We start from the raw sequence: 61054 nt of genomic DNA, 5'->3' as shown, positions 1-61054 counted from the left end.
TCCAAACAAGTTTGGACTGAAACTGAAAATCACAATGAACCCTTCCTGAATTTAGATGTTTTCAGATACTCTGTCGCAGCAATAAAGAAGTGCCTGATACAGTATACGTCTGACTGCACAGGGAAATTCACACTGTGACTATGTAGCCACTGAGTATTCTTTTGTGCATACACTTCAACAGTAACATTATTGGAAAAACTAATGACAAGTTTGTAAATAGAAAACATTTGAGGTCTCTGATGAAGCCTCTCCTAACCAAAGCACAATAATTTGGGAAATAAAATAATTAGAATGGATTCAATCAAAGAAACTCTGGGTCCCCAATGATATTTTAAAATGCATAGCACTGAAAACCTGTACACGTCATTTTTAGCAGACAAAGGGACACACCTTCTTTGTGTCCCCATGTGACTCTGACGTAAGTATAGGCAAACTTCACTGTACAAGTATCCCCATTTGGATGATGAGATGTTGTTAGGGGCATGTCCCTGAGGACGTGTCCCTAGGGATGTGTCTCTGACATCTACATCTTGTCCTGGATTCTCCCTTTTATTTTTTGCTTTGTGATCAGGATGATGGCTCTCTGCTCTGACATGCCTTCCCTAGGAGGATGGACTAACATCTCTAAAATACTGAGCAACACCAAAATAAAAAATGCCTCCCTTGTTAAGCTTTCCTCGAGTATTTGGATATAATGAAAATAATACTAACACAGCATTTAAATAAAACGTATTTTTGAATGTTTGAAGTTTACAACTTCTTATGATGCATATGTAAATGCATAATGGCAAAAGGCGAATTTCAATATATGTGGGAGGGGAGGTGAATCACATTGCAGTTTTACTCATCTTATCTTTTGTATTTTGGTGAGCAGCAACAGTTAAATTCTAGAATTCAGTATATTGACTGTTTTCATGCCTCAGCCTAAGAGCATCATGTGTGTGCACTTAGGTTTATGTTATCTTTTTTTTTCTTGGTATTTTGAGTGACCACTCCCATTACTTCATAACTAATATCTGTTTTGCATCTGCTACTATACAAGGAAACATTTTATGCTTAGTTTTGTGATGTTTCATTAAACTAGAGTGTACTAAGAATAAATGTTTCAAATAACTTTCAAAATCCCAAATATATTTTAATTACTGATACATTTCAATACTGATATATTTTTAAAAACATTTTAATTAATAAAAAAATTTCAAAATATAACCAGTCTCTGAAATAGTCTCATACAAATGAAATCTTTGAAATTGAAAACGATTTATAGTCTAGAGAACTATTTCATTTTCTTGTCTTCCCTTGGAAGAACTGTAAGATTCTTTTTAGACTATCTAAAGTGTAATAGATACTGTGACAAAATTAAAGTAGAAGAAGAAATACAAGGTTGAAGGCCTGGAAAGACTACTTAGTGGCTAAGAACACTTGCTGAGCATGAGGACCCGCGTTTGGATCCCCAACACTCAAGTAAGAGATTGGGAGTGGTGTCACAAGCCTGTATCCCCAGTGCTGGAGGGTTGTGGTATGAGGCAGAGATGGGAGGATTGATGAGGCTAGCTGGCTACCAGGCTCGGGCTCAGTGAGAGATCCTGTTTTAATGCAATGAGGTAGAGTAATGGAGGACACCTAATATCTTAGTTTCATTTTCTCATGGTGTGATAAAGCATCCCAACCAAAGCAACTTAAGAAGTTTATTAGAGAGTTTATTTGGCTCCAAATTCTAGGCTGCAGTTCATTACTATAGGAAAATTAAGGGTGTAGGAACATGGAGTAGGTAGTCACATACCATCCATAGTCAAGAGCAGAGGCCAATTAATTAGTGCGTGTGTGCTTAAACTCACCTTGCTTTCTCATCTCCTTTACAGTCCAGGAACCCCTGCTGAGGGAATGGTGTCACCCACAGTGAGTGGTCTTCCCATCTCAATTAACATATCAAGATAACCCTCAACAGATATGCCAACAGGCCAACCTACTCTACACTGTCCCTCCTTGAGACTCTCTTCCCATATGAGTCTAATTTGTGTCAAGTTGAGAATTAACACTATTACAACTGACATCTTCCTCTGGCCTCTGAACACACCTATATACATGGTCACACAGGCATACACCCAAAACACTCCCAACTAACACTCAAAATTAAAAGCAAGTTAGAGAAAAAAAGCATAAAAGGTTTGGAAATGCGTAGAATAATATTCACATTACGACTATGTAGATTTTTATGTGTCCGCCACAACATTAATGACATCTGTGAGGTAGGAGAATCCAGCTGTTCTTAGTAGTAAGGTTAGATTATAATTACCCCAGAAGCCAGCATTAAGAGGATACTCTGTGACATCTCCATGAATTCATCAAACACAGTCATGTTCCAACATTTCATTTTCATATTACTCTTAGTTTTCTGAGTTAGAAGCGCTTGTTTGGGGTGTCCAGAAACTCACAACTTCCTTTTTCTTTTCCCAAAGAATTAAATTTTAGTTTGTTTGACAGTTTTTAAGGTGGTATAAGAGTATTCACATTATCTGTTTGAATGAGAAGAAATTGGGAAAATTGATATTAAATTTTCTAGCCTTTTAAAGAACTTTATGATTTAAAAAATTTAATATATCATGTTGTAAATATGCATACATCTCATTAAGAACCTTCACTGACTCCTTTAAGTGTTTATATTATTCTTTTTTATCTTTCTCAAAACAAAGTTCATATATTTTATGAGGAATTTCTTCTGTAGATCAGAGGGACAGCTTGAGAATATTAAAATCAATACGTATTTTCCACATTTTGTTGCATACTGGATATTTAGCGGCTGGACTCTAAGCATCTGGCGATGAGTGGGCATCTTCACTGGTGAATTCTAATGTGGTGCATATTGGATGTTCAATCCATATGTGAATGACTTCCTGGTCAAGCCATTATACAACAGAACATAATTTGGCAATGTACAGGCAGATTTGGGGTGCTACGAAAATTATCCTCTTGCATTAGTGAGGAGAAATCGCCCTTGACTCCAACGTCAATTTAGCATTTGCCATTGACATTTAGAGTGTGGAAGGGAAGCTCCCATCAGCAGCTCCCACTGGAGGCTAGTACATGAGGCTGGTATTTTCTGCTTCCATTTTAATAATATTTGAATATGTTAGATTCTGATATACAAGTTTAAATTTAGAACAATAACCTTCCTTTGAGTTATTGACGAATTCCCTGAGAATATAAAAATTGTGCTTTGAGTCAGGAACAGCTAAGAGCTCCTCGATCCTTTCAAAATTAGAACCTTGGACCTGTTTAAAATTGCCTTGTGTTTCTGAAGCATCATTTCACTTTAATATCACCACGTCATAATCTTCAAAAGCAATAAAGATATCTGAAACATATTTCTACATTCTACCAGCCTTAACTCAAAATACAGTGTGCCTGTGGGGGAACAGTAGTGAGATTCATAGGAGATGTGACAGCAGAATCAAATATTTTGATTGACCCAGAAATTAATGAGTTGAATTTGAAATGTTAACAAAATGCTCCAAGATTGATCAGTTACTTTTATTAACTTGAACACATTGATTGATTAATTAAACAACAACATAAAGCACAGATTGACATTTGGCCGATTTTACACCCTGGTGTCTACAGCATACATTTTCGCTGTCTCTGTCCGAGGAGCCATGTAGGACTTGGCCATGGAAGCACCTGCAGTAGAATAGCGCTTCCTCATGGCATAAGGATAGTTCCTCTCGGGTCCAACATCTGTTTCAAATAGAGAAATGCAGAAAAATAAAAATAAGTATGACCCAGTTACTTTTCAAAAATAAAAAACTAGAGTCATTTTATATGCTATTCTCCAAAACAGACCAGGACACACATGCATAGACACATGCTTGTGTACACACTAGACACACAGACACATACACACTCATGCATGCACACACATATGCATATATACACACACATTCAAACACACAGACACATATACATATGCACACACACTCACACACATGCACATATATACTCTCTCTTTTACACACACACACACACACACATACACGAATCTCAGTTGAAATCATGTAGGAATCCTAAATCTCAGATGAAGTTCTGAGTATTTCAAACTGAAGTTATTTTTATATCAAAAACGTGGCTGAATAATTTCCTTTGTTTTATGATGAAGAGATCTAGGTGTTTCAGGTAGATTTTTAGAAAACTAATATCATATATTAAGTTCCTTACCCCCCCCCCCCCAAAAAAAAGTTGGCCCTCAGGCAAGCTCTCCATTTAACCCTAAACATAAATTTAATTGATTTAGTGAGATTAGATACATAACAATGATCATTATACATAAACTACTGGGGCATGTTTGGATACTAGACAGAGTTGCAACTCTGGGTTTCCTTGGCCACTAATATCTACTACTAGAAATAGACCTTGAATACTACAACTCAGTTGTCTTTGAACAACCGAAACCATGAAGGGTATCAGGGCCATTTGGTCTGATGAGATGTGTTTCTTTTAGATTGGGAAAGACAACCGTAAAAGAGTAGCTCTTACTCTGCTTTGTCCTTACCTTTAAAGAGGTACAAACAGCAGGTGAGGAGACCTCCAGCTAAAAAGCAACCCAACGACCCAGCCATTCCAAGCCAGCAGGACCAGCCAAATTTATATTGGATCCCAAGAAATATATTGTGTATAATCAGAGAAGAACGCTCGACATAAACATCCACAGCATACCACACAGAACCAATGATTCCAGGGGCACCTGAAAGAGACATGGGTGAGGGTAGGGTTCAGGAATAATGCAGAGCATTCTTCAGACTTAAGTCATAAGGACCTGCTTATTGTTTGAAATGCATGGTGTCATCTGAAGCAGTGATATTGCTACTGTGATTAATGAACAACTGAAGTTTGGACAGCTTCTGCTGTTGCCTTTCAGTGTCCCTCTTCACAAAACAAATGAGCTAAAATCAAAAACTCTGAGGGCAGCTTATGTTGGAGAGGATGTAGAGTAAGGGGAACACTTCTCCACTGCTGGTAGGAGTGCAAACTTGTATAGCTACTTTGGAAAGCGGTATGGTAACTTCTCAGAAAATTGGGAATCAATTTACCTCAAGACCCAAGGGATCCTCAATCATACCACAAGAACACTTGCTCAACTATGTTCATAGCAGCATTATTCATAATAGCCAGAACTGGAAACAACCTAGATGTGCCCCCCGCCCCCGACTGAAGAATGGATAAAAAAAAAGTGGTACATTTATTTACACTGAAATGAAATAACACAGTTCTCATCTGTTTGTGTAACTCTAAAATGATTGTTATGATTCTTTTTAAAAGTTTCCCATTTTCCCAGTTATTTTTGTTTAGCCATGTATCACTTAACAGAGAAATTTGTGTGGTGGCATGCTATATACATGAGCTACATGTCATGCCTATGTGCACACACACACTTACATGTATACAAAAATATCACAGCTCATCGCTTCCAAGGCCACAGTGAACAAAACAATTTTAAATTGAGGTCAATATCAGGAGAAGATAATGCAGTGAAGAAATGCAATAACCATGAGTGACAGAAGTCTGCTGTAACAGGGTATGATGCTTTACAGAAAACATTTTTTTTAAAGTGGAAGGAGCACACTATAAAATAATGATAAAAATATACTAACTATATCAGCAGTTAGCATACTGTGTATTATCGTCAAGTAGCATGTGCTATAGTTGTGTATGTTCATCTGTGCCAACATTGCCACAAATATATGAGAATGCCTTATGCTAGGATGATATGACAGTTACTGCATTCCCAGGGAAAATGAATTATTAGTTCCATTATGCTCTCATGAGGATCCCATCATATATATGTCTTGTCCCTCAACAAAATGCTTTATGTGGCTCATGAGCATTTCATAAATGAAAATATTTAAAACAAAATTTGAAAACAGGAAACAAAAATAATACAGAACATGTTTTCATTCTATGATAATTTTCTTCTTTTTAAAATTTCAGTTTTTTTGAGACAGGATTTCTCTACACAGCCTTCACTATCCTAGAACTCACCATGTACATTAGGCTGGCCTCAAACTCACAGAAATCCACCTGCCTCTGAGAGCTGGGATTAAGGGTGTGTACCACCACACTCTAGGCCTTCTATGTTAATTTTCAATTGAAAGTACATTCTGTTAAAAAAAATTCTGCTTCCAAGACTCTTGTCTGAAGCTCTTCTGGGTACCTGGTCAACACCTTCATGTAAACTGTGCTGTCTCAGACACACAGTCAACACCCACATGTAATCATGTTGTCCAAGATATGCAATCAACACTCACATGTAACCATGCTATTCCAAATGAAACACAGCCAACACCCACATGTAATCATGCTATCCCAGATACACAGTTAACACTCTCATATTAACTGTGATGTCACAGATACACAGTCAAGACCCACGGATAACCTTGCTGTGCTACATGGTTTTATATCAATTTTACATAAGCTAAAAAAGGAGGGAACCTCAAGTATGAAAATGCCTCCATAAGTTCTGATAGTGGGACGTCTTCTTAATTAGTGATTGATGGGGGAGGAGTCAGCCTATGGTGGGTGGTGCCATCTCTGGACTGACAGTCCTGGGTTCTATAAGAAAGCAGGCTGTGCAAACCATGATGAGAAAGCCAGTAAGCCGCACCCCTCTACGGCCTCTACATCAGTTCTTACCTCCAGGTTCCAGCTCTGTTTGGGCTTCTGTCCTGACTTCCTTCCATGATGGACTATGATATGGAAGTATGAGCCAAATAAGCCTTTTCCTCCCCATCTTGCTTTTGGTCATGGTGTTTCAGCATAACAATAGTAACCCTAACTAGGATTCATGCTGTTCCAGATTCAGAGTCAACGCTCACATATAAACTGGGCTATTCCAGATACGGTCAACATCCACAGGTACAGCGGGCTATCTCAGATATGCAGCCAATACCCACATGTAAACTATATCTAATGCCATTCAGTTCATCATGCTGGGGGCAGAGGGGGAGATAAACACATCCCATGTTAAAAAATAAAACTCTTTCTTTTCTAGTCATCGCTGTTGCATATTCCACACCATGTCAAAACGGGTCAAGAAATCACATCCCTTTTCCATTCTGACTAAAGCCCACAGATTAGCCCCTTGAACAACTGACTGGTTTGAAATGATAGCACAGGGGTCCACTATTCCAACTACAAACTGTGTATCAAAGGCCAGACCTAAAAGAGAAAGGCGACAAGTGGGAGGCAAGGCAATGAGTTGAAACGGGTGTTTTGAAAAATGTTTGCCCCCTGAAAAACTCATGTCTTCCCTCCCGGAGAATTGCCAATATCTATTTTAGATATTATTTGGGTTTATGATTCTAATTGTTCATCCAAGCAATAAAAAAAAAAATCTGTGTGTGTAGCAGACCAATTTGGGACAATGCTTTCGATCCTTAGTTATCTTGGGCCATTTAATTTGACTGCATTTATTGTAATATCTGCAAGGATTTTTTTAAGTGACTTGACTTTTTGTTTTATTGTTTTATGAAAAACAGAGTATCTAGTGAAACCTTAATTTTTTTTCTAAAACAAATGGGTATATATAAGAGGGGTACACGGTGAGGAGGCAGGTCATGGATACGTGCCTTAAATGAGAAGTGATAGATTCCAGTAGCACAGCCCGAGAATGATCAGGGACTCACAGTCTCTGAACATCACAAACCAAACCAGTCAGTACCTGCAATAAGTAGTGTGGTGCCAGCAACAAAGCAGAGGCGGACTTTAATGTGTGGCTCGCCAGGCAGGAACTTCACACAGTCGAGCCCCAGGAGCAGGGTGACAAATCCAAAGCCAGCAAGAATGTCCGCTGTAATCATCAGTGCCCGGGTTGCCACCAGCTTCACTGGAAGAAGAGGAGACATGGTAACTCCCACAAGAACATCACAGAACAGGAGATTAGACACAGCAACAGCAGGCCACACCCAGAATTCAGAACTCATACTTATATAGGCTTCAGTATGAGCGCCTGTAATTTCTCACGAAATTCAAAACTATCACGAAGCAACTGCTGTGGTGGGATCAAAACTCTGACTGACAGTTACACAGACTTCTACATAAGAAGGGCTGGGATATGGCTCAGAGACAGAACACTGTACTAGCACGCAGGAGACCTTGTGTTTCCTCCTAAATACTAAAAAGAAAGGAAATTATTTCCCAAATAGAGTATGAACTACTGTTACCTTACCTGGATCATAGAAAAGATTAATGCATTTATTCCTTTCATTACATACTAATTATATTTTATGCATAATAATCTGGAACCTCCCTGTCTTTAAATATTTTTTCCAGTGAGGAAATAAAATTCTGGCTTATGTTTGTGGAAACAGCCAATTTTCCCTGTTTAAAATTTTAAGATGTGTGTGATACACCTGTAGAAGAAAAAGAAAATCAGCGTACCTGGGGTGATATTTTATTTGTGCTCTAATAAGTAAAGCTTGCCTGGAGATCAGAGGAAAAAGTCAGCCATAATAAGTAAACACAGAAGTCAGGCAATAGTAGCACACTTTGGGATGCAGGGATGCACACTTGGGATGCAGGGATGTGTCTGGATCTCTGTGAGTTCAAGGCCACACTGGGGAACAGAGCCAAGTGTGGTGACACATGCCTTTAGTCCCAGCACCAACCATAGAGGTCTGGAGGGCTATACAGACAGACAGGAAGTGACAGAGCTGGGCAGGTAGGGGAAGTGATGTAGCTGGGCTGAGACAGCCAATGAGAGAACAGAACAGTAAGGAATATAGGCGTGGATATACAGCAAGTCACATTCTCTTTAGAAGCTGTGGAGTTGGTGAGGTGAGGTTAGCTGTGGCTTCCCCTATTTCCCTGATCTCTCAGGTTTTCACCCCATATTGGGCTCCATGTTTTTTTATTTATTAAGACCATTTAGCAATTCGTCTACATGCACAAAATTTCCTCTTACCTTATCAGCAGGTGAGTATACTCTATACATGTCCATATATTTTTATTATGATGATTCTTACTAACAGTCAACATGACAGGATCTGGAATTGCCTAGGAGACAAGCCTCCAGACACGTGACTGAGGGATTACTTTGTCTGTAGGCCTGTCTACAAAGGATTCATCAGTGAGGTTAACTGAGATGGAAAATACCCATCTTGAAAGTGTACAGCACTGTTTCCTAGGTTTGAGTCATGGGCTATGTGAGAAGGATAAAATGAATAGACCTCAAGTGTTCACTTTTCTCTGCATCCCAATTGTGAGTTTAATGGGACCAGCTACCTCAAGTCCCTATTACATTGACTTCCCTGCCTCAAAACCAAAAGAAAGTTTAAGAATATTAAGCTTTGTGAGCTAGATTGTTTTACTTTCCTTTATTTCAACACACCTTCTTGATTATCTCTGGCATAGAAGAGTGGGCCCCCTACTGAGAAAACTTTGCCCCACCCAAGACCATTAATGCCAATAGGATGAGATAGTCTGATTTCATCCATATCTACATGGGCACTAGTTTCCTCTTCCTCCAGAGACTCTCCATGGTCTGTTCCATACAGAGGGTCTTTGTGAAACTCTAGGATTTGAGCCCATGGTCAGCCTGGTTCCAGGAGGGCAGACCTACAAGCAAAATGTTCAGGCTAGCTATGGAAGAATTTCATTTGGAGGGGGTTGAGTTCTGGCTACCAGAACAGGGTTTGCTTTCTTACCTGGGGTTGCTCAAACTATTTTTGTGAAGAAAAGCCCCACAGGACAAATGTCCATCTGGAGCCACACACCCTAGGTATACAGGGAAAATTGTAGGAGTTATCGAACTCCATTCTATGAATTTAGGATAAAATAAGGAGAAATCTTTACTCCTCATAGATAACATCCTAACCAATAGAATATAGAGATGTCATTTTTCCAGAACACATCTTTATCATCACTGTCTTTAAACATATGACAATATTTAAATAAAAGTGAAAGGTCTTCAACTTATGAAAACTTAAGCAAGAACAAAGGACAGACATGAGATAGCACAAGCAAAGCATTAAAAGTAGCATATTAAAATATCAACATTTATTTTCCTCAAGAAAGGTTCTAGGTCTTCTTCTACCACTCTATGTACCAACATTTAAAGGTTCTAATTCTTGATTGTCTTCCCAGACCCACAAGATGACTCATCAGATAAAGGGGTTTGTTTCCCAGCCTGAAGACCTGACTTCAATCCCTGAAACCCAAAAAGAAGGAATGAACTAACTCTCTGACCTTCACAACTGCACCACGGCACGTCCATGCCCCCACCCCACCGCCATAAATAAGTAAATAAATAAATGAATAAACAAACAACATGGTAAATAAATAATTAAGAAAATAAATAAATATGTTTGCCTTGATGGCTTTGTCTACACATTGCATTTTTAGAATAGTCTGAAAGCTTGGTCATTCCTATTCATTAAATCATGTTGGTTAGTGTGTGTGTGTGTGTGTGTGTGTGTGTGTGTGTGTGTGTGTGTGTGTGTGTGTCTGTCTGTCTGTCTGTCTGTCTGTCTGTGTCTGTGTCTGTGTCTGTGTGTCTGTGTGTGTCTGGTCTGTGTAGATAGAACTAACTGAATATAGGGAGGAAATGGGGGAGTCTTAAAACTTTTTTAAGCTCATCCTGAGTGAGGTAACCCAGATTCAGAAAGACAACCATGGTATGTACTTACTCACAAGTGGATATTAGATGTAAAGCAAAAGATAATCAGACTACAACCCACAGCTCCAGAGAAGCTAGGAAACAAAGAAAACTCTTATAGGGATGCCTGGTTTGCCCTGGGAAGGGGAAATAGATGAGATTTCTATGAATAAACTGTGGATGGGGGGTGGGCAATAGAGGGGAGAGAATGGGGGATGAGAACATGAAGGAATGGGATGGTCTAGCTGGGACAGAGTTGGAGAGCAATGAAAGAGATATCTTGATAGAGGGAGACATTATAGGGTAAGGGAGAAATCTGGTGCTAGGGAAATTCCCAGAAATCCACAAGGATGACCCCAGATTAGACTATTAGCAATAGTGGAGAGGGTGCCTGAACTGGCCTACACTGGTAATCAGATTGGTGAATACCCTAACTGTCATCATAGAGCCTTCATCCAGTAACTTATGAAAGCAGATGCAGAGATCCACAGCCAAGCACCAGGCCAAGCTCCTGGAGTCCAGTCGAAAGGAGGGAACAGGGATTCTATGAGCAAAGGGCATCAGGATCACGATGGGGAAATCTATGGAGACAACTGAACCAAGCTTGTAGGAACTCATGAACTTTAGACTGACAGCTGTGGAGCCTGCATGGGACTGGACTAGGCCCTCTGCATATGGGAGACAGTTGTGTAGCTTGGTCTGTTTGAGGGGCCCTTGGCAGTAGGATCAAGATCGATCCCTCGTTCATGAGCTGGCTGTCTGGAGCCCACTACCTATGGCGGGATGCCTTGCTCAGCCTTGATGCAGCAGGGAGGGGCTTAGTCCTGCTTCAACTGAATGTACCAGGCTTTACTGACTCCCCATGGGAGGCTTTACCCTTTTGGAGGGTAGGTGAGAGCAGGGGAGGGTAGGTGAGGGGAGTGGGGGAGGGGTGAGAGGGAAGATCTGTGGTTGGTATGTAAAATGAATAAAAAAATTTTAATTAAAAATCCAAAAAAATCTTTTCTAAACAAAAATTTAATAAAAAAGCTTTACAAATTATGGTAAAAAATATTTCAGACACCTAACTCCAAAAATAGAAATGAAGATTTTTTTTTAATATTGCTCTGTTTAAGTGTTTTGTTTTGTTTTTCTGGACTAAAACAGATGTCTGGGGGAAAAGAGCATTATACAGGACCCACTTTTCATTTATCTTTTCATGGGGCACTACCACCCATCATTGGCTTTGAAAGGTACTAATAGCACTTGCCTTTAGTAGCAGGACTGGTATTGCTGGGCATGGTTCGAAGTTCTAAGCAAATAAATCAATGCCTCAGAGAAGGATTGAGGCCATCAACAAGGGATTGTTAATTTAAAGATTGCTTTATTTATAAGAACATGGCCTTGGAAATATCAAGGTAGGATTTAGAGCTAAAAGAAAGTAAGATGAAAGAATCGACTCCAACACCGAGGGTGACGATCCCTCACATTTACTGATGTTCTCATGTCCTGATTCAATATCCCTTCTCTCTCTCTCTCTCTCTCTCTCTCTCTCTCTCTCTCTCTCTCTCTCTCTCTCTCTATCTCTATCTCTATCTCTATCTCTATCTCTATCTCTATCTCTATCTCTATCTCTATCTCTATCTCTATCTCTATCTATCTGGCACTCATGTCCTGATCTGATACTCTATCTTAGCATCTCTCTCTCTGCATCTGATACTCTATCTTAGCAAAGCTTCAATTGGGAAAAGAAAACCCAGGAAATTTCCCGCTTGAGCTAAGTCATAGTTGTAACACATCTATGAATGCTATTCATCTACCTTGTCAGTTCTAATGATAAAATCACAACACCCAAAGGGTAATTTTTGAATTAATTATTGAAATATTTACTATAATCCCACTGTATATAAGGCATTGTGTCAGGTCCCTTGTCACATAGATGAGACAATATTTTTACTATAAAAGGATTTACAAAATCAAGGGGAAAGGTGAAATATGATAAACATGGTTCAATTCACATTTCAAAAAATGATATCAATTTCTAATCACCAATATTTCAAATTAAAGCATCAATACCATACAGCAATAAACATAAACAAATAGAAATTTGAGCTCAGTATCCCTTGGCACACCCTTTTTGGCAAAAAGGAAGGTTTGCAGCGTACGTACAGGGGTGTTCTGCATATATGGAGTCATACTCGTCACAGGTTCGTATCCCATCGAAAGCATTGGTGACACACTCCCACCAGAGGCCTCGGCATTTTGTGCTCACCTGGAGGTGGGAAAAGACACTGTGTGAAACAACTCGTGAAGCCCACTTCATTTCTTCTTGGTCAAATGGAAACTCTGCTATCATTTTTGCCAGCAAAGTACAGTGGTTACAGGCATGATTAGAATTCTATTTGTATAAAGCAATGCACATTAGAATTAGTTTCCCTTAAACAATGACAATTAAAGGCTTTTCTAAGCCAAGAAATGAATTTACTTCCTGACTGGAGGGGGCATGTGGAGAAATAAGTCATGGCTGAAAGGGATGAAACCAGAACTAAATATATTCTTCTGTCTTTGAGTCATGCTTTAACATAAAGACAATCCATTTCACTTCCATGCCCTAACATTTACTCATAAATAAATCTATAAAACAATAGATGGTAATGGTAATGTCTCAAGTCTATCAGCAATGCACATTAATTCATCTTCATTACAGACATTGACTTTCATGAAGAAAGATGCTGTTTTATATGAGGTTCATAAATTTAAAATTAGCAAAGAAAACCAATAAAGGAAAAAGGCAGCAATAAATGACTGAGAATCTCTGATCATCTTCCTGCCTGCTATACTGACATATTACAAATGTTGAAGCTATGACATGAATATAAAAGAACCAAGAAGTGATCTAATGTAATTTGACAGGCGTCAACCACTTTTACTTGGGATTAGCCTGCAGATGACAATGTCCACTTAGAGCTAAACGGTCCCCGCACCGTGAGTCTTCTAATCCTTTATTGGTGGACTAGAAGTCACCATAAACTTTTTAAAAACAGTGGTAAACATCTCAGCAGACAGCCGTTTCAAGTGTTCTTGACAGAGTCATGAATATGGAGCAGAGACAATATGATTGTTTCTTCAGCCTCCATAACATACCCTATTACCTTGGAAATCTAAAGCTAGCCTAGAAAACTTTTAGCGTTACTCTGGAAAGTCCCACTCTACACCCCATTCCCAAAGAATAAATAACACAGTAGGGTGGGGAAGCAGCCACAAAGGGAAAGGTGCTGAAATGGTACCCATAGGAGGGAGAGGACAGACAAACATTTTTCAAAAAAGAAAATCACATTAACATGAGCATAGTAATATAGCAACTCTGAAACTCTCGCCCATGTTCTGCTTGGGGCCTGATAAAACTCTACGGATACTCTCATTATTGCTTTTTGTGTAAACTACTTGTAACTGGTAATGATTAACGATCATATTGAGTCTATACTTTAAAGCATCTGCTATTGAAGTATATTATCATGTCATTTGTTTCTTAAATAGCATGAATGAGATATTATCATCCGTTCACAAATAGGGAAATGGAGGCATGGGAAAAGGAAAATACTGTAACAGCACAGTCATTAATAATGCAGGAGAGAAAACTCCAAGTGAACCATAGGTGTGTGTGTGTGTGTGTGTGTGTGTGTGTGTGTGTGTGTTCCCAAGCTTTGCTTGTGGTGTGCTTACAACCCATTTAAAAAAATCTATTTCAAGCTAAGGTATCCAGGACTTGGTACTTGAGTGTTGGAAGACAGCCTTTGGTGAAGTGGCCCTAACATGATTCTCATGCCAAGGCTCTCATTCTTCAAATCACCACTTTGGCAGGCTGTCCCTCCGGTAATGCTGTAGATTTTATGGACGATTATCTGACCTAGAGAAACACAGAGGTCAAGGCTCATAGGAAGAAAACCCATCTGGTGCAACCTGACACGATGATTTCTAAAAGAAAGATATGCACATATACACGTACATGAGCATGAGCTTGAAACACAGACTGACACTTTTAATAGCTTTGTTGTAACTTTGGGCAAGATCTTCCACTTTTTTTTAAATTTCAATTTCCTCACCTGTATACAGGAGATAATAATAGGGTGATTAAAAGTATTAAAAATCACTAATACATAGAATAAATTATTAGCTCAAATGAAAATGCTAACACATTTTTAAACACCATGAATTAAGTAATTAAATTATATAGAGTTTCACTAAAAATGATGACAGAAGAAAGTTAGACAAAACAGGATGAGTGACAGCCTTCTAAAAGGTTCAACTAGTCGATGACCATGGCCCTGTTTGCAGATACGATCGACTGAAAGGCCTGAAAGAAGATATGGCGTTGGGTTGTAATGATGGATCCTGAACTAATGGATAATGGTGTCCTTATCATATGTCCACAAATGAAAGGTACACAGGCAGAGGAAGAGAAGCAGGCCACAGAGGAGGCCACAGGAACACGGCAGTGATGGGAGTCACATCAGAGTCCCAAGTCACGGACAACTCAGAGCCACTAGAATCTGGAAAGATCCAGAGCAAGTCTCCCTGGAGCATCAGAGGCAACAAATGAAGCCTTGCAAAGATCTTGATTTTAAAGTTTGGGCCTTCAGCACTATGAGAGAATGATTCCCTTAAGGTCATTTATGATGGCTGCCTCAGGAAACTGATACAGTTAGGGTACACACTGACACACTAGCCTAGGAAGGAAAGCAGGCCTTGGTAGTCCGTGTCCTCAGTCTCTCATCTCACAGATTCAGTTTATCCTAACTTGAATGGTACACTATGGATATGAAGGCATTGCTCCGTGATCAAACAGTGAATTTTTACATTTTCCTACCGTCTAAATCATCCAAGAAAACATTCATGCTGCAATATACATGATCACTCCTGCTGCACATGATGTAACCCACACAATCCTTAATAATAAGGGTATTCAGCTATAATCCAGTACCGGTGTCAATTTCAAGGCTATTGATTATTTACCTGCCATGACCATATTTCGAAAAGCAATGAGGTCATTAGAGGAAACAAGGAATCCAATTCCATTAGGTATTAATGCTCGGGGGCATACTGTTAAATCGCTTGGTATTCACACTCAGCTAAGATACGTGAGAATAGTGGCTGTAATTAACTAAACTTGTGTGTTAATACAGCACTTACTGCAGACGCCCTTAAAGGTGCCTTTGTGCACAAAAGACAAGGTTAAAAGATTTTTATGTTATCATTTTAGGAAAGCCCTCCTGCTACAGTCTATCACTTTCAGCCAGCCTCACCGGCTGCGATAAAACGGCTTATTTAACTGTTTTACAAGGTAAGTCAACGGAAATTCTCGAAAGCCTTAAAATAAGGTTCTTTAAAGGCTAACTAGTGCTTAAATAGTGTGGCTAACCTTTCTTAAAGGGCAAAAACTATAAAATTGGAACTAATCATTTTAATCTCACAGGGTCATTTGAAATAGGAAATTCGAATTTTGAGCTTGCTCCTTTTAACATGCACTCGGTGTGTTTATAAATAACACAGGCACCAATGCTGAAGGGATTTTTGCTTCAGTGACGTCGTCATTGCTCCCAAGAGTGAGATGGGGATCATTTCCCACACAAGGAGATGAAGTGTTCCAAAGCATCAGGAAAGCAGAAGCCACAGCGCATCTCCCGACTGCTTGTCAATACTCCAAGTGGAGAGATGCCGCAGAGAGCCCAGACACCTGGCTTCCCTTGCTCGCGTGGGTAGCTTCGTCTCCTGGCCTCCTTGTGGATGGCAACATTTAGCATGAGTGGGTGGCTGCTTGCATCTAAGTTTGGTTGTTCTCATCATGTCCCTGCAAAGTCCATTTCACTCATACACAGTAGCTGCCTGGTTCCTCAGTACACTGAATGATTCACACTTGGTCTATACTAAAAATGATGTTCCTTGCTCTCAAATTTCTACCTGGAATTCAAGCCCCACCCCCTTCAAAGACATTCCTTCTTCTATAAGGCACCCCTCTATGCTCTTTCTAGCTGGAGTTTCTCTCTTCCTACTCTGTGATTCCCCAAGAATTTGTCTACGATGTCATGTTCTAATCTGTATCACTGAATGCTTGTCATGTTCTAATTGCCATGTCAACTAATGTTGGGAATACAGCAAAAGCAGGGCAGATGTGACTCCTTGTTTCAAGGATCCTGTTATTCCCCTTCTTGGTATATAACAGATGCTCAATAGATATTTACTGGAGAAAAAGTCTGTCAATTATTGTCAACCCACACAAATGCATATTAACTCTGCTCTGAGATCTGAAATGCAAAGTGGCCAATACTACACGATGCACATTTTGCCTCTTATATACGTATGCTCAGTTGTTAATTCATCTTTTTCTTTTGGTTTGATGCAACAGAGACTCAGTTCGTTAGCCCAAGCTATCCTGGAACTTGCAGCCATCCTTCTGTCTCAAACTCTTGAGTTCTGCAACTACAAAGATGGACCACCAGACCTGGCTTCATATGTGCTTTTTAAGCAAAATCAACAAACTGTAGCAGTTAAGTTCATGAGATGAAAAACTACATTCTAACTGGAGATTTACACTGACTTAGTGTTTCTCTAAAAACCTTTAGAAATCCTAACAGTATTGAGAATGTCGAAGAAGTTGTCCTCTAAAGATTCTGTCCTATGGCACAGGCTGCCAGACCCCTTCATGACTAAATGACTTGACCCCCACCCCAGAACCTATGAAAATACTTAGATTTTGATATAATTCTCTTGTTGCATACATTAGAATACTGTCTTAAAAATTTGCTGTGTCAGAGGTCACAAATTATATTTCAATAACAGTTAGGTTTTTCCCTTTCTATATAAAATTTTCTCTCTTTGAAGAACCAAGCAGAAAAGCCTCATCATTTAGGCCAAATCCACTTTTTCATCAGCCTCACTAAACAGCCACAGGGAATAGATCTTTAGTTCTTAAAAAACAAAATGTTCTTACTAAAATGATGGGGCAAATGCATGTATTAGTTCTTTAAATTGTAGCAAGGTATAAGACCCTGCTTTTAAAAATATGATTGTTTCGCCATATACATACTTCTTACTTAGGGTTCAATGTCAGTTTTTAAAGATCATCTTTTGGGGCCTGGAGAGGTTGCTTAGCAGTTAAAAGCACTGTCTGTTCTTCCAGAGGACCCAAGTTCAATTCCCATCACCCACAGGGCAGCTCACAACCATCTGTAACTCCAAGATCTGACACTCTCACACAGATATACATGCAGGTAAAACACCAATGCACATAAAATAAAAGTAAATAAATTATTTTTAATCATCTTTCATTCATTCCCTCAGCAATATGCTACATATTATAGCACATTCTCCCTGAGTTCATGTGTACAAATGCATCCTAAGCTCATGTGGACCTCAGTGCAGTAGGAAATCATAAACTGCATAGGAATTTATGCAGACTCAAATGTCTGCTAAAAGAACTTAAAATAAAACAGGAGGCAAACTGGTATATAAATAATCAGTGCACATATTATATATAATAATTTTAATACATACTTTATGTCTAGAAGAATTATAACATCAGTAAGGCAAATAGAAATCTCAGGAGAAAACCTGATTATGAGGTTGAAATAAATTCTAATGTGAACAACCTTCTTTTGAAGTAATAAAAATTTAATCATAACAGTGCTCAGAGTATAGCAATTCCCAGGAAATAATTAACAAAAAATTAACTGGAAATTGAATCATCCTACGCAAACATTTTTTTTCCTCCTTCTGGTAATGGAGAGACCAGCAACTTTCTTAAGAAAGTATTGTTTCTACTCCTGCAAGATAATAAATAACTACACATCCTGCAAGAGAGTTAGCATCATAATAATGTGATTAATCCTCCTAACCCTTGTTTATTGTAAGCATTCACTGGTAGACAGATAGCTTCTGCTATGGGACCCCATTGTCTGCCTTGCTCCTCAAGTTAAGCAATAATCAGTCATAAGTATAAAGCTGGGCAAATCACTGCCCAGAGAAACAAACAACATTCCTTTGAGAGGATCGATAGCAGAAATGAGGCCAGAACTTCATTCTTCAATCTCTCAGTTCAGAGAGCATTGCACAAAATGTCATCTCCTCCCCCAGAACAAAACAAAACAATGAACTATAAATTAATCATAATATATCTGACACTTATTGGCTGATCTGTGTTTACCTGGTGCTGTGGTAAATACTTTGTAATGCACAGGCTCATTTAACCCTCACAAGAAGCTATGTCAGAGGAGTTACCTTTCTCCTTATAGGGGAGATGAATGAAATTTAACCCGGGCACCTCTGACATTGGGTCTAGTCTATATACTTCCCCACTGACAAACTGTTTCTGCCGCCATGCTAAGCTAAGCCAGGGGAAAAAATTATGGTGTTGCGGAGAGCATGCTCCATAACTTCAGTATAGAAATTCATATTTCCATTTGACCACTGGGTAAGTGATCCCATAATCCTGCCAGCCACCCCAAGTTGGTAAGGTGGATTTCAACCTAGGCTTCTTTCTCCCCATTACCTTCTTTAGCACAGGCAGTCAATCACCAACCCTACCCATCTGAAACACAGTTTCCCACACCTTTCCACATCTTTCTACACTTACTACCATTATTGTTCAGACAACTTCTGTTTTCCTCCTTAATTATGCAAACATTCTCTAAATGGTCTCTTTATAGCTTGTTTTGCCCCCTTGAAACATCCACCAGGAGCAGCCAGAAAGGCTGATATTTTTAAAAGACATGTATGTATTTGCCTACAGTGAGGCACTCTTGCCTATGGGGATCAGACCTATATTTTGCATAAGACTTTAAACCTTTGATTACCTAACCCCATAATTTCCTGTCTACATCAGAAAATATGGACAATACCACAAACACTACCTCGCCTATAGCTCTGTGCATTCCCGATGTTTAGTTCAAACACTCTCTCCTCTGGTTCATTCACTTGCTTTTGCAGCCCTACTTTAGAGGAAACTTCTCAGAAGACTCCTCTGAGCATCCAAAGCAGAGCATAATGTTCACTCACGGTTGCTCATCCTCAAGCATAGCACTTGACACACCGAACTGGAACTGTGTGTTCACCAATTCATGTCCCCCACTACACTGAGAATCACCCTCAGATGCTTCAGAGTGCACAACCCGAATAACCAGGGAGCCACTCCAGTGACAGCCCTACCGTAGATGCTCAGGAATGTTTGTGGGGCAAGAGGAGATAGAATGAACATAAAGAGGAAAGAAGAGAAGGAAATGAGAAGGATAAAAAACAAAGGAAAGGAGATGAGGAAAAGAGGAAGGAGGGAGAAAGAAGTCACAGGATGTGGGTGAGATGTTGAAGACCAGGGTGTGGTAAGGTAGGGATGAGAAATAAGTATATGGAATAGAGTGAAGCGAGAGAATATTCACACTAAATTTCTAATGGAGGTTCTGTTGTTGATGTTATTGCTGTTTTTCCTAAGGAAGCTCTTCGTATCTTTGGTCCCTTAATAACTAACCATTGCTCAGGGGTTGCAGACAGTCAGGGCATCCAGATGCTAAAGAGAACGGTGACAAAAGGGACCACTGAATTTAACTCCATCTTACATTGGAGGAAAGAAAACTGAAGACAAAGTGTGTGCTTTGCCTGAGAGAAGGCAGTTAATAGGAGCTAAGAGCTGAGTGACTGCAGGCTTGAAAAACCTCGGCCCCTTCTCTTCAGTACCCATCTCTTCCCAGGAACAATAGACTTAAGGTTATAGTGAGGGCAGGAGAGCATCTCAGCCCATTGTTTAGGGTCCTGCCCACTGTTCTTCCTGGGTGCTTTCTTTTGTCCTAATGTTTTTATTGAATACAAAGAATTTCACCCTTCAAGGCAGGTGCATTATAGTAAAACCAAAGAATATCTTTCCTTGTGCCTTTCTTTCTGCCTCTTGCTTTGAGTTATATTCTTTTACAAGGCCAGAGCTTTCCCTCATTCTATGTTTTTACCACACTGGCCTGTCATCCAAAGTCACCCAAATGGCAGCCCCTGCTGCCATTCCTACGCTTTGAAATCGCATCCTTTGGAGGCTTATGTTGAGAGCCTGTTCTTCCGCAAGACCCATTTAAATACGCCTAATGGGGAGGGACAGCTTGCTCATCTCTGCTCCGATGGTATTCTGCTCATTTACTCCTCAAATATGAACTGATCTGTGTCATTTGTTATAGTTCATGCTTATCTTTTTTTTCCACCTGCACTCAGCGTCCCTTCCTGAAAGGCAAGATGCATTCCGGCCTTATCGTTGCCTCTTTCAGTATCATGGGCACCGTGCTTCTTCCTGACATACAATTTATGTATTTGCCGAGTTGAACTGAACCATAGAACCAATTTTCCAACCCACATGTTTATACTAACAAGGCCATGAGCCAGAATACTTCCTCTGCTTCTTCAAATGGTTTTATCTACATATTTTTATTGCACTTACTTTCTTCCCCCCCAACAATTGTTTAAAGAAGGTAAAATGTTAGTGTGGACTAGTGGTGGTTAAGAAAAAGACAGAGAACAGCCTAAATGGGCCAATGATGATCAAGACCTTCTAACTTTTGCAGAAAATATCGAATTTTGTCCTGACCAATTAAAGAAATTATTGAAAGAGATTGATGTCTCTTTAAAAATATTGATAGATGGGGATCGTGAAAGAAGAGCAGAGGCTAGTACAGACAGGGTAGTTTCCATGTGTAGCCTCTATGGACAACACATTTCACTGAGAGGAAATGGAAAAGACGTTAAGAAATATCAGCTTTTCCAAGGTTAGGATTTACTTAAAGTGAATAATCTGGGCTGTTCATCTCATTCCTTTGAACTGGTGGATGTTCTTGTGCAATGTGGAGGGCAAATTGATTGACAAGCTATAGTGAAAGGGAGATGCTGTTTCCACGCCAGTGTTCCTGCCTCCCTCTCAGCAAGCCTGGCTCTTCTTCAGACTCTATTTCTCAATGGAGAAGGTTAACAACTTCCTCACTCAGAGCAACAAGACTTTCAAACTGCTTCAGAAAATATTTAATCAGTGGCTTTGGATGGGATTTTACATATTTTAAAAACATTTTTTAAAACTCAATTTAAAGTATACTCAAGTGCAACGTATTTTTCTATTGATCGCCAATGACTGGCAGCCTGAATAATGACAAACTAACAGTAGCAGAGTGTTAGATCTACACTTTGGCCTGAGCACTGTCCAAAGGGCATTTTCCCCCCTTCATTACTGCATCCCCGGACTCACTGCAAAGCAGACAACCCAGAGGACTTCAATTTTATAACAGTTTTTTGGAAACATCAACTCTCAGCAGTAAAGAGGCATTTATAACTTCATTGGTTTTGAAATGTCATGTAGAAATTGGAAGAAATTTACACACACACACACACACACACACACACACACACACACACACACACACAGAATGGCAAAGATTCCACGATGAAACAGGAAAAAAATGTGAGTTTCACTTCTAACTCCAGCTTAAGAGTCTAATAAACAGAATTCAAATAAAAACATGTCAGCTCCCCCCAGATCTTCCTTAAGCCTTCATAGATGTGACACCAGAGCATTGGGGAGTTTAGACCATTCCCCCAGGATACACAGAAAAGAAAAGATGGATTAACCTCTCCCTCTTCTGAGTTCCTCACTCCATAGTATTTGTCTGACCTGCATTTTTCTCAGTCCTACCAAGGAAAAATTTTGAAGATCTGAATTTTGTTCAGCTCTGCCTTGCTCATATCTCTACTTACTATACCACAGTAAAAACTTCTGAACCTTACTCTTTACAATTTTTTTTCAGTGAGAAAAAAAAAAATCAAATTCCCAAGGGTAAGTTCACCCAGTTATCTCACCCTAAGCGGTAGCAGCTGCAATGTAACCATGATTAAGAGTGGAGTTCTTAAGTCCACAGCTGTTCCTGAACGCTGAGAGGCACCGGGAAGACTTTTCCCCAAGTTTCCTCCTGCTTCAAGTAACTTGTCCCTGCGCTGCATCAACTTAGTGGGTTTAGACACCTTGAGCTCCTTTCCCAAAGAGCTGGGATTGCTTTCTCTCTTTCAGAAAGTCTTGCACAGAGTTCACTTGCTCAACACTTCAGATAATTAGCTTTGGAATGTCTCTCACAGGAGTCGGAAATCTGCTATCAAGGTTGGCACATTTATCTTAGAAAAAAAAGCTGGGACAGTGCTCGGCTTGGTATATAAAAAAGGGAGGGGTGGAGGATCCTGTGGCAGACATGATATAATTATACTTGTGAAAATTGCCCTTAGAAAAAATAGATGGATTATTTAATTACCTCATCTGTGAAATGGGACAACAGTACTTATGGCATAACCACTTAGTGTTAGGGTTTAAATAAGCTCACAATGTTAAGATTCATTAAGGATCAGTTTACCCTTGCTGGCTATCTTTGCTCACATTAATCCTACGAAACACACTGGTTTGGGTTTGGCAGCAAGGCTGACAGGAATTTTAGATCAAAACCGAGGTTACTGGCTTCTTACCTCTAGAGAGTCATCAGCATTCACCATCCAACAGTCTGTCCAGGTAGCCACAATCAAAAACCCGGTGGAGAAAAGGGCCAAGAAACAGGCAACATACTGAAGAAGATCCCTCATGGCAGCAAGCAACCCGCGAAGAGACACATGGGCAGATGCCAGCCCAGCTGGAATGCTATTGGCTTCTGATGCTATCGGCCTCTGATGCCGGTCCCTGGGGCCAAGAGTGCCCAGTCTCTTACTGTTCCTCACACCCCTCTTGCAGGCACCTTAAACGGCAGAAAGACTTGTACAAACAGGCTGTAATCGAGCGAGGGTCCTGGAGGTCACTATCCAGCTGCCAGGCTCCCAATCAGAAGCCAGGGCAGGGGAAGAACTGAGCACATTATGGTGCATGGGAGATGGAGCCCTGGCTGTGAGCTATTGGGAACGTATGGTCACAGAGGCCTGTGGCTGTGCCAAGATGGAGGACGGAGGAAGGATCCCCAGCAGGGCTGGAGCCTGTAAACTGATCTTTCTCAGGCCCTTAGGAGAGGGAGCTGTTCTCCTCCCCCTTGGAAGGTGGCTGTATGGTTGACTGATTGCGATTTTATTGTTAGACTATTTTAATATCCCCCGACTACCTTAGACAGACAAGCCACCAGTGAAATTATGCTAAGAAGGTACTAGCTCAAGCAAGTTCACATTCCAAAGTGTTGGGCAGAACACTTGGCAGGAGGCAGGGCCAAGGACCCTACCTAACCTTTCAGGTCAGGGCTGGGAACAAATGTGCACATGTGAGTTATTGTTTTTTGTTTATTGACACATAACATTTGGACACACTTGTGGAGACGAGTGTGGCTCGTTAACTTGTCAGTTAAACAAAAATTCAAGCACCTACCCTCAAATCACAAAAAGTAAAAACACAACGATTTTCAATAACATCCAAATGTATAACAATTACAAAAATACAAAATTGAGCTATTTCAATATTTTCTTTCTTAATGCAAGATATGGTCTTTGTGTGTGTGTGTGTGTGTGTGTGTGTGTGTGTGTGTGTGTGTGTGTGTGTGTGTTCAGCTGGCTTACTGTTGACTTACTTTAAAATACACTCATGAAACCATGCTAAATGACTTACAGACATGGTAGTAGGCTCTACAGCATGTTAAGATAGCATCAAAGTCCCCATTGTGCTGGATCCATAGCTCTTAGAGTAGCAGTTCTCAACCTGTGGGTCTCTACTTGTTAGGAGGTCCAATGAACCTTTCACAGGGGTGGCCTAAGACCATTGAAAAACACAGACACTTCCATTACGATTCATAACAGCAGCAAAATTGCTGTTATGAATTAACAGAATCAAAAATTAAGAGTCATGAACTAGCAACAAAATTAAAAGTTATAAAGCAGCAGCAAAAATAATTTTATGGTTGGGAGTCACCACAACATAAGGAACTGTATTAAAAGGGTCACAGCATTAGGAAGGTTGAGAATCACTGTCGTAAAACAAGAGCTTATGTGGTTTTTTTTTGTGGTTTTTTTTTTTTTTTTCTGTTTTAAGTGCGCTATTATAAGTCAGTACAGGCACTGTGGGAGACAATGGAGATTCCTCAGAAACTAAAAGTGTAAACATGTAATTCAACACTCTCACTCCTGGGTCTACATTCAAAAGAAATGCAATCAAGATCCTGCCCAGACTTCTTCACTTGGTCCTTCATTTTGGCTGAGATGAATAAAACCTAAGGGTTCATTCACCAAGAACTGTATAAAGAAAATGTGCTGTCTATAGATGAGGTAATACCCTTCAGCCATAAAAAAAGGATGAAATCCTCTTTTTCAGTGACACCAATGAAACAGGAGGTCATTAAGTGAATAAGCCAGACACAGATAGAAAGATGCCGCATTGCATCCACTGTTTGTAGGATCCCAAAACATTGATTTCAAAATAGATGAAGTGGAATGGTAGTTATCAGGGACTGGAAAAAGCAACAGGGAAGGCTAGAAGACTTTAGACAAAGCTACAAATAGTAGGAATAAATTTGAGCAGTCTATTTTACAGCAGAGTGACTACAGCTACAATACTAGGAATTTCAAACTGGCCAGTAAGGCTTTTGAGTGTTCTCATCACAGAAAAATGGTAAAGGATGAGCACAGTCACTGTGCTGCTGACTCAGATTTGATCATTATACACTGTATACATGAGACTTCGGTTATTGATTTATTTCAAACTTCTCTTTTCTTTTAAATATTTTAGGTGTGTGCATACTATGTAGCATTACGAAGTTCTGTTAATACTATTTGGGAGGACTGGAAATTAAACCCAGGACTCTGCTCCTGTGAAGCAAATGCTTCCTGCTGAGCCACACCGGTAGATGCCTCGATTATAAATTAAATCTATTTGACTTTTTCTTCTTGCAATTGAGGGTTTTTTTTTCAACCTTTACAAAGTATGAATCTTCTTGATGGACATACATATTTACAATAAAGTTTATGCGATGAATAAACACTTTCTTTTCTTTCCTTAATCAGTTCTTTAAGATTATTTTAAATTTGCCTATTTTGATCTTTTGGTTTCCAGAAAGGAAGGAAAGCTAATATCAACAGTAATACCAGAAGCTATTTACAAAAAACCTCTCTGTTCGCTTTCTTAGTCATGAGTCTTTTCTATTGAGCCACACTGCCAACCCTACACTTTGAAATGTTAAAGGATAAATACAGATTTACCCAAGTCCTGAAGAAATATTGGGCTTTTCTTCCCCCCAAACTACTTGAACCAATCACATGTTTATAGTTTGCTTTGTATTTATTGGTTTGGCAAAAGAGAGTATCATTAAGACTGGATGTGGTGGCTCACACCTTTAATTCCAGCACTTAGGAGGCAGAAGCAAGTAGATCTTCATGAGTTTCAGTTTCAGGCCAGCCAGGGCTACAGAGTAAGACCATGTCAAAAAGGAAAAAAAAAACTGACATATACACGATAATTAACAGCAAATTGTTTTAAAAACAGTTTGCAGAGGGCTAGAGAGAGAGAGCTCAAAGGGTACCAGCACTGGCTGCTCTTCTAGAGGATAAAGGTTCAATTCTCAGCACCTACATGGACGCTCATGACCTTCTAGAACTCCAGTCCCAGGGGATCTAATGTTCTCTTCTGGCCTCCTTGGGCACCAGACATGCACATGGTACACGGACTCATATCCAGGCAAAACAATGGCACACATGAAAGGCAGTTTACAATAATGTTTCTGTCTCTTACATTTCAGATTTAAAGATCACAAAAGAATAGCAGTCAATAGGAACAGTGGTAAAAAATAACATGACCAAGAATTCCTTATATTATACCTTTATCTCATGGATTAATGTTAGAAAACTGTGTCTAATGAAACTACAACACATGAGCAATCTTTGTTTTATGAAGAGCATCCTGGCATGGTGGAGATAATTGGAGTTAACCTCTACCTGAGTGGGTAGTTGTTATCGCTTTAAGAGATCTGTAGCCATGAGGTTTTTTTAAAAAAACATTTTAGTTTCATTAGATAGGCTTCTGTATGTTAAAATAAAAAGAATTATGATAGTAAAAAGATTTTTGATAGAAAAAAATGTATTTTACATAGTTACAATGCAACAGGAAGTGAGACTAGGGGAAAGAAAGTGAAGGAAGAGGGAGAAAGATTCCAAACAGATCATCATCTAAACAGAATCAATTGAGATATCCAAATATTGAGATATCGGCTCATGGCTGGATTAACTGATTTCTCATTTAATAATATTTGGTCATAGAGATTAAAGTAAAAGGCTAACAAACTGAAAAAAAAAGAATTGATTAAAAAAAAAACAGCCTTCAAGAATATATTAAAATAGGTCTAGGAATATGTCTCAGGTGCTAGAGTGCTTGCCTAATACACAAGACCCTAGGTTAGACCCACAGCATGACATAAACTGCCCATGGTGACCCACGCCTGTAATCCCAGCACTTAGGAGGTAGAAGTAAGAAGATCAGAAGTTCAAGGTCATCCTTGGCTACATAATGAGCTGACTACCAACCTGATTACATGAGACTGTCTGAAAATTTTAAAAAAGTAACATGTAAAAAGGGACTGAAAGACAAAACAAATGAAAAGAAAAAGCACAAGAAGCACAGAATGTTTGTTTTGTCCTATTCAGTTTTGTTTTTAATTTTATTGCATTTCATTATTTTTTCTTTTGGATGCCTGTTGCTTTTTTTTTAATGAGAGAGAGCAAGAAAGAATGTGGATTTGGGTGGATAGGAAGGTGGGGAAGATCTGGGAAGAGTTGGGAGTCGGGCAACCATAACCAGAATGTATTGTATAAAAATAATCCATTTCAAATTTTTAAAAAAGAGAGAAAGGATATATTAAAATGATCAACTCATGACTATACTATTTCAAATTAAAATATTCCACTCCATTTTATAACATTAAATTAAAATGCAAAGCTGAATTTAAAAACATAACAGAATATAATACTTGGTAATAGAGGACCTATATGAGTGGTAATTTTCATTCGTTTGTAGGTTCATTTAGCTGCCCTTTATTCTACTTATTACATTCATTTTATTTGATTTATTCTATTTAACAACTGAACAGGAAGTGATTTCCTATTGTGTAAAGAACACACCATGCAGCTTTGGTGAGTCACAAGTGAATCTTTCCCTGTGCCCTAAAATCGTAAATGCTCATGCCCTGCTGATCCAAGGGACCAAACCAATTCCAAAAATGCATGCCCAGTACAGGATAGGCCTGGCTTCAGTTGCTTAGCTTCCTGCCCAGGGACCTTTCACAATGTATTTCTCCAGCTAACTGAATACCCTCGGGCTGTGGTTCTTCAGCTTGAGTGAACACTGGAATCTCCAGGGCCAGTAGCTATAAATACAGACCAGGAAGCACTACACAGAGAGACTTGGATTCAGGAAATTGGAAGTGGATGCCAGGAATGCATATTATTTTACCCGTGTTTTATATCAACTCTTTTCTAGGACGCATGATCAAGCTTTCAGAGATAGGTTCAGAAAAACAAACAAGCATCAGAAAAGTGGCTAGCGCACTGCCTTTCAGAGTTCTATACTGAAGATCCCACACTGAGTTGTAGGAAAGTGAATGTCTGTACTGCATCATTTGTCCCAACCTTTCCTAACTGATGGTATTAGCAGGTCCCAAATCCAATATCACTACCCAACTGAGAGAAGGTAGAAAGTTAAAACAAAATAAAACATTGAGCATTCCTATATGTAAAAAATACATAGTTTCTGTTTTTGGAAATCAAGCATTCTTCCATAAGAAAAATCTATAGTGTAATATATATTTTATTCTCACTGTTTGTTGGAGTTGTATGTGGTTGGGGAAAGAGGATTATTCAGACAACTGTAGAGTTGATTCTGCTTTGAGGTTTGCCATTTTTTTAAAGAATAAATAAAACATTCATGTTTGAATGTTAAGTTCTGTGGGTTAGAAGGATGACAGGGATTAACATTGAGCTCCGCAGAACGACATAGGTGGGAGGTGAGCCCACTTCTGAGGAAGAGAGAAATGTGAGGGAGCTGGGAGCATGGAGGGTGCAGACACAATGCATCATGGGATCATCCAGTCTGGCTCTTCTCCATGGTGCGTCATATAGCTTCATCAGCTCCAACACACTTAAGTACCATTTCACCCAGCATGTACTTCAGGACAGCTGACTTTGTGCAAAGCATTATGCCAGGGGTTAAAGCAACATAAAGAATGCAAAATGAAGACTTTGTGTCAGCCCTGAAGAAGTGTACCCTGTAGTGGGCAAGAACGGCGGGCAAGACACTGAAAGAAAGCAAGGTGTTCCGCCCAGGTAATTTCAACATCAGCCCAGACTTTTTTCCTGTTTGTTTGAGACAGTGTTTCTCTACACAGTCCTGGCTCTCCTAAGGTCCTGAGGTTGGCTGCCAACTCACAGAGACCTGTCTGAGTGCTGGAATTAAAGGCGTAGGCAACCACCTTGATTTCTAGCACTCTGCCTATAGCAGTACTCAGGGACATCAGTAAGAAATGTAAAATGTCTCCGCTGATTGTAAACATGAAGCATAATATCATTATGTGAGCGACTGAGTGGAGTTTACAAAAATATTTTCAAATTCAGTATCTCATCAAAGCTGCATGAAGATAAGACATCTTTGTTTTGTTTTCCAATGCAACCCACACACTAAAAGCTCTGTCTGACACATGGTAAGCTCTCAAAAGATATATATTAAATTCTATATAATCCTCTGTGTTTCCACATTTGACAGGTGGAGCAATATTGGATTTTCCTGTCCTGAAACATCCAGTCCCCCAAGCTTCGGAAGCATCCTGGGCACCTGTTCAGCTCCAGAGTTAGATGGTCTACAATGTCCCTCAGACAATCACTTCGGGCACTCCCTACCCTCTGTGTGTCTCATCACTGGGTGTTGATGCGAATCCTGACTGAGGCTCTAGAGACACCTGCTGATCCCTACTGTCTGTCAGCACACAGACAGTTGGTCTGTCAAAGGATGTACTTGGGAACTGGAAATTCTGCAGTTGGCCTTTTGGTCTGCAGGTGGAAGCAGCCTCGCACTTTCGCTGGAGCATAACAAGGTGTTTCTGGGTTGAACCATGTTCCCTCTGCTTCACGAGACATTTCTACATTCATGAAAATAATGGTGTGAGTCCTTAGAATAAACAAGTTTAGATCACATTTCATGAATAACTTTCTCCTTCTTTGTTGTTAATGCATAGAATTTGGTGGGAAATCTGCACAATAAAATCCATCCCTGTTGTTAAAAACCTATGCTGGCTATCACTGATGGAAAAAATAAATAAATCATCGGTTTACAGGTTTGACTGCAGAGTCACAGAGATCCAAGTTCAGGCCACACCAATTAATAATGTCAGGTCTTCGGCAAGGTACTGAGTATTTCCTATGGGGCCTCCTTGCCAATAAAATAAGAATTATGAATTGTTTCAGGAAGCTATGGAAAATAATTAGTGTTTATAAATGTTCTATGTAGTACAAAATACAATAAATAACCAGCAAATTATAGATATTATGATTTACATGCTGCCACTGTGACTAAAGTTATTAGGGTTCAAAGTCTAAGCTCTTGCAGGCAAACAAGCTAGGCTTGGCTACCTACCCTCAATGGCCAATTAAAGAAATAAATGGCCAATTAAAGAAACAAGTGATGCTGAAAAGCAGAGAAAAGACATTTCTTCAATGTGGCCACATTGCATGAGGAACAAAGATGTCCAGTGACCCTCGAAGTCCACCTTTGGATACCTGGCATGAGACCAAGGTTTAAATAAAAAGCAACAAGTATGCATAGCTGTGCATTCCTGGCCACGACGTGGTCCTGTCTGTCTGCCATTGACCTCCCTCACTGTATTAGCTCCCGTTTCTTGTGTGAGGCTGTGAAGGCAGTTGTCAGCACTTTGTGCAATCTATTTCTGCAAGGTGATTTCTGCGGTAGCTTTCACCCGTACTCTAGCCTTTGGCCAGCAGGAAATTCCAATTCCTTGGAACCAAACTTTCAATAATCTGATAGCCAAACAGAGGTAGAAAAATGTCTCTCTTTAGAATAGCTTGCTTCTTGCCAGGACAGTTACACTACTTGGCTTTATGAGGATGTGCCAAAAGGAAGTAGGTGTACATATATCTGTACTTGATCCAAATTCATACACAAAAGTGCCGGGGACGGTATATAAGATGGGTGATGTGCTGCCAGCAGAGATTGGAGAAAAGGGGACCCGAGATTGTGGACCATCAACCCTCCATGTGTTTCCCTCTGGATCTTCTGCTTAGCATGCCTCTACAGGGCCAAGGCAGAAATGCCTATGTGTCCCACGGTCATGCTCTATGGTGTGCACATGTCATGCCCTCCTCCATATAAACACTTTTTGTAATACTAGTCTTTTTCTTCTATCTGATCTGTATTCTTAGACCAATGGTGATTTCTGTGATGCAGGAAAGGAGTGAAGTAAATTTCACAGGAAATTACATAGAGATAATCACCCAGACTGGGGTTAAGGCAGTTATGCAGTTCATGGAAACGAACGCCTGGGGAAGCTTTTTAGGCTTGGACAAACTATGCCGAATGTGTGGTCAACTATAGCACATGGTATGATGTGTATCAACACACTGGACTCAAATTGGTCATGATGAATAATTCAGTTTCTGAGGATATTCCAACCACATTGAATAAAACTTGAGACCCTAAGGGGTATTGGCTGAAGACTATGGATGGAATAACATATAGATGAGATGACAAACTAAAGGTGTGGGAATCTAGAATAGGAGGAAAATAGTGGCCTCCACCAAGAAAGGGAGATGGCAACTTTAATTCAGATACTTTTTATTCCTCCTGAAGGAGTGTGGAGATAATGTGACAATTGATGGAGTGAATGCTACAAGCTTTATTGGGCTCCTAGATTGAAAAGAGCTGCCAAGAAAGGTGAGCTTCCTTTCACAGAAGCTCTATAAATTAGATTAGGTCTTCCTTGGAATTGTTGGATATAGAAGGACAGAAGTTGCCAACTTGCAGGGACAGATTTCTTGTCTGAGGTCATTGTGGCCCACCAGTCCTGGGGCTTGGTGTTTGCAGAGGGCTGAGGAGGAACTTAGGTGGCTGCAGGGGTCTTGAGGTCGGAGCAGGCTGTGTGAGGAGGAAATGACTGTCTGGTACATGGACCACTGTTCTTATTTTTACCTTTTTGCCAAATTGCATGTTTCTAGCCTTTGGGGTCAAGTGCTCAGAAGATTGTATAATCATTAATAATAAAAGTAGATTAAGCTTGCTTTGTTGTTAAGCCTGTGATAGTTCCTGTGTTTAGTAAAAGATGATGAAGAATATATTGGTGATTTTCTAAGAATAATCTTTGGAATCATGAGAACATTTTTTATTGGGTGATTTCCCCTTTCCTTTCTGTTCCCCCTTGCTTATGATAATAAAAGACTGAGGTTACCAGGGCAAAAGCAGAAGCTAAAGAAGCTGTAGCAAAAACTAAAAGAAACTAAGAGAAGCTAAGAGAAGTTAGAGAAACCAAGAGAAGTTAGAGACGCTAAAAGAAGCCAGGGAAGAAACTTAGCAACTGCAGAAGCACGAAGTGACCTGTCAGCTTGCATGAACATTGTCTCTGAGTCTTTACTGCTCCTTCCGGGTATCCCATCCTTCAGACCCCCGAAACTGCTGAGGCTGGTCCCCGGCACAAAAGAACTTAACAAGTTTACAAGATAGATAGTAAATGTAACTGTAGGATAATTTGCTTTTTTCTCTCCTATGGTTCTTTCAAAACTATTTGGCAAGTTGTTAGATGTTTTGGATGTGGAAAGCAAGGACATTTGAAAAGGGACTGTAGACAGGTCATTTCCAGAAACAATGTTTCTTCAAGGAACAATGGCAACAGAATGCCCCTTCCTTCTGGAGTATGCAGAAGGTGTGGTAAGGGAAAACACTGGACCAACGAATGTAGATCAACAAAGGACAGACAGGGTAATCCTTTGCCTCAGTCTTCGGGAAACTCCCAGAGGGGCCTCAGGCAGGCCCCCAGTGCAAATCCAGTTCAAACCTTTCCGGCAGCCATAGAGGAAATGCCTGCTCTGGAGAGCGATTAAATAACCAAATGCCTATTGGAATAAATCATGCTGGTCAGGATGATGAAACAGAGAGAATAGAAAATTCAGGAGAAAACATAAAGAAAATTTTTTGGCAAACTTCTATTAATGAACAAAGACCAAAATTAACAATAAAAATAAATGGTATTTTGTTGTCTGGTCTGGTAGACACAGGTGCGGACGTTACCATAATTGCACCAGAATTTTGGCATCCAACTTGGCCTCTTCAGGAGGTAAACGTTCAACTGTTAGGAATTGGGACATTATCTCAGGTGAAACAGAGTGCAAGATGGCTCGAATGTATAGGTCCAGAAGGACAGAGAGGAAAATTAAAACCATATGTGGCTAACATAACTATGAACCTGTGGGGTCGAGACTTGTTGCAACAATGGAATACTCAGATTAACATCCCTCCAATCTCAGAAACAAATCATAAACTAGCACATGTTACTGAGAGAAATATTAGAAGATATTGTTCTAATGAGTGGTCACCAGCCATCCATATTATACAAGAACAGGGCACAGTAACTGATGATCTTCCAAAGACACCAACAGCTCTACCTTTAAAATGGTTAACAGACAAGCCTGTATGGGTCCAGCAATGGCCTTTAACAACAGAGAAACTCCAGGCTTTAGAAGAGCTGGTAGAAGAACAGTTAAATGCTCAGCATATTGAAGAATCAACCAGCCCTTGGAATTCTCCTGTATTTGTTATTAAAAAGAAATCTGGTAAATGGAGAATGGTAACAGACCTTAGAGCAATTAACAAAGTAATTCAGCCAATGGGCTCTCTACAATCTGGGATGCCTTTGCCTACTCTGTTACCAAAAGGATGGCCTCTCATAGTTATTGATTTAAAAGACTGTTTCTTTTCAATACCCTTACAAGAAAAAGACAAAGAAAGATTTGCTTTTACAGTGCCTACTTATAATAATTCTCAACCGGTTAAAAGATTTCAATGGAGGGTCCTCCCACAGGGAATGTTGAATAGCCCAACTCTGTGCCAATATTTTGTACAACAGCCATTGGAAGTGATACGTAAAAAATTTCCTAAATCTATAATTTATCATTATATGGACGATATTTTACTAGCTGACTCAAATGCAGATACTTTAGAAATAATGTTTGAAGAAGTAAAGAAAATTTTGCCTCGCTGGGGATTACAAATTGCTCCTGAAAAGATACAAAGAGGAGATTCTATTAATTATTTAGGATATAAAATAGAGCTACAAAAAATTAGACCCCAAAAGGTGCAAATTCGGAGAGATAGACTACAGACTCTTAATGACTTTCAAAGATTATTTGGAGATATTTCTCATCTACGAACTATTGTTGGGGTAAAAAATGATGAACTGACTAATTTGTTCAAAACCTTAGAAGGTGACAAGGACTTAAATAGTCCAAGAGAATTATCACCTGAAGCTGAGAAAGAATTAGCCTTGGTAGAAAAGAAAGTGCATGAAGGACACGTGAATCGTATTGATCCAAAGCTGGATTGCATTTTGGTTATCTTACCTTCTAGGCGTTCTCCTACTGGAATATTAATGCAGAGGGAAGATATTATATTGGAATGGATATTTTTACCAAATAAACCAAATAAAAAATTAAAAACTTATGTGGAAAATATCTCTGACTTGATTTACAAAGGAAAATTGAGACTTCGTCAATTAGCAGGCATAGACCCAGCAGAAATTGTCGTACCATTAACTAAGGAGGACATTGAAAAATTATGGACAGAAAGTGAACCTTGGCAAAGAGCTTGCAGTAATTTTTTGGGAGAAATTAACAGCAAATATCCCAAAAGCAATAGAATTGATCTTATAAAGAGAGCTGAATGGATCTTGCCTCGAATTGTACGGCAAAAACCCATATCTGGAGTTCGTACATTTTATACAGATGCCAACAAAGAAGGAAAGGCAGGTTACAAATCAGAAAATTTAAGTAAAGTGGTTCAAAGTCCGTATAATTCAGTGCAAAAATCAGAATTGTATGCTATTCTGTTGGTATTAATGGATTTTTCAGAACCTCTCAACATAGTAACTGACTCTCAGTATGCTGAAAGAGTGGTGTTACATATTGAGACTGCAGAATTTATCCCTGATGCTTCAGAATTAACTTCACTATTTATTCAATTACAAGATACAATCAGGAAAAGGAATCATCCTTTATATATAACTCACATTCGATCCCATACTGGTCTGCCAGGCCCTCTAGCACAAGGCAATGAAGAGATTGATAAATTATTGATAGGAAATGTGCTGGAGGCCTCAGAATTTCATAAAAAACATCACGTTAATAGTAAAGGTTTAAAAAAGGATTTTTCCATAACCTGGCAACAAGCCAAAGAAATAATAAAGAAATGTCCTACTTGTTCCTTCTACAATCAGACGCCATTACCAGCAGGATGTAACCCAAAGGGTACTCAGAGAAATGAAATCTGGCAGATGGACGTGTTTCACTTTGCAGAATTTGGAAAATTGAAATATGTACACCACACTATCGATACTTATTCAGGATTTCAATGGGCAACTGCTTTGAGTTCTGAAAAAGCTGATTCTGTAATCACTCATTTGCTAGAAGTTATGGCCATCATGGGTATACCTGCACAAATCAAAACTGACAATGCTCCATCATATGTCTCTGTTAAAATGAAACAGTTTTTTGCTTATTACAATATAAAGCATATTACAGGCATACCACATAATCCTACAGGTCAAGCAGTTATAGAAAGATCAAACAGAACTCTAAAGGATATGCTAAATAAACAGAAATGGGTAACAAAAACCCCCAGAAATAGACTGCATAATGCTCTTCTAACTTTGAATTTTCTGAATGCCAATGAGAAAGGAACAACAGCTGCAGAGAGACATTGGATAATAGAAAAAACTACAGAATTAAATCAGCCTATATACTTTAAGGATGTGCTGACCTCAGAATGGAAACCAGGGTATGTATTACATTGGGGACGTGGTTTTGCTTTTGTTTCTACAGGAGAAGATAAGCTGTGGGTACCATCAAAATTGATAAAGGTTCGATTTGAACAAGAGAGACCTCTTAATTAGAGGAGGTGATAGTTCATCAACCAGCATGAACATCCAATTTAAACTAACTTGTATCAATAAAACATGCCTTTTCATTTCATCAGATAATAACTTGCCAAAAAGGAACATCCCCAAAATTAGTCTTGGGGAAAGGTTTTTGTTTTTGTCTTTTAGGAGAATGAAGGTTAAGGAATCTGAAGAACACTGGACAAATGAGACAACTGAAGAAAAGGGACAAATCATCTATCCCAAGAAACAGAGTGAAACGGTGTATGGGTATATATTATCTAAAAAAAAAATTTTATGTCTTCCTAAATGTTTGTTTCTGCTTTTCTCTAAAGATTTAACACTATTGGTCTTCTAACAGTCCCAGTTCAATTAAAATTTAAAGCTGACTTTGGAGTTGGAGAATGGCTCTCTCCTTCTTTAAAATCAAGCATGTTGTTAAAAGGAAAATGCAAACTCCCTGTATCATGCCAGAATAAGAGCCATCTTCTGCTATGGTACAGGACAAAAGCAAAATTAATTAAGGGACTATTCTATTACTAATCTCAACTCTTTGATTCTATTCTGATTCTTTAAACTTTTCTCAAAGTATAAATTTTATATCAAAATTTACAAGATTAACATATATATATACATTTTAAACTTTGTTAAGATATGAATGGTCACATAGAGTACTAACTAATTCTAGAAAAAAGGCTAGCTGCATATATATGTTTTTGTGTTCGAGTCTCTTATCAGTTTTCTGCAGGAAATCACGGCCAGGCCTAATATCAACTGAAGTCTCCAGAAAGAAGATGGGGCCCCACAACAACAACAATTCCACGTGGACAATAATAATATCATTAAGCTGACAAACATCATCCACAGATCAGCTTTGAACTACAAGGTGCTCAGAGCAAATTTGAGATGACTAGCTGAGATGATCCAGTCTCAAAGACTACTTGAATAAGGACTTGAGATAAACCCTGAACTTTGGCATTATACACAGACTGGATAGTGAAGGATATAGTTACCTCTCTTAGAATTTGACAATTAACCTAAAATTTTTCTTTCAGGATAAAGAAAACTTCGCCCATACCCAGCAGGAAGCAATTTTAAGAATACGACGCCCACATTCCCAAAGAGGTGGTGTGGGGCAGGTGGTTTTTTGGTCTTTTTAATGGGTTCTGGGTCTGGGATAATTTTCAGTATTTAGGGGGGTTGGTTACAAGTTATTGTCAAGGGTTAGGAAAAAGGCTAAGCAAAGGAGATTAGATTTAAGGTTCTTGTTTAAAAAAAAAAAAAAAGAAAAAAGAAAGAAAGAAGGAAAGAAAGAAAGAAAGAAAGAAAGAAAGAAAGAAAGAAAGAAAGAAAGAAAAAAAAAAGAAAGAAAAGAGAAAGACAATTACTAGTTTTAAATACTTTACATTGGATTGAATTGTTTTATATTGTACACAAATTTGAAACTGATATTGTTAGAAAATGCTATATGTATATTTCTAATTGTATTTATTCCATCCATTTAACAATGTAATGCAAATTTCTGATCCTTGAATGTTATTATTATCAACTATTAGGATATAAAGAAATGAAAGCTAGTAGTTAGACATTATCATAGAACTTGTAGTCATATTGGATATGTTTTAAAAATTGAGCAGAGATGTTTTAGACAGGTCATCTTCAAACCCTTCAGAGATCTACAGAATATGGCATTTAAAATGTTTTAATAACTTAGAAAATTTTTCTTTTTTGAGACATGTCGGCTCCTGGCAGTACCAATCTACTTTAGAGAAAATATGGGCATTGAAGAAACTGCATATGGAGTCAACTTTCATTCTGGCAAAAGTTAGCCACTGGACAACAAAGTATCCTCAAATCAACAGGACAAAATGGACAGACAGATCACGAAACAAGGGACTACTGATTCTTGCCAAAACAAGTGTGGTTATGGCTTTATCAAAAGGCATCTTCTGAGGCCAGGACAATATGGCCCCATCCCTGAAGTGGCCTTCGCATCCGGAAAAGGTACGGTGCCCTTTTCTTCGAAGGCAGCTTAACAGGCAGAGGGCCGATGGATTCTGTTGTACAATGGAACAGCAGCTGAAAGCTCATGCCTCTCAAAAGTAGACTGGCATTTAATAGAGGGATGTGGAGAAGAAGGGGATGCTGAGATGAAGCCATATATACACAGCCAAGAAGAATGGACAGCTGAATTAAAAAACTGTCAACAATTTCCAGAATTTAAAATCCTGAATCATGACAGGACACTAGTGGAATTCAGGTGTTTCTGGTACGTGGACTGCTCTCACCCAATGTGAGGTTGAACTGTTGACCTTGTGTACATCCTACTTCACAAATGAGTCTGTCAGATACACTAAGCCTATAGGCTGAAGATGATGCCCCAACACTGCGGAGAAACCTCAGGTGACTGCCCAGGCAGCTGGCTGTTTCTGTCAACTCACAAAATTTTTTTGGAAGTTGCTTGCATGCACTTCCTGTTTTTATTTTTGTTAGCTAATATTATTCCCTTCTTGGGTCTCTGAGGGAGTTGAAGATTAGTTAGTTATGGTTGAAGATTAGTTAGTTATAGTTGAAAATTAATTAGGATAGAAAGTACATTAGATACATCTTGGAATTATCAAAATAGGATAGATAATGGAATTATTTTCTCTGATTCGTCAAATACCTGTTTAGGTATTTATTACTTGTATATATTGTATATAGTTATTGTACTTTTGTATATAGTTTTTCTTTTGTTAGTCATAACCTTTTGCTTTTTTTCTTTTTATTAAAATAGAAAAGGGGAAATGTGGTGGTAATCTAATTGTATTGAAATATTATTTTGATTTGTACTGAAATATTAATTTGATTGTATGTTAATAAATAAAGTTGTCTGGGGGTCAGAGCTATTAGAGCCATAGCAAGAGTGTGGCGGTGGTGGCACACGCCTTTAATCCCATAGATATCTGTGTGTTCAGGGTCAGAGCTATTAGAGCCATAGCAAGAGTGTGGCGGTGGTGGCACACGCCTTTAATCCCATAAGATCTCTGTGTGTTCAGGGATACAGCCAGCATTGGAGACATATGCCTTTAAGACCTAGGGGGCTGTACATTCAGACAGTGACGAGGCAGTCATGTGTTTGGGTTTACAACCAATGAGAAGGCAGAACAACATACTTTAAAAATACGAACCGAGAGGAAGTAGGTCTCTTTTCGTGAAGCTGGGACAGCAGGAGGAAGGGTGAGATTTTAGCTCTGAGCTCTGACCTCTCGGCTTTCTCTTTTACATTGTTTCTGTGTTTCTTATTTAATAAGACGGTTGGTTACATCTACAGCAAGTAGCTTCAATAGGTAAGATTACTTGCTGAATAAGCCTGGTGGCCTAATTCTGAATCCGGAACCCATTTAAACAAGCTCAATGCAGTGGTCCTTATCTGTAATCCCAGGATTTTTGTAGTGAGAAGGTAGATGAAGACAGGAGAGTGCCTGTAAACTTGTGGGCTGGAGGGGACAGCAGAAACAACAGATGCTACCACAGAGAAGGCCAGAAGGAGAACAATGACTCCCAAAATGTTGTCCTCTGACCTATGCACACACACCATGGCATGTACACACACACACACACACACACACACACACACACACACACACACACACACGTACGCACACGCACGTGCGCACGCACATGCACCTGAACCTGCTACGAAACTTGGGTTCACAGCAGTTTATACCCCAAGCAGCCAAGTTTGGCAACCTATACTTGCAAAGTCAATTAAAACAGACAAATTTGTAGTAGAAAGCAGAAAAGGGAGATTTTGTGGCCACTTTGGGAAGAGGGACAAAGAGACGCAGCGATCCCTTTAAGTCTATCTTTGGGTTCCTCAAATAACATACATGTTTAAATAGAAGTCCAGGGATATGCATATCTAAGCAGCCCTAACCAAGATACAGTTCCACCCAACATAGGCCCATCTTGGTGTGGGCTTCAATCTCACCCTGTAAGGTGGGCTGAGAAGCTGTTAGAACTATGAAACCTCCTCTGAGAAATGTTCCCTCTCCAGCTTCTCCCTTGTTCTTTTCCTAGCATGAGGCTAGCTGAGGAAATTCCCATTTCTTGGGAAGTTCTTGTTTGTTTTGTGTGTGTGTATGTGTGTGTGTGTGTGTGTGTTTTAATAATGTGATAGCCTGAGGTGGCTCTTTAGAATATTTTCATTTCTTCCAAGCCGGTTATACATCCCTACATACATGAAACATGCTCCTCCCCATGCCCTGCACACACACACACACACACACACACACACACACACACACACACACACACACACAAGTTTGCAGAGAAATATGAGAGGATCAACAGCATAAGCCAGGAGTAAAACATAACATTGAGGGGTGGGCAGCAGGGCATGCCTGTGAAGGTTCCTGGTGGATCTCCCTTTGCGGCGAGTCTTCCTTCTGGGTGCAGGAGGAGGACAGTTCCTAGAACTGCAGTCATGGAAGCTGCAATCAAACAGGGTAGATCAGAGAATTTGTGGCCAGCTCTAACACAGAAAAGAGATGGAGGTTTAAAGCAATATACACATTCAGGTTTTGTGGCTGATTGCAGGCAAATGGGTCTTGGTTTCTGTGACCCCTCATGGGGGAAGGAATTGGAGCTGCTGGGGTGGGAGAGACTTGGCTTTGGAGGCTACCAAAGGCCTGAGGCCCCCACCTCCACCTTGAGGTTTTGTTTTCTGAGTCACAACAAATGTCAGTCAAATGGTGAAGGCTTTGGCCCTACTTAATTCATGGTGGGCAAATAAACACTGGGATTGTTAAGAGGCACACTACTAGCCTGGACAGTTGTGCACTTATCACAGCCCTCGTGGCCAACTTACAATGTGATACCTTCAGCTTATCTGATGGATTCTTAGCTCATCTACTCTTGCCCACACACTCAGGAATTTCAAGGATGCCGAGAGAGTTTCTGCTTGTGACGGTGGATGACTAACTGTTTCATTCACACAGCAGAATTGAATGATAACCGAGATGCAAGTAACATTACTGTCTAGAGCCTATAAGTAAAAGGACAGAGTATAAAATGAAGGAGCAATGTGTTCTCTCACTGTCCAAATGTGTTTTCCCATGTCCAAAGTATAACATATATTTGGACAGTAGGGGACTGTGAAGCTGAAATACAAGATTATGCTTACCTCATATTTATAAGAGTCTCAGTTCCAGCTGGAATTGATGTGATCTCATCACTAACTCACTGAAGAGTTTAGACACTAAACAAGAGCTGGAGATGTAACTCAGTAACAGAGGGCTTGCATACCTTATGCAGGGCCCTGGGTTCTATCCCTGATACTAAAGTAAACAAATAAGCAAGAGTAAAAAAGTTACCCAATATCAGATAGACCAAGTAGCATCTTTCTGCTTCTAACTGCCAGCTAAAAACTTAACTCTTCTTTGCCCTTCAACTTTAAGCTTTAAACTGAGTGGCATCCCACAACCAAGTTTAGGAAGCTAATACAAATCACTCCTAATCAATTATATAATAATGAAGATGTTACAGTGTGACTGGTCACATTGACTTTACAGTGGAATGGAAACTGCATTCCATATTCTCAACTGTTCTTTGCCCAGGCTAGCCCAAGGCAGTGATGTACTCTCTACAAAGACTGGGCCCCAGCATTACAGTGCTTGCACCTAGTCAGCCACAGGATCACAAAGCTAAGCCAAGGATGCTCTATCTACACTGTACTTTTTTGGTAAGCTATGATATTCAGTAAACATATTAAATGCATCTTTTACTTCAGATACTTCAGCTACCGATATAAAGACTTATCTGGAAGTACCTCATAAGTCTAAAAGTATCTATATTTGAGGAAATTATCTTGGCTTACCTTCTCTACCTTTCTCCTTGCTCTTCATTCCACATCACCCTGAACCAATATCCTGGCTTCCAGTGCTTTCCAGGATGGGAAGAATTTGGTTCATTATTTATGTATCTCTGCTAACCCTCTGGCTTTGAAAATTGATTTTGAATTCTCTGGATTTCACCTTAATATTCCACAGGGCACAAGTTACAACTAATCCTCTTAGTCCCTTCGGTAGCTACATCTTGCCATCTTGGGTTCCGTCTCTGCTCCCTACCTTTCAATAGTTAATTTTTTGAGCTGTTCACTGTTGCCCACCAAGGACAACTCCAGGCCTTGAATGTCTCCTTGGTTCATGGGCACGTGACCAAAGATTCTACTAACTTAGAAGTAAGTCTGTTCTCTCTCTCTCTTTCTTTTAAGGGTTTCCGGAGCCCACAGCTAGCCAAGGTTTCATGATCAGCCATGAAGCAGAAAAGGGGGGAGAGAGGAGAACAATCTACAGAGTACCTTCTGGTTGATGGAGGAGGAGAAGTGGTGAGGCTGGCATTTAACGGCTCCCTCTGCATCCCCTCTGCTCCCCTCAGCATGGTGGACGATTGCTGGGACCACAGTCATCCATGACTTCCATCTTTGCTCATGTGTCCTCACCAACAGGCAGGCAGGACCCCCATCAATACCCCCAATCTACTTATCTCAAACCTACATATGGCTGATACCTTCTTTTTTACTTTTTATGGAAAATATTTGATTAGTGCTGTGGCAAACATTTTGTAAAGTTTTCTTGGTATCTCTTGCAATGCTTAATTTTACATGTCAGTCTGACTGGGCCACAGTACATTTCTGGGGATGTTTTTGTGAGATAGATATGGATAAAGTCAATATTTGAGTTGGTGAACTGGGTAAAGCAGATTGTCCACTGTAATTGTAATAAAGCCAGTCCACTGAAAGCCTGAAAAAAATGAAATGTTGACCACAGGCCCCAAGTATGACACATAATCCCCAGAGTATGGTGGATTCTTTGTGACTGGTTTTGGACTGGGACATGGGCTTCATTGCTACCTCTGGTCTTGAATCAAAACATCAATAAGTCTACAGTCTGAGGGACTGTGGCAGGAGCTATGATCCCAGCTCCCTCCAGAGTGCCTGGATTAGACTCATTGGCCCTGCTATGCCTCGGGGTACCCGCTCAATCTGTAGATCTTGGAGTAGCTCACTTTCATAATTAAGGGCAAATTCTTAGTCAGTCTCTGTCTATCTGTATCTCTGCCTCTCCCTCTGCCCCTCTCTCTGTCTCTCTCTTTGTCTCTCTCTCTGTTTCTCTCTGTCTCTGTCTCTCTGTCTCTCTCTCTCTCTCCCCCTCTCTCCCTTTTCGCTTTCTGCTTTTTATTGGTCTATTGGATCTCTATGTTTATTGGTTCTGTATTTCTGAAAAATCCCAACTAATATATATCTGCTGTGACAGTGACAGTTACATATCACCTAATATATATCTGCTGTGACAGTGACGATTACATATCAACTAATATATATCTGCTGTGGCAGTGACAGTTACATGTCAACCCCTCATTGCCCTTAGTCATTCTCTTTTTCTCTTCTGGGAACAACTGGCCTACCCATGCGATTTTGTTTCTTAATTTCTGTTTACTTTCATCTATAAACATATGTTTATGCTGTTTCTTCTCTCTGGAACACATTTTATTTCTTTCCATTTATTATAATTCTTATTATCTGTCAAGAATGAATATTAACTTCAAAGAAACCTGATTGTGTATCTTTGGTTCATTCTCCTCTGTATATGATAGTCTTGTACTCACTAATGACCCAGTTTAGTATGTGACTATCCCAAGGCATCTCTGTGTTTGCTTGATGTTTCTGGATGATGTTACTTGCCTTCTAGTAAAGACAAAGATGGAAAGAAGGGAAAAGAAGGGAAGAGAAAGGGAAGGGGAGGGGAGGGCAAGGATGGAGAGGAGAAGATAGGAGAGAAGAGGTGAAGGTTGGAAGAAAAGAAAGATGTCACTAAGTAGAAAGTATGTCAAGCACAGGGTAGACACTTAATATTCTAGATTAATAATAATAATAATAATAATACATTCAAATAGTTTACAGGGAAATGGAAAAATAAATATATATAAGGAAACCATATATATATGTATATATATATATGTATTTGTGTATATATATGCATATACATATACAAACAAATAATCTAGAATATGCTTCTACAAATGATTTAGGAGCACAAATAAAGCCATAATTAATACATCTAGAAAACCATTACCTCTTTAGAAAGACTGATTGGCTCAATTCTGATGTAGAATTTGGTAAACACAAAAGAAAGAAAAGAGTTCCTTTGGAGTGATAATTATTCGACCAAGGCAAAAAGAGTGAGTGTACAATGTGTTATTGAGGAATGAGTTTGTCATAGCATCTATGAGCAATTTAGGAGCAGTGATCTTTTATTTGGCTTGATTGTACAAATGCCCAACAATGCCAAGTACAGTGATTGTATAATTATAGAAGCCCATATGCTGAGGTGGTTTGTTTAAAATTTGAATTCCACAGAAATAGGGACTGTGCAACCTGGTCTATTAAATGCTATGTTTCAGTACATACACATCATATACCTGAAAGTGAATTCTGTGTTCTGGTTATTATGCTATGCACTAGACAGTAACTACTGAGTAAGGAATTCTGAGGCTGAAAAGGTCCAGTCATGCTTGGGATCTCTATAGATATATTTGTTATTGGCAGATAAGACATGTTGAGTGTAAAAATTCCAAGGACACCCTTCTGTGGTAACCCCATGTCAAAACCATTTGTTTGTCATACACTTTACTTTCAAGAGGGAGGGCACATTGATAGGATATGTCATAGATGATTACCTTTAGTATAGCATATACTAATGATTTTCTTAAACTTTTCAATGATAATATAAGAAGTGAAGCTTTTGACAGTTGTTGAATAAATTTGATCATTGTAGATAATAACTCTGTATAACTGAGGTTTGACATAAGCAATTAAAAATGGCCCAGGAAATTTCATTACTGATGCCTTGAATGAGTAAAAGGCCTATGCCCATGTACTTCAGTTCTCTTTCACTGTTGTTTTAAAAATTGTGTGTGTGTGTGTGTGTGTGTGTGTGTGTGTGTGTGTGTATAAGAAGGGAGTGTGTATCATGGCATGTGTGTGTCCTCTGACCTAGAGAACAGTTGCTGGAGTAAGTGAGTGAGTGAGTGCCTTCCTTCCCATGCAGGTCATCAATGACCTATATCTGTTGTTTTGAGACAGATCTCACAAAGTGTAGTCTGGCCTTAAACTCACAATATAACTGAGAGATTGGCCTTGAACGTCTGCTGGTCCTGTTTTCATTCACCAAGTGTTGGGATTATAGGCATGCACCACTATACCAGCTATATCCAAGTTCTTAAACTTTCTTATTTCAGTCATACTCAACTGGATATATAGATGTTTTTTTTTGTATTATTTTGTTTATGCTAGCTAAAAGATCTACTTAGAAATATTTTACAGATAAGAGAACACAGGAACCATTTACTAAGTATCTTATTCAATCTGAAAGAGCTACAGAGAAACCAAATCAGAACAGACTACTGTCAGCTCTGTGAGTCAGGAAGGTGGAAATCTGCCCAAGGAAACCAAGCCTACTCAAAACCAAAGCTTGTTCAGAGGCAGGCTTCCACTTCCTCTGCTACCTGCCCACATTTCTGACTCACTGAGATCCTCAACCAGCATTCAGATGAATTCTCCTCACTGACCACTGAACAGAAGGAGTTAGTACCTGGAAATAATGACATGTGGATTATCATTCTAATTCCACAAAGCATTCTGATGAAACTATGAAGCAAGCTGCTCAAGGCCTTGACTTAAATCAGTCAAGTAGTTTCAACCAGCTCACCTTTGGGAACACGTTACTCATGAAATGTGGAAGCTGTGGCTATATTTATATCTTGTCTTATATGGGAAGCAGAAGCAGTGTCTAAGTTAGACCTTCCTTTAGCAAGAACTTCTGCCAACCAGAGCCCTGCCATTCCCATCTCCTGGCCCTAAATATTGAGACCCTCATCTGTCTTCTCAGCTGCTGTCTTCTTACAACTGCACTGGAGCCCCAGCAGAGAATTAATTTCCTTGGAATTAATATTAACTGTATTGTCTATTGCAATATTCACCTGGAAGGCAGTTGTTCATGTCTTTTTTCCAGTTTTAAATTTAATTGGGAATTCATATGTGAAAGTACACTGTATTTCCACCCCTCCAACTCTTCTTGTGTCCCCCACAATCTCTCCATCTCAAATCTACAACCTCTTCTTGAGTAATTAATTGAAACAAACCTCTAAAACCAGGATTTACTCCATAGAACAACATCACAGTACCACTGTACAATATAGAATTCTACCTTGTATTATCACCAAAACTTGAAAGGGACTTTGGGTATCTTCTTGGCCAGCCCCCTCATTTATAGATAAATCGGGGCTCCAGGAAAGTATCTTAACTAAGAGGAGTAGCTGCTAATGACACAGATAAAACTCAGACAATGACTCTCCTCTGTGCTTGGCATCGCCTGTAAGAGTCTTGAGCAGTGAGGGAACCTGCTCACCATCTTACCACCCACAGCACCACACACACACCTCATTCATAACATGTGAAATTTGAATTTCATTTGACATTCTGTGATCACAGATTACTAAGCAGAAGACAGGAAGGTGTTGGGCCCACACTTATAACTTGACTCAAAGTAGCCAACTCAGAGACTTAAGGACATTGCAGAGATGTTCTCAAGGCATTGGTTTTAGTTTTGTTACTTATTTGCTTGCCTTCTTACCAGAGAGTAACTAAGGTTCACTAAACTAAACTTTATTTATAGACAAAAAAAAAAAAAAAAAGTGATAAAATTCAAAACAGAACTCCAAACAACAAGCTCTTACAATAGAAAGTCATTAACCATGTGGGGCCCCACTCTAGTGAAATATCCACAGCACAGAACTTAAACAGGCAAAATAAAAAGATTCATTGGGTATAAATCACTGTAGCAATGATTGCTTTGCTTTATGCCTTTTATTTTTGAGACAGAGTCTCTCCAGGGTATCCCATGGAAACCTCAGACTGACAGTCCCCTCCCTCAGCCTCCCTAGTGTTGGACTGGGGTCTTGTGCCGGCAAAGCCAGCTTCTCCCTTGCCTTTTTAAAGATTCTTGTCACTATGAAGCTAAGGCATACAACATTACACGCAGGCATTTTCCCTGTCAGAGCCTTCCTGCTCCCTTCCCTGGATTCACACTTTATGAGGCCCTAGCACACACCCTGTTGGATGGCATTCTGAAATCCATACAGTCTTTTACACCAGTAACACCATCCTGTGCTTGGAAGTCTCCTCTTGACTGGGAAAAATGCTTTCCCTTCTCATCACCTCTGAACAAACACATCTTCCTTCTTCTGCATTCTCCTCATATCATCTCACTGCCAATCTACTCCCCAAATCTGCTTGCTCACCAGAATCATCTAGAAATTGCTATCAAACCTCAGATGCCCACAGAGACTGTCATTTCCCGTCAACACCATTTCTTGTTCAATCACTAGGAGGTTCTGGAAAGCCACTACAAGAGGTAACTCCCCTGGGCTCTTCCTGTCCTGTTTTATCAGTTATCAGAGGACTGGTCTCTGTGCCTTTCTCCTCTGACTAGTTGAGAGTTCCCCTTGGGTAGGGATGTACCTTTTATCTCTGAAACCCCAGCATTAGATCAGTATATAAGATATCTTTCTTCTTTCTATGAAAGGATGCATAGCAGAAACAAATTTACTAGGAGGAAATATTTATTTAGAGCATGGTTACAGACCATTGCCATGGGGAGAGCAGGCTGAGCAGCTTGTGTCGTGGCAAATGGAAAGCAGGGAAATGGAAGGAGGAACCGTAACCAGGGACCAGGTGCTCTCAATGCCATAATTCTTCCAGCCAGGCCCAACTCCTGAGGTGTTCACTTCCTCCCACATTCGCATCACTTGGAGACCAAATATTCAACACAAGAACCTTTCAGGAACCTTTCATCATAAAATCATAACGTCTTTTCATTCACCCTCAAATGCTCATAGCCAGCTCTGCAAAGTACGTTGAATTTTTCTCCAAGAGTCCCTTTAAAACATCAACATTCAGTGCTGCAGAGATGTTTCAGTGGTTTCAGCAAGAACCCTTGCTGCTATTCCAGAGGACCTGAGTTTGGTTCCCAGTACCCATGTCAGACAACTCACAACTGCCTGTAACTCCACCTCCAGGGAAGTCGGTGCCTCCTTCTGGGCTCAATGGGCAGCCGCACACACAGCATATACCCACACACATGCACACACATAAATAAAAATTTAATACAACTTTTAAAGCTCTAAAATTGTTTATGTTTATAAGTCAAAGTCTGAAATACTTATGATACTTGAGACAAAATCTTAGCTGTAGTATACTATAAGATAAGAAAGATAGGTATAAGCTTTTACACACACACACACACATACCCCACACACACAAATACACTACACCACATCACATACACACATGCACACATATACAAACACCACACACATATACACACATGCTACACATACACACAAACATATACACATATACCACACATATACACATTACCACACATATGTATACACCATACATACACACATACACATACCACATACACGAACATACATATACATAAACATACACATGCAGAGGAACATACACACACACATATACACAAAAATGCACACAGCTACACCACACATACACATGCCACATACACACATACACACAGAGGAACGTACATGCACATATATACATACACAAACCACATACACACACACACACACACACACACACACACACACACACACACTCCATGTACACAGTGGCACTGAAGAGACCTTCTGATTCTAAAATGAGGAATGTGGTAAAGCAAGGACAGATTGGACCTCCTGAAACTCAGAGGTCAGATGCTACATCCTTGAGATCCATGCACAGCATCCATGGCACATGAGTTCCAATTGGCTTATCGACCTCATCCTCTTAAATTTGCCACTTTCAGTCCACATGGCATTTCCACTGCTCTCACTTTTCCTGAAGCCTTTCTCTGGAGATGTTTCACAGCATCTCCATCATCCTGAGGTCTTTGTGGGACTTTAAGCTTCTCTGTTTTTGCCTTTGAATCACATAATGGCTGCCTCCCAACTAAAAAAACAAATGAAGAAATCTCACACTAGCAACTTAACAGCTCACCTGAAAGCTCTAGAAGAAAAAGAAGCAAACACACCCAGGAGAAGCAGACAACAGGAAATGATCAAATTGAGGGCTGAAATCAATAAAATAGAAATAAAGAGAGCAATGCAAAGAATCAATGAAACAGAGAGTTGGTTCTTTGAGAGAATCAACAAGTAAACATGCCCTTATCCAAACTAACCAAAAGAGAGAGAGAGAGAACATCCAAATTAACAAAATCAGAAATGAGAAGGGGGATATAATAACAGACACTAAGAAAATCCAGAGAATCATTAGGTCATACTTCAAAAACCTGTACTTCACAAAACTGGAAAATCTAAAAGAAATGGACAATTTTTTGGATAGGTACCACATACCAAAATTAATTAAAGACCAGATAAACAGTTTAAATGACCTATAATCCCTAAGGAAATAGAAACAGTTATTACAAGTTTCCCAAAAACAACAACAACAAAAAAGACCAGGGCCAGATAGTTTCAGTGCAGAATTCTACCAGAATTTCAAAAAAGAGCTAATACCAATACTCCTCAAATTGCTTCACACATTAGAAACAGAAGGAACATTGCCTCATTCTTTTTATGAAGCTACAGTTACCCTGATAACCAAATCACACAAAGATGCAACAAAGAAAGAGAATTACAGAATAATCTCCCTCATGACCATTGATGTAAAAATACTTAATAAAATACTGGCAAATCAAATCCAAGAATATATTTAAAAAAATCATCCATCATGATCAAGTAGGCTTCATCCCAGAGATGCAGGGATGGTTCAACAAATGAAAACTTGTCAATGTAATATATCATATAAGCAAACTGAAAGAAAAAAAACCTGCATGATCATTTCATTAGATGCTGAAAAAGCCTTTGACAAAACCAATATCCCTTCATGATAAAGGTCTTGGAGAGATTAGGGATACAAGGAACATACCTAAGCATAATGAAAGCAATTTACAGCAAGCCGACAGTCAACATCAAATTAAATGGAGAGAAACTCAAAGTAATTCCACTAAAATCAGGAACAAGACAAGGCTGTCCACTCTCTTCATATCTATTCAATATAGTACTCGAAGTTCTAGCTGGAGCAATAAGACATTAAGAGATCAAGGGGACACAAACAGGAAAGGAAGAAGTCAAACTTTTGCTATTTGCAGATGATATGATTATATACATAAATTACCCCAAAAATCCTACCAGGGAACTTCTACAGCAGATAAACACCTTCAGTAGTATTGCAGGATATGAGATTAACTCAAAAAAGTCAGTAGCCCTCCTGTATACAAATGATAAATGGACTGAGAAATAAATCAGAGAAACACCAGCCTTTATAATAGCCACAAATAATATAAAATATCTTGGGGTAACTCTAACCAAACAAGAGAAAGACTTGAACAAGAACTTAGTCTTTCTGTCTTTCTTTTGAGAAAGATAGAAATTCTACACTGGCTTTGAACTCCAACTCACTATGTAGCCAAAAATGACCTTGAATTTCTAATCTCCCTGTATCCAACTCCTGGGATCACAGGTGTGCACCAAACTATCCAGTTTATGCAGAACTGTAACTTGAGCTCAAAAATCTTTGGCAAGTTAGATAAGCACTCTACAAACTGAGCAAAATCCAGTGGCCTTCATTTTTTGGTGATACCCAGCACAGAACTACAGTGATACTACACTCAGAACCCTGGGGTCCCAACACACTCAAACACCAAAGTAAAACTAAATGCCATGTCAGAAAGACAAAATGAAACAGCCTAAATCCCTTGGTCAGTTAACATTTGCAAAAATGCTGTCAGTAAGTAATTAAACAAACATTATTTCTTTGACCTTCAAGGCTTACATATGAAAGGAAAAGGTCCGAGTATCATTTATCCTAAAGCACACTAACAAGTTTAAACATCTCATTGAGTAAATAAAAATAGCAGAGGTAAGGTACAGGAAGAAGAGAAATGAAAAGACAATACTTCATTGTAACACACAAGATATCAATGAAAAATTTGTAATCCCTGTTTTATAAAAATAGTATAAATACAAATACCAAAGTTCTCAAATCTAATTCTATATAAACTTATTTAAATATCTCCTGTATTGATATGCTTACTTTGAATTTGTCTAATCTAATAATCAAAATATGTACACTGCCTGTATTCTCAGTAATAATACTTTAACCTGGAGCAAAATTTTATATTAAAAATCACATACATTACATGCAGGAGTTTTAAAATTTTGGTGTGGTTATTTTATTCTTCGGGGAATTTTAAAAGATTTCCCTTTTCTTTTTATTTTAACAAAAGTATTTTTTACTTTTAAAATACTAAATGAATGTGAATAGAAGATTCAAAACTAATAAATTGTGTGTCTGGATCTATGTGAGGTGCACTGGTATTTATAGCAGGGACACACATTAACACACACTGTGTGCCATATGAGTTAAGACGAACTACAAGGGGATTGCTTTGCGAACAGATGGCCAACAGCAAGTCCAGTCTTGCAGGGTGAAGAAGAATGGAACATGTCAGGGTGTCAGATAGAGTGGGAGGACAGAGAAGTGGTAAACAGCTCACCACTCCTTTCAAAGGCATTCTTCACAAGCTGGGAGCTGACTTTAGTTTAGTTTTCTCATTTTCAGTTTAGCTGAGCTAAGAAATTCATGCAACTCATAGACAACTTGCACATTTTCCCTTGTAAACATTAAAAACCTGTTCCTGTGCCCTATGGAAAGCACAAACACAAGAGGGTGTGTGCTCATGTACACACACCCTCACACACAAACACACACACACAAACACACACACACACACACACACACACACACACACACACACACCTTGCAATGTCAGAAGCAAGAAGCATTGTCTAGAGTTTTACCATCTAGAGGTTTTCAGCTGCCTTTTGATGTCTCCACAACCATTTTATTATTTAGGTCCTAAGAATGGTAGGGGCTGTAACCTAAGATGCTCATGTGTGCCTACTTAACACCCCCACTTGTCTTTGATTACCCAGACAGAGAGGATAAGCACCTCAACTAAAGCTCGACTTCTGGGAATTTTCCATCCATAAAGAAAGTAAGAGGGAGAGTAGGAAGTTTCTTTACCATGAGATGAGTTTTTAATTGCAAGGAAAATGTCTGAGAACCTTACAGGTCCCTACCAGACTTCCCAACAATACTTTCCTGTCTTAGAGTCTAAGAAATATGGGCACAGTCTGAATAATTTAAAGTATATATCACTGTCAAATATATTTTCTATGTCATTGACTGGATCTCAAGAATTTATTCATAAGGCAAAAGTGCTGCCTAAGCATGAAGCTAGATCCGAGCTAATTAGAGATGATTAAGGGTCTGTGCTCTGGGAACACAGTCTATCTTGCGCACAATAGTATTATTTAAGGTGATGTAAATTAGTTCAATGCAATGCATCACAACTATATTTCAGTCATGCCCACTCTTCACACTTATTAAGTTCAAGAAAGGACACTTTCTCTCAGAGCCTTTAGGCAGAAAAATAGAATTAAATAAAACCTTCTAAGCATTTTAAGCAGATTAGAATTCAAAGAACACATTTCATTTTTGTAACCTAGTCATTCATAAACATAGAAGTCATTCTTTGTGTGATTAGCAGAAATATTCATAAAGACACTCTCATCATCACAGGTAAGAAGTAAACATTTTGCTGGCTGTAAGCCCAGCACCACCCCAGAGAGAGAAGAGGGTGATGGCTGAGGAACATCAGATTGGTTGAACCAAAGGTCTAAGGTGCTAGACTATCTAGATTTGACATCAGTCATTGAGAGCACGCTATGTCAGAACCCCAGATTAATATGTTCTTACCTTTCCAAACTGTCAGAATGTATTGAGTAACAAGTTCACAGGGGTCTACCATTTTACTAGCAGGAATTTTCTCAGTAGACCAATTTTCTTTGGTAAGCAGGCTGAGGCAAATTCAGGTGGCGTCCTCCTCCCTTCCATCTTAATTACTAATATTAACTGTCAGAAGTTTCTGCTACAGTCAGGTGTTTCTACATTTGGGTCCTTTGATATGCATGCTAGGTGGTCACATGACAAGTCTGTGTGGTCATTACCATTGCAGTGCTGTATCTACCTCCCACCTGTGGGGTCCAGGTGAAGAAGTTGCACTGTTTTCTTGATCTGGTATGTCTTAAAAGCTTTGTGGTCTGGTTTTCCTGATATTTAAATATTTCCACGTGCCAATTGAGTCCCAGTCTATCCCCTTTCTACTCCCAGTCATAAGTCATCTGTGAGGCTAGCTGTGTGGGTGATGCCAAACCGATAGCTTTGTTCACATATCCACCAAGATACAGAGCTAGCTCAAAATGAAATTGAAAGCTGCTTGCAAACTGTGTTCTCCCAGGGCAAGGCACCGTCTGACAATCTGGGGTTTCACATGGTTTTGGACAGCTTAACTCAGGCAGTCTGCAGATCTTAACACCAACCAAGACATCCAACCATTGCTTTAGTTCACATAGTTTTCACACATTGTTCGTCTCATTGCTCTGAGACTACTTTTCAAAGTGGGGATGGGAGAGAAGGGCGGGGGCAGCATAGAGGTGTGTCTCACCTCTTAAGCATCTCATTCTAATCAGATTTCCTGAACTTTACATATGTCAAATGAAGTTCATCTTAGAGACAGAGAAAGTCAGGCTAGTTTCATCAAGGATCAGAAGGAAGATACAAGGGATTACACTTTAATGAGTCTGGCAGATATAACACAAGAAGCAGAAGGCAGCTGTACCAAGGAAGAGAAGATATGTCATGAGCCAGGGACCAGTATTCAGGAAACAGGAACTGGGCAGCATGGTGCTATCACAGCTGGCCAGGGAAAGCTGCTCAGATTCAGGGTCAAATCCCTTACATTAGGAAAACTTTCCTACTTCCAATAGGTTTTGTTAAATCTTAGGGCGTTTTCTTCCCTAAGAAATGAACTGAGTACATAAATGCTAGGTCCCTGGAGCCATGTTACATACTTCTACTTGAAATTGAAAGGTAACTCATTCAATCAATTCTGTTTTGTGTTTGTGAAAAATGAGGTTCAGAGAAATGTCTCCAAGGCTTAGGAGACATGAAAGATATTGGTGCCCATCCTCCAGGCCATGGTAATGAGGCTGACAGGAATAGCTTCCTTTTTTAAAGAAAATAAATACTTGTTTTATTTTTAATAAATATATTCTTTAGGTGTGCATTGTGGAGGACATACACACATGTACCTGTGGATGCCAGAAGAATGTGTTAGATCTCCTGGAGCTAGGGTTGCAGGCAGTTGTGAACTGCTGGGGATGGATTCTAAAACCAAACCAAACTCTTAGGTAAGAGCAGTACACATTCTTAATCATTGAGCTACCTCTCCGTCCACCTATCTTTCTTTTTAGGCAACGCTTTTTAACTTTAGGGTTGGAAAACAAAATTTACATCCAAATGCAAACTTTTCATTAACCATGCTTCAAGTGCAGTATCCTGTGGGAAATAAAGTAGGTCAGAATTGAGAAAGGTGGGCACATTCCACATTAAAGAAGGTATGTAGATTCAGGTGTCTGAAATTTGGGACAAACAGCTGGGAATGTAGAGTATATACACCATAGTCACTGCATCATGGACAGGAAGCATCCAAGTAGATGTTCAAATACTTAGAGGTGGTCTCCACTGCCATGAAATTTGTCACTGGCCAAAATCAGAGCCAAGAAGAATGTTAGAAGGGATAAGACAGGGCATTTAGCAGGTAATTGGGATTACCAGAATGTTAACCTGTAATACAAACACAGCTTTCAGATGGTTTTGAATTGAATTCTGATTAAGTAATTGTTTCACTAAGATTCATAGAATATCTTCTTGAATTCAAGGCTCTGCTCCATCAGTGAGCAAATAGACAAAGATACCTACATCCCTAGCTATTAGGAGGAAAACAAAGCATATTTCAGGCACCAAGCAGGACCATAATGTAGAAGAGATGTCAGTAGGGAAACTGAACCATCAGGGCTGACTCAGTTTTCAGCCTAACTGTTAGCACAGATCCATTAAGCTCTCTTACCAGAAGCACACTCAGTCTTGAAGCCTTGACTGGCAATGAACACGGGAAGCAGACTGTGGATTGCAGGGTGAGGCAGCAGGCAAGTGACTCCTGGTGTCACTTTTATTTATTAGCAGGAAATTACTATGGAAAAGTGTAACCCATTGTATGTATGGCTTATTCATTCCTATATAATTGCCTAGATTAGATGTTTAGCAATTAAGAGTATATTTATAACCCAAGCTTATGTATTTTGCCAGTTTCAGATTATACTCGAAGAGTTCATAATTCAGGCTACTGTCTTCGTGAATCACACCCTGCAGGTTAGCTTCCCACAACCTGCATGGATACTTCTTGAAGCCCTAAACTCTTACCAGGAGCTTAGTAACTTAGTAACCAGGAGCTTAGTATTGTTAACATATGATACCAGAGTCATTCATTAAAATGAGCTTTTACTGTTAACATAGATAGAAGATATAAAAATTATTCATTAATGAGTTTTTAAGTACTAAGTTAAATTAACTCATTTAAGTAAGTTAATGTGTTTAAAAAGTAGATCGCCGGGCGGTGGTGGCGCACGCCTTTAATCCCAGCACTCGGGAGGCAGAGCCAGGCGGATCTCTGTGAGTTCGAGGCCAGCCTGGGCTACCAAGTGAGCTCCAGGAAAGGCGCAAAGCTACGCAGAGAAACCCTGTCTCGAAAAAAAAACCAAAAAAAAAAAAAAAAAAAAAAAAAAAAAAAAAAAAAAGTAGATCAATACATTTACATTTACAGATAAATCAAAGAAATACCACTTCTAGTTTTTCATGTGTTCTTAAAATCAAGAACACATCTTTGAATCCAATCGTAATGTCTCATAAAAAGAGCAAGCCAGAGTATCTCTTGGACATTTTTCTAGAGTGCCCCAGTCCTAAGGACACATATATTGAGTCTCTGCCAGCCACATTGTCATACCCACCACAAGAAAAACACCAGTGGTTTAAGAAAAATGTTCTCTGTGAATCTCGGCTGTTGTTGAAATAAAAGTTTGCCTGGAAACCTTGTACTAATTCTGACTCAGTTCATGGAGACCTCACAGGTTTCATCTACCCACACCCATTTTTATGTGAGCAAGAGAAAATAATGTTTAGTTCTTGCCTGCAACAAACAAGTCTCAACAGAAGCAAAGTTGACTTAGTCACTATCCAGCCGTTCTTTTGTAAGAAGTTGTTTATGATAGAGATCTCGAGTCACCATTTTCCCTAAAGATAGCAGCAACAACAACAACAAAAAATGAAGGAATAATGATAGCACAGAACTCAAGTGAACATACATGCACTGTGGACACGAAAAACAATTTCAAGTAATCAAACAGTAGCTAATAATACTGGTCACTTTTCATGATGAATATATAGATCATTTTAGGGAGGTATTTTCATCTTCTACCATGTTCTTAAATATCTTTCCTTATTGTCAAAAAGAAAGAAAAGTACAGAAAGGAAGGAAGGAAGGAAGGAAGGAAGGAGGGAGGGAGGGAGGGAGGGAGGGAGGGAGGGAGGGAGGGAGGAAAGAAGGCAGGAAGGAAGGAGAGAAAGAAAGAAAAGAGTCCTACACTTCGCTATGGACACCTAACAGTCTAGATGATAGAAGGATGTCCACAAGTTATAATTCCCAAAGAAAGCTTCAAAGAGACTCTAAGTGAACTAATGTATGTTAAATGTCCACCTCTGTTTTTCTCAGTGCAAAGGAATAAAGTGTAGTAATTGACATAGTCTGTATTATTGTATCTCTACTTCTATGTCACACATTACTATAGACGTAGCTTAAAACAACAAACATTTCTTTCCGTGGATCGGGAACACACAATGGCCTGACTTGTGTGATTCTGATTCAGGACTTCTTAGAAGATTAGAAATGAGCCACTAACCATGGCTGTCCTCAGTTGTGAAGATATCAATGTAGGAATTATTGGCTTCTATTCCACTGTTGTTTGGATGTGGTTTGCACGTGTGCCACAAAGGTTCATGTGCAGGTAGGTCCTCAAGAGGACCTTCAAGAGACTGACTACAGAAAAAGGTCATTCCTAGGCCTTCCCTGGCATTTCTCTGGCTTCTCATTTTGCCACATGATTTGCCCCTCTTGCGCATACAGTAATGGCATCCACATGAGACCTTCTCCAGAGCTGGGGCCACTTTGCTGAGCTTTCACAACAGCGAATTAAGTGAACTTATTTTCTTTAGAAGCCTCTCAGACTCCAAAATTTCATTGTAGTAAAAGAAAATTGATTGTAGTGTTTTGAATGAAAAAAATGTGTCCACTGGGCTCGGAATTTAAATACTTGGTCCCCAGTTGGTGGTGATATTTGGGAAGGTTTGGGAGGTGTAGCCTTACTGAAGAAAGTATGTCACTGGGGTAGACTTTGAGACTTTAAACCTCACCCTATTTCACAATGGCTTCTCTGTTTCATTTTCTGCTGTTGATCTGAGATCTCGGCTTCCTGATCCAGCTGCCATGCCTGCCTCCTGCCGTGCCTCCTTGCTATGAGGGACTCTTATCCCTCTGTAAATGTAAACCCAAGTAAACTCTTTTTTCTATAAGTTAATTGTCTTGGACATGGTATTTTATCACACCAATGGAAGTGGAACTAATTGTTCTAGTTAGGATTACTACTGCTGTGATGAAACACCATGTCCAAAGCAACGTGGAGAGGACAGGGTTATTTCTGCTCACACTTCCAGGTAATAGTCTATCATGGAGGGAAGAAGTCAGGGCAGGCACTCACAAAGGTGGGAACCTGGAGGCAAGAGCTGATGCAGAAGCCATGGAGGGTTCCGCTTACTGGCTTGCTCCTAATGACTTGCTCAGCCGGCTTTCTTATAGAACCCAGGACCACCAGCCCAGAGATAGTACCACCCACAATGGCCTGGGCCCTCCCCCATCAATCACTAATTAAGAATATGCCTTACAACTGAATCTTATGGAGGCATTTTCTCAATTGTGCTTCCCTCCTTTTAGATAACTCTAGCTTGTGTCTGGTTGACATAAAACTAGCCAGCACACTAATATAGCGAGTAATACACACCAGATCCTCACTGGGTGCTAACTGATAACTATCTCTATGCTATCTGAACATCTACATAGACTAACCAGTGTTCTCATGACAGGGCAGATAACTTTGCACAAAGTTAATGGTCAGAAAAAAAATTCAGTACTTCGATTCTTAGTTAATGTCAGTAGTTACATACATCTGTTACATACATACAATCAATTCTGCTGGCATTTTGTCACATGAACAAATCCTAGTGAAGCATTGGAGGTAACAGTATAGTGTACAAAGAACAAGAGGAAGAGACCACTGGACTCTACTTTGGAAGTCCATTGTCACGGCTTCATATACTGCTTTGCAACCAGAAGTAATATGAACCATTTTCCATCCCACATGAGGACCATGGCATTAATTTAACTGCAGAGATTTTTACTATAGTAAAAGACAAGAAGGATTCTGGGACTGTAACCATTAGGTAACCTCTGCAGCTTACAATTTTCCATCGCAGTTATTAATATAGTTGTTTCATGACCTTCCTGGAGCTACTGAAAGTTTCTAACAATAAAATTGATCCAGAAGTACATCAAACATGCTGGGAACTAGAGAAATGTCTCAGTGATTATGAGCATGTACCTCTGAATTTGGCTTTCAACACCCATGCTGGGCAGCTTACAACTACCTGTACTTCATTTCTAGAGAGAACCAACTCCTCTGGCCTCTAAAGGTAACCTCACTCATATGTACATACCCATACACAAATGCATACACCTATACATAATTAAAAATAAAATAAACCATGAAAAACACACTTTTCTAATTCTAATAAGTTCCACAGTTAAATGTGGGCAGAAAGTACAGGCAACAAACAAGTTTCTCATCAGGTCTTGTGTTCTGGGGACATAGAGTAGGTAATGAGTGAACTGAATATTTAAAGAAACAAAACAAAACAACTTTCAACCTCTTCACCCTTTGAGTCCAGTGTATATGTCCCATTCTTACTCACCATGCATGTAAAGAATGTCTCCATTGGAGAAATTTACACTGAAGCAATATTCCAAATTACTAGTTCATAAGCCAAATGTCATTGTTCATTGAGTTTCATCTGATGTGTGTCAGTTCCTAAGAAAAGATAATTTATGACTATAACTTGTGTGTGTGTAACATATCAATTTTTGTAAAGGTTGCAGGACAAGAGGATTGTTTCATGGAAGTACTATTGAAATATTTATCCTGCCTTTTATCACATCAAGAGTTTCACTGTGTATTTTTAGAAACGTTTAAAAATATAAACCTTTGTAGTTATCAGGACAGATAGGAGTTTCTTATTGTACAATAAAGAAGTGAATTATGATCTCTTTCACCATGACAAATGAAATTTCCAACTCCAAAGAAAGCACAATATGAAAGGCAGTCTTAACTAAAGATAAGACAAATTTCAAAATAACTCGTGGCTTCAAATTTTTTGTTAAAATTAAAAATCTTGAATGTCTGCATTTATTTTTCTCCCCTAAACATTCCCACATACTAGCTTAAAGCAAGGGTAGGGTCTTTTTTTTTTTTAGCCTTATTATATCAAGTATGGATGTCCTGAAATGTCCCTGAACGTCAAGATGGGACTGAAACACTCATTCCCCAAGCTGTAAGACTGAATGGAAGATGCTAATGGCTCATGGATGAGGTTGAAGAAAATATCAAAAGTTTCATAGAGGACTTAGGTCCTAAGCCTTAGGACATAGCTATATAGTACATGTAGCATATACAAGGCCCTGGATTTGATCCTCTTAGAGAAAAAGAAAGAATGAAAGAAAAAAGGAAGGAAGAAAGGAAAAGAAAGAGAAAAAATCAAAAGGAAAGGAAAGAAAAAGGCTCAAAAGTGAGCTTGCCAGACTAGTTGGTTATAACGCCCAGCCCACCCGAGGCTGCCAATTAATATTATGGAAGGTTCCAAAAGATACACCATTCTCCAATATGATAAAATGTTTAAAACAATCAAACAAACAAAACATGGTAGCAGTCCACTACATGAAGCAAGGGGTGCAGCTACTATCAAGTTTATAGTGACAGCCAGAGGGTGTGAAAGACAGATTTTAAAAAATGATCACCTACTCCTCTACAGGATTCCCCAACCTCTGGCTAGTGTTTGGCTGTGGGTCTGCATCTGTTTCCATCCATTACTGGATGATGCCTCTCTGATGACAATTGGGCTAGGCACCAATCTGGTCACAGGAGATGGCCAGTTCAGGCTATGTATCTACTATTTCTAGGAGTATTAGCTGGAATCATCCTTGTAGATTGCTGGGAGATAAACTTGCAACAGGTTTGAAGGATCCAGGGGGAATCAAGGTCACCAGAAGAAAACTCATACAATCAACTAACCTGGGCTCATAAGGTCCCCAGAGACAACAGACAACCAGAGAGCCTGCATAGGACTGACCTAGGCACTCTGCTCATATGTTACAGTTGTGTAGCTTGGTCCTCTTGGGGGACTCCTAACAGTGGGAACAGGGGCTGTCTCTAACTCTTTTACTGGCTCTTGGGACCCTATTCCTCATAGTGGGTCACCTTGCCCAGCCTTAATATGTGGGGAAATGCTTAGTCTTACTGCAAGTTGACAACTTGATATGCTGTGTCTTTGTTGATACTTGTGGGAGAACTGCCCTTTCCTAAACGGAAACAGAGGAGTGGATTGGGGGGTGGGTGGGAACAGAAGAAGAGAGGGGAAGGGGTGGGAAGAGAGAAGGGAGGGGAAACTGCAGCTAGGCTATAAAATCAATCAATCAATTAATTAATTAATTTGTTAGAAAAAGAGAGAGATCATCACCAGATCATAGTATCACAGGCAATGGTAAATTGAAATGAAAAGTCACGTTGTTTAATGCATGTGGACAAGACAAATTTAGGTTGGACACACAGAAGGCTGAAGGCAGCCATTCTGACAAAAGTGCAAGTTTTCAAATCCGCATCAGTTCTCAAAGACCAGAACCTGATGACCTAGGAAAAAAGGGGAGAGAACATATCTCAGTGAAAATAGCCCTTCAAATATTCAGGAGTATGCACCATCAGTGAAGTTTAGGAGCTCCATAGTGTGGGGGTGGGTTGAGACATTATTTCCAAAATAAATAAATAGAAAGAAAGA

At 39.4% G+C, this 61054-nt stretch overlaps 1 protein-coding gene across 2 annotated transcripts; it reads right to left on the bottom strand.

Moving 5' to 3' along the window:
* Window positions 1-476: 476 nt before the first annotated feature.
* On the bottom strand, window positions 477-23714 carry Cldn16 (claudin 16). Of its 2 annotated transcripts, XM_076548657.1 has the most exons (6): window positions 23144-23714; window positions 12794-12896; window positions 7712-7876; window positions 4547-4738; window positions 3627-3735; window positions 477-2516 (listed from the first exon to the last, which is right to left on the bottom strand). In XM_076548657.1, the coding sequence occupies exons 1-6, from the start codon at window positions 23255-23257 to the stop codon at window positions 2513-2515; spliced, it is 687 nt and encodes a 228-aa protein (XP_076404772.1). In that variant the 5' UTR covers window positions 23258-23714; the 3' UTR covers window positions 477-2512. The 2 variants fall into 2 exon arrangements, with proteins under 2 accessions (XP_076404772.1, XP_006985150.1); XM_006985088.4 differs by having other exon boundaries at window positions 477-3735; window positions 23144-23713.
* Window positions 23715-61054: the final 37340 nt, after the last annotated feature.

The sequence above is a fragment of the Peromyscus maniculatus genome, chromosome 12 (assembly GCF_049852395.1).
Source record: "Peromyscus maniculatus bairdii isolate BWxNUB_F1_BW_parent chromosome 12, HU_Pman_BW_mat_3.1, whole genome shotgun sequence".
Lineage (NCBI taxonomy): Eukaryota > Metazoa > Chordata > Mammalia > Rodentia > Cricetidae > Peromyscus > Peromyscus maniculatus.
The sequence above is the reverse complement of the archived record's forward strand: the minus strand, read 5'-3'. Positions and strand labels throughout refer to the sequence as shown.

Bases quoted from the DNA above. Each gene is read 5' to 3' on its own strand.
- Cldn16 (XM_006985088.4), bottom strand. From the start codon at position 23,257: ATGAGGGATCTTCTTCAGTATGTTGCCTGTTTCTTGGCCCTTTTCTCC. The intron at 4,739-7,711 runs GTACTGACTGGT...TGTCTCTTTCAG, and splicing joins CACCACACTACTTATTGCAG to GTGCCCCTGGAATCATTGGT. The intron at 3,736-4,546 runs GTAAGGACAAAG...TATTTGAAACAG, and splicing joins CTGTTTGTACCTCTTTAAAG to ATGTTGGACCCGAGAGGAAC.